Genomic DNA, 72089 nt, shown 5'->3' with positions numbered 1-72089 from the left:
ATTTGGAAAATGATCAATTTTAAAAAATTTCAATTTATCTGCTTTCAAGACAGTGATACCTCACAAAATAGTTATTAACATTCCTTGTGTGTCTACTTTATGTTAAAGTTACGTTAAAACAGACTTGGTGACGTGTTATCTCCAAGATGCCAAATGACATTGCGAAGTTATATAAGACTGGGTTCACATCTGCGCTTTTAATTCCCGCTGAGTGTTGCGGTGGAGGAACAGACTGCCGGAATTCACTGTATGCCGGCTTTTGACTGGACAAAAATATACTACACACGCCATTTTTTGTCCGTCCGAAAGCCGGCATACATGCAAGAAAGTGGCTGGATCCCATTACAGTGAATGGGGTTCTGGAGATGCACAGTGGTATCCAGCTGTGCCAGAGTTAAAGAGGACCTTTCACCTGGAAAAACATTGTGAACTAAGTATCCTAACATATACAGCGGTGCCCAGGGATCTCACTGCTCTTACTATTATCCCTGGGCGCCGCTCCGTTCTCCCATTATGTCCCCCGGTATCTTCGCTCAGTAGGTTATAGTAGGCTGAGACTTAGGACTCTTGGTTATAGTAGGCGGAGTCTGCCCTTGTTCTGCTGGGCGTCTCCTCCTTCTAGGCTGTAGCGCTGGCCAATCGCAGCACAGAGCTCACAGCCTGGGAGGTTTTTTCGCCCAGGCTGTGAGCTCTGTGATGCGATTGGCCAGCGCTACAGCCTAGGAGAAGGAGACTCCCAGCAGAACAAGGGCAGACTCCGCCTACTATAACCAAGTGAGAAAAGATACCGGAGGGCACAGCGGCCGAACGGAGCGGCGCCCAGGGATAATAGTAAGTGCAGTGAGATCCCTGGGCACCGCTGTATATGTCATGATACTTAGTTCACAATGTTTTTCCAGGTGAAAGGTCCTCTTTAAAAGTGTAGATGTGAATCCAGCCTAACCAGGACTTGCTTAAAATTTTTGACAATAGAGTTTCTGATAATTTGTATACTTTCTGATAAGGTAAAGTGTGATCTGCTCCACCAGGTAGAAGGTTGCCAATACTAAGAACAATGGTGTCTGGCTCTGGATTTTTTTTTTTTTTTTATCTTGAAAGATAAAAGAATACCAGCCACATGAATACACTAAATAAACCAACAAAAAAAGAATATCCAATCTGTGCAGAAACACCCACGGGCTATGTGTGAATGAAGAGTCAAAGGGATCTTTGTCCACCACACTGCGGCCTGTGAGTGCCGGTTTGTGGCACTGACCAGAACAGTGTCATGAACCATCTATTCCGAATTACAACCCATTAGATTTCATTTCTGACATAATAGCAGTTGTCAGAACTGGATTGGGCCACTAATTACACTTAATTTATAGGCTGAAGCGTCTGGAAAGACTCTCCTTGCCCTATATTATTATATTGTGTTTCTCATTTACATTTCTCATTCAAATGGTTGGGCTTGCCTAAAATCAGTGAGACATTACACATGCTAAATATCTCTGTAAGCCAAGGCCTACAACAAGTTATGACACGTTTTATTTCTCCATTGTCAAATTGACTTTATTAAATAAATAGAAATGACATTTTAAGGGATCAACGCCTTCCAGAAGCCTGGTTTTGTGATGTTCAGAGAATGAGTTATACTAGAACGCGCATTTCACCTACTTGTCCCACATCTGCGGTCAGAGACTTGACCCCCTGCTGGTCCTAGAGATTAAGTGTGTGTTGATTACCAGTAATTGATTCCATGGATAAGGGCTTGTTCACATGACCGTGTGAAGCCCGGGCCCGTGCTGTGGACCGCAAATTGCGGTCCGCAAAGCACGGGCACCGACCGTGGACCAGCCGCATGGGGATCGCGGACCCATTCACTTTAATGGGTCCGCGATCCGTCCGTTCCGCAAAAAGATAGAGTATGTTCTATCTTTTTGCAGTGCGGAGTCACGGAACCGAATCCTAGAAAGCACTCCGTAGTGTTCCATTCCGTACCATTCCTCGTCTCCGGATTTGCAGACCCATTGAAGTGAATGGGTACGCATCCGTGATGCAGAATGCGCAGCATGCGCGCAGCACATGCTCGTGTGAATGAGCCCTAACTTAGAAGGAACCAATCCAGAAGAAACATATTGGAGTGAAGTAGTAGAAATAGTTTGTAGTCACCTGGCCGGGTCAAGATTAGTCAGTTGGGTGCAGCGCAAAAAATGCTGTCAAAACTACATTGTCATTAACAGAGAGGTGCAGTACTCAGAACAAAGTAACAGAATTAGTCATACTGGCCTAAATCAGAAAAAGGGGATCGCAAATCCAAATGGTGCCCAACCAAACTGGTCATACACATAATACTGGACTGGCTGACTAATGTACATCTCACCGCTGAGGCCAGTGAATGGCTGCTGCAGTCAATGTGACCACAACTCTCTTCCAGTCTTCCTGGAACTACTGGACTAATGAGAGTCTTGGTGCTGAAATGAGATGGAGCTTTCTAAAGTCAATTTTTATTTTATTCTGGGAGGGATGGCAACCACTTTGAGGACTCTTTACATTGCTCAAGGATGAGGCAAATTTTTGTTACCGATAAATGTGCCGAAAATCACCCCCGCAGTATCAGTCATTCATCCCAATGAAGAAGGGATAATTGATGAAAATAAATGCAGCTCGCGTGAGCGGGCAGTGACAGGGATCATCCTGTGTATTGGCACATGCAAATGTGCCCTTAGGGCCCTTCACACGTTACTTTCAGAAAATCCAGTCTCCCATGCATATTTTTTCACAGTAAGGGGATCAGATCTTAGGAGAGAAAAACATCTCCTTATGGGGTGTTTTCACGCTTTTACAGGAGAACGGGTTAACCAAAATGTGATATGCAAGGACCTTTATCTGAAAAATAATCCATTGGTTCGTCAGAGGTTAATATTTCTTAAAGAATCTTAGGTTGCTCTAATCCCAAGCGCTTCCAGCTGTGGCAGTCAAATCTCTTCTCCCTGCACCACTGATGTGACTTGTCCTTCTTACGGTCTCCACCACTGAGCTGCCAAGGTGAGAAAAACTCTTGCCATCCTCATTTGCCCTTGAGATAGAATCCTGGTTACACAGAAACTGCATTTCCTTGTGCTAGGAAATAGGACAAAGTTAAAAGATTAGGCCATGCCAAGTTGTCACTGGCATTCATTAACCCCATGTTTACTCAAAGGGTGAGGTGTTCTATTAAAGACTATGTTGGGCAGTAATCTGCCAGTAAACATTACGTATAAATGCCAGTGACATGTCAGATATTTCAGAAATATCAGTACTAAATATTAAACTTGGCTTCCTTACATTGCTTTTAAGAATTACAGTACAGTACACTACACCCCTAGGCCCCTATCACACGTCCATGTACGTGATGACATACATGACAAGATGGTCAGTGGTTTATCCGTGAAGAATCTGAGTTTGGTCCGCCTGCTCATTTTTTAGCCTCTGTGTGTCATCCAAAATCCACATACACTGATAGGGTGAAAATCAGTTTCCAGAGCATCTCCGACCAGCAATCCTCCATGTGTTTTCCAGAATCTGTCATCTGCTTTTGAACAAGGTATATTGCCAAGCAGGGCCGTAGCTATGGGGGAAGCTGCAGCTTTGGGGCCCTGACCCAGAAGGGGCCCATCCAGGAGGAGGAGGACTAAAGGACTTGGTCAGGGCCCCCTCAACAGTATTACACAATTAAATTATATACAGTGACAGTATAGACAGTGTAGAAAACGGATTGAACAGCTGCCGGCCTGGTGTGAGAGAGCGATCTTTACTAGCCACAGGAATGGGGGCGGCATGAAAGGAAGGGGTCGCTAAAAAAATACTGTGGGATGGAGCCCCATTCAAAAATTTGCTGTGGGGCCCAGTCGTCATTTCTGTTGCCAAGCTTGACCCATCATCAACGACAAGTGTGCTACTGACCTTCATGATAGACCTTATGAACATGGTCATCTCCATAAAAACCCTGAGTTATAGGGAACCACAGAAGTCTATGGATCCAGACCATTGTATGGAATCCAATAGGAAAATATTTCATGGTTAGTGCCCTTAGGGCCGTCCTACATAAGTGCTAGATCTAAAATGTTTTTTATGATATATTCAGCATACACCACATCATATAAAATAAGACAGTTGAATGACTGAAAAGAAGGAATTTTGACTAAAAGCTAATGTATAGGTACCCAAAAATCTCTAAAGAAAAAAACACCCATACACAGCTATGTTGCTGTAGAAATAATAACATACATGGCCACTGGAATGCAGAATAGCAAAAACCAAACTTCCTGTGGTCAAACTTGGCATCATCCTTAAGGGGTTAATTATTATTATTATTATATAATTTTTTTTAAGTAAAAATTTCTGCCTTCGGGCATGAGCTATTCACTGTCTCTTTGGGGTGTGTCTTTCCATTCTAGTAACACTTCAGCAAATACCATTTATTATGTGCAAAAAGATAATACAAGGCACTTACTAATGTATTGTGATTGTCCATATTGCCTCCTATTTTCCCATCACATTATACACTGCTTGTTTCCATGGTTACGGCCACCCTGCAATCTGATGGATTGCAGGGTGGTCATAGCCATGGAAGCGAGCAGTGTATAATGTGATGAAAAAATGAATCCAGCCAGCAAAGGAAGCAATATGGAGAATAACAATACATTAGTAAGTGCCTTGTATTAACTTCCTCTACATAATAAATAGTGAGACAACCCCCTTACGGCTAGTTTCACACATGCGGCACAGCAATCTGGCAGGCTATTCCAGCAGAGAAAGCCGGCCACAGTTCTCTGGATCCAGCATAGCCGGAAAGTGCTGCTTTCTTGCTGGAACCCATTGACTATAATGGGAACCAGCTACTCCACAGCATAAATGCTGAAATTTGTCCGGACGAAAACCGTAACAAAAAATAGAGCATGTCCTATTCTTGTCCATTTTACGGACAAGGATAGGCATATACAATGGATCCGCAAAAAAAAAAAGGAAGCCACAATTTGCAGACCGCAAAACACATACGGTTGTGTGCATGTAGCCTAAGGCTTACTGCACACTAACGTGTGCGCTCGGTGGCGTATTGTGGACTGCAACTTCACTGGGTCAGCAAATCCAGAGATGCGGAATGGAAGCACGGAATGGAACCCTACGGAAGCACTACAGAGTGCTTCCGCGGTGTTTCGTCCCGTACTTCCGTTCCGCAAAAAGATAGAACATTTCCTATCTTTTTGCGGAACGGTCGGCTCGCAGATCCATTAAAGTGAATAGGTCCACGATCCGCTGCGGCTGGCCAATGGTGGGTGTTCGTGCATCGCGGCCCTCAATTTGCGGGCCGCTGCAAGGCCACAGGGTGCACACGTTCGTGTGCAGAAGGCCTAACACTGATAAAACCAGAGGGATTACATTTGTCCATTGTAAAGCATGGGTGAGTAGCAGCCATCCTCTGCAGCCACATCATGTACAGTACGTGGAGGGCCCTATAGATTTAAAGATGTAGGCCTCAAATGACTGTGCCCTCCCTGGTAAATAAATAAAAATGTATTAAAATACAACATACCCCCAAAAAAGTTTTTCTGTCCAGACCACTCACATCAAGAATCACTATCTCTGCTTGGATATATTTTTTTTCTCGCAAAGGCAACTTAAGGCCAACATTTTGACAAGATCTGCGAACAATTTAATGTGTTGGGATGGTCATGTGAGGTCCTTTGTCAAGGGTAACAAAGGTCATACAGGTTAGAGTTTAACCAGTCCAATCCTTGTTTGCCCAGGGGTATGTGGCAGACACTTATCTTGCTTCCCCATTGAAATAATGTGACATTTGGCCAAGCTATAATGGTTACGACAATTTAGTGAAGTGGCGTGAGGTCTCCATGTGCCAGGTCCGTAGCACCACCTTAAGGCCACCAGCGCACAGGTGCGAGTGAACGCACATAAAATCCACACAAAGTCTCTGCAGCAATGTCTAATTGCAGATTTTGGGGCGGATGTAATGCGGTTTTGCCGCAGATCTCAACCCTCCATTGAAAAGGGTAAAATCCACAGCTAAAGCCGCAAACATAAAGACTGTAACACGCCATTTATTTTTTAATCTGCGCGGCAGGTCAATTTCTGCACGGAAAAGATCCACAAAGTGTACATGAGATTTGTGTGATCTCATACACTTTACTGGTAGTGTAATACGCTGCAGATTTCCCACAGAGGAATCCACGCGGAAAAACTGCAAATATTCCGCAATGTGCGCAGGGGCCTAAAGGGCACATGTTAGCAGGATCTAATAGGGCTCTCTCAGCTGATTAAGTCCTAATTTGCATATTTCAAAACCCCTTCTAAAGGCAGCAACAGATTGGTGGAAGAAAGATGTTTATAGTCAGCAGGGTCAGCCGTAACAAGCATTATGGCTGTTGGTCTAATAGCGTTGACCCTGTTAAAAGATGCCCTTTTATGATGAAAACGGCAGAGGAATCAGCGGCACAGGCGGCTATGAGCACCACTGCTATTTTATGAGTGCCCTGCCAGCCAAAAAAAGGGCCAGGGCATGATAACGCTCCTGATATCTATCACCATTATAAGGCTTCATTCACATCTCCGGTAAATGAATCCGGCAGACTGTTCCAGCAGAGAAATAGCCTGCCGGAGTTCACCGGATTAGGCATTGCCAGATACTGATCACTGATGGACTCAATAGACCTGTGATGGCTAACCTCCGGCACTCCAGCTGTGGTAAAACTACGACTCCCAAGATGTACACTTGCTTGCCTGTTTTCTCAGAACTCCATAGAAATGAATGTAGCATGTTGGGAGTCGTAGTTTTACCACAGGTGGAGTGCCGGAGGTTACCCATCACTGCCATAGACTATAATGGGATCCAGTGGGGATTTGGCCACTTTGCAGCAAAGTTCTGGCTTTCGGACAGACAAGAAACCCAGCCCTCATGCCGGAAAGCAGAAGGATACCTGGCAGTGAACGGCAGTATCTGGCAAGCTGTCCTCTGCTGGAACAGCCTGCCGGATACGTTTACCGGAGATGTGAACGAAGCCTTATGTAACCTGTAATAGGGTTTTTAGGAAACTTTTTCTGAAGCCCACATGGTTGCCCAGTTTTATTTTCCCACGATGATATCAATAGAAAACACTGTAAAAACCTAATAAATCCGTAGTTTTTGCATGTAGTGATACAATGCGTTCTTCTCTGGAAGTAGGTTGCTGATTGTGGTCTTCTGCGGCACTACCGCCAATGCATATACCCTAGTGAGATACTGTGGTTGGTTTAGTGTAACTGAATTACAGGTAGTCACAGACCAGGAGGGCACATACCAAATTTTTCTGCCTCTCGCAAACTAATTCTCATAATTCCTAATATATTTAAACTCAAGATTCCAGTCACTGGAGACATCAATTTACCGTTAATCCTGTGGAACAAAATCCCCTTTCACAAAACCCTGTACACCAGACGCTCTTCACCAGTAAAAGTAAAAAGGTGTTGGAACTAAAAATCCCACCTAATGAAATGAAAGGACTGCAGTTAATTTGAAAACACACACAGACTTGTGTACTCCTCGGTGGGGGGCGACTGCCCAGAAGCCATCTTAATCTGCAATCAAATAAGTGGAGATTAGAAGGACACAGGAGGCCCTCTGAAGAAAGAAGGTGGGAGGACCTGATTTATCTGCATCAGTCACTCACAAGTCTGAGGTTCCTTGTGTCAATTGTCCTGTTCAGAGATTGTCACTGTACATAATTAATGAGCCAGTCTAGAACACAACATATAGTCTACTATGGAATGCGTATTGTGGGGGGAGGTGGTCCCTGGTGCTACATGGCCAAAGGCATCGAGGGGTTTGCCTTCATGTTGGGACAAGTCCTTGCAATGATTTAGAGGGGTTATCTCAGGACTAAATTAAAATCCGACATCATCTAATACTTGACAATTTCTTTGTACCAGAGCTAGAACCAGCCCTGTACCTCACATGGATTCACACCACCCCCATTCATTGCTCCAATTCCTCTCCTAGTTTCCCTTCAGGATGGCAGCTCAGGGGGCACATCTTTACTGCTCTCTCCCTATTACAGCTCAGGAGGCATGTCCTTTCTCAGGGGTTGTGTCCTTTCTGCTGCAGCTCTCTCTAGCACAGCTCAGGAGGCATGTCTCTTCTCAGGGGTTATGTCCTTTCTGATGCAGCTTTCTCCCTATAAAGCCTCATGCACATGACACGACCCCCAATTATAGAGCCTGTCCTTTTATTGTCCATTTTGCAGATAAACGTAGGCTTTTATACAGTGCATTGACTTACATTGTGTGCCAGGACGGATCTGCTTAGCTCCGCTTCGTCAGGTGGACAGCAAAATGCTACAGGCAGCGTTTTGGTGTCCGCCTCCAGAGCGGAATGGTGACTGATCGGAGGCAAACTGATGCATTCTGAGCGGATCCTTTTCCATTCAGAATACATTAGGGCAAAACTGATCCATTTTGGACCGGTTGTGAGAGCCCGGAACGGATCTCACAAACGGAAAGCCAAAACGCCAGTGTTAAAGTAGCCATAGCTGGGACTGTACAACACTGCGGATTTGCTGCATGAAAATCCGCTGCTGCAAATCCACAGCTAATCAGTCACATATGGGCATAGCCCTACTGTGTATGGGGGTTTTAAGTGTGGGATCGAGGGTGCCAGCTCTGGGTACTTAGGACATCAAGGCCAGTGACCCCCTTCAGTGGTGACAGGGGATGCCCCTTGTGCTGGCCCTGGTTATGAGCAATGTTCCCATCATGTTGGTGGCAAACTGGACCGTAGTAAATCAACCAAGGTGGTAGTTAGTGCCATATGTGAGATCTACTGCACAAATAGGAACCAACGTAGTGGAGTGTATGAGCAGAGACAGCATAAAAGGGAACATTTAGGGACGATTTACCACAAGGGGAATTTCTGAAGTCAGTTTTGCGTGAGTCTGCTTTGGCATACTTTATGCCAGATTTATCAAATATTGTATTTTGTTTAATAAATTTGTCTTATCCTTAGGGCTCATGCACACAAATGTATTTTCTTTCCGTGTCCATTCAGTTTTTTTTTTTTGCGGGTTGTATGCAAAACCATTCATTTCAATGGGTCCGTAAAAAAAAAAAAAGGAAGTTACGCCATGTGAATTACGTTTCCATATATCTATAGTTTCGTTCCGCAAAAAAATAGAACATGTCCTATTTTTGTCCGCATTACGGACAAGGATAGGACTGTTCTATTAGGGGCCAGCTGTTCCGTTCCGCAAAATACGGAATGCTCACGGACGTCATCCGTATTTTTTGCGGATCTGCTTTTTGCGGACTGCAAAATACATACGGTCGTGTGCATGAGCCCTTAGACCTAAGACTTTTGTCTAGAAAAGCTCCTCCAGTTTTCCTATTCCACCTTCCTACTGAAATGAGAATGTGACTTTTTCAGCCGTATTTTTTGCGGATCCTCTTTTTGCGGACTGCAAAATACATACTGTCGTGTGCATGAGCCCTTAGACTTTTGTCTAGAAAAGCTCCTCCAGTTTTCCTACTCCACCTTCCTACTGAAATGAGATTGTGACTTTTTCAGCGACTTTTGAAAAAGTCTCTGATAAATCTGGAGTGAAACTCTTTAACGGGAACTAATGTCAGCACAAATAAGAGACAGGTGAGTTGATTTCAGCGGTCTGTCATTTATAAGGTAAAAGTAAGTGGTTGCCGAGAACCAACATCACAATCATTGCAGACTGGGCCTGGAAAAGAGTCCCGGCCACCTGAGAAGAGTCCTGGTTATTCATGAATTCCTGCTCTCCTGCCCACCTGCTGATGGCTGACAGTCTTCTACCTAGTTTTCTCTCTTTCTCTCTAGGAGAGAACTGCCAATCATCAGCAAATGGGTGAGAGAGCAGGAGATAATGAATAACCATGACTCTTCTCAAGTAGATTTGACTCTTTTCAAGGCCTGGGCTGCAATAATTATGATGCTGGTTCTCAGCAGCCACTTTTAGATCATGAGTGACCCACCGCTAAGATCAGCATTTCTGTCACTATTTTATGCTGCCCTCAGTGAGGTCGGAATAAAGTTGATGACAGGTTCCCTTTAGTATAACTAAACAAGCCCAATTTGCCATACCTACTTCAAAACTGGAGTGAGTGGTATAAAACCGCAAAAAAATGTGCGCCAGCAAGTTCAAAAAGTCACAAAAGCCCTGTTTGGTGGCTTTTTGAAGTAAGAATTCTGGAGTTAAAGGGAACAGGAGCAACGCGATTACCCGGGAGTGGGGTAAGTATAACCTATATCAGGTGCCTGGGCATTGGTGGAGTCATTATAGGGGCTGGATAATCCCTTTAAGGTATGATAAATCTGCCCTCATGTTCCTTCTCAAATGTAGCTCCTCTCCTTCTGAGTAGCTGCTAACATCTGTGACTTGCTTCTTCATAAGTTATCAACCTGCCACCTCTATTAAGAATGGAATGCAACAAGCAATAAGACATTGAGAAGATTCTCAAGGAGCTCCGAGTGCCTGTTTTTTTTACACAGGTGAAGCCTCATACCACTGACTTCAAACCTCTTCAGGCAATCCGCAGACCCAAGGTCATAAGAATTTACTGGAATCTAAAGCCAGCTCTCCAGTAAATCTGCCAATGTCACGGCCGTATTTCAAGTGACATTCCATATGTTGCCTGCAAAGTCCAAAGTTATTTTATAGCTATTGACTTCCTCTATTATTTAGATTTACCTATGGGACATAACTATATTGCTAGCGTAAGGATACACCACATTAATACAAACACTATACCGCCATCCCGTGCAGCAGAGATCAACAATATCAATGTCCTGAGAGACTAAACTGTAGAACACAGCGGGTCCTTTAGGCGAGAGAAGATAGTTTATATTGTGTGTCGTCTATGTGCAGAAATGTCTCATATGACATACACGGATGTCTGAAGAATATATATCCACCGATACCTTACAGTAACTACCTGATGTTCACCCCAAAAAAATTGTAAAAGTTTGTTGGAAGCTATAAAGAAAAGGGTACGTCTACATGACGACATTTTTGTAATGCCGCGTGATATTTTTATAATGATAGTCTATGTTGTCGCGCTGCAACACGACAGTGGCACCAAGATCCATCCAAGTTGGATTTTTTTTGTGACTGTCATACCACAGTATGTCACATGTCACAGTGCGGCACCATAGACTATCATTACAAAAAATGTTGCGCAACAATACTAGAACATAAATGTCGCAGTGTAGTTGTACCCCATTGTCACACGACTAGTGACGTACCCTAACTTTTACATACGAGCAATGATATGTACAATATGGCATCAACATTTCCTGCAGCGTTGTACAGATGTTCTCACTCATATCAGTCCCTGTCCCAACTGGGGGTCACAATCAAATTTCCCTATCATAGTCACACAGAATGGGGTCAATTTCACTGTAAAAGCCCTTTATCGCGAACTAGCGTCTGTATGAACTGGGTCTGGGTGCCATCAATCACCTGACATACAAGCAAACGCTCGTCCATCAGGTGATCACATCTTTCCTGTGGCACAGTTTGCCGGTAGCAAACAGACAAATGCTGCAAACAGCAAATCTGTATGAGAACAAAGGATCACAGCAGAGATTGTTCATCCCGGTACAGAGGGATTGATTGCTGCATGTAAATGCAGTTAGAACTTTGGCGCAGGCAGTTAATGTTCAGCTCATCCCCAGTGATTGCCTGTGTATCCACATAAGACCTCATGCACACAACCGTAGTTTCGTTCCGCATCCGATCCGCAAAAAATGCGGATTCATTCATTTCAATGCACGTCAGCATAAAAAATAAATAAAAGAACATGTCCTATTCTTGTCCATCAGGATAGGACTTTTCTACAGAAGTTAATAAATAAATGGTGGCGTGCACGCGGCTGGCAACCGTGTTTTACGGATCTGTGATTTGCAGACCACTTATGGTCGTGTGCATGAGCCCTAAAAGTGTAGATGACCAGACAACCTGAAATAAACCCATGCAAACATGAGGGATACATTCAAACTCCAAATATGTTTTACTTAGGCCTTATGCACACGACCGTTCCGTTTTTTGCGGTCTTCAAAATACGGAAGCCACCCGTGTGCCTTCCGCAATTTGCGGAACGGAACAGGCGGCCTATTGTAGAAATGCATATTCTTGGCCACAAAACGGACAAAAATAGGAAGTTATATTTTTTTTGCGGGCCACGGAACGGAGCAACAGTTGCGGACAGCACACAGAGTGCTGTCGGCATCTTTTGCGGCCCCATTGAAGTGAATGGAACAACGGTCATGTGCATGAGGCCTTATTCAGTGGTTACACACTGGAAAATCCTTATTGGCCTCCTTCACACAGTCCTTTTTTTTACATTTTATTATTATTTTTTTGTATACGTTAAAAAGGCTTTTTTTCAGACGTTTCTCCATTCTCATAGAGATATTAAAAGGAAACAATGTCACACCTACAGCATGCTGCATTACCCCTAATACAGGAGCTCAATGCAACAAAGACATGAACAAGACATTGGGGCAGATATACTAAGAGCGCCGTCACATTCGCCTGTCTTAGTATAACATCCGTTTGCCCAAAAGGCACAGGCCTCTTAACAAATTTGACGTATCTTCTGGAAATTCAACTCAACGCAGGACATGGGCACTTTTACCCTGGACAGTTGTCAGGAACGGGTGTTTCTACAAACGGTCATCCCTGATAATTGACCAAAGGGGTTGTCTCACGTTTGCTGCAAACTCAGAATCGCAAAAACATCAAGCAGGGTTGGATTTTTTGCGTTCCTGCGGTTGCACCACAAGCTGCATACTATTAAACTAATTACAGCCGCATTGTTTCTTCTGTCCTCATTGTTAATAGGCGAGCAGGGGCAGACTGGGAACTTAAAGTGCCCCTGGAAAAAACTAAAAGTGGCCCCATGTCGTAGGCGGGTCTAAATTGATAGGGGGCAGGGCAAACACAAGTAGGCGGGGCCAAAAATACCATATTGAGGCACAAAATACCGCCCTAGCAGAGCCAAATACCTCAGTGCAACACTATAAACTTACCCCGCAGCATTAAAAAAACACAGCGCAGCACAAAATACTGCCCCAGCAGGACAAAATACCCTCTAAGAAGCTGCCCCTCTGCCACGTTCTGTCCTCCTACTGCCTCAGGATGGCAATAAGGTTGAATTCAGGAGGGCATCTGTGGTCTCCAGCCAGGTAAATAACGTAATTGACGCCCCCAGCATTAATTAACTCTGGGAGTGACAGATCATTACTTACTTGGCTAGTGGGCGTGAGGAGGGTTAAAGGGGTTATCCAACCCCTATAATGCTTCATATGCCCGGGCCCCTAACACAGGTTGCTCCCCGACACTCATGATGCAGGGGAGGCTCGTCCTCGTCGTGGCCCGCTATTGGCTGCTCCCCCCACCCCAGATGTTTTGATCCACGTGACGGGGAGATGCACCGGCAGCCCTGCGGGCATCAGGAGTGACGCGTGTGCCGTAAGCAAGGTTAGTACAACCTGTGTGAGGGGCCCGGGCATTATAGGGTTTGGATAACCCGTTTAAGGTGGCGCCTTGGGCATCAGCCCATTGGGAAAATTCCCTGTAGAGTATGTGTCCTATCCGCCCTTGTAGGCGAGCAGTTTTGCAGGTTAGGGTACTTTCACACTTGCGGCAGAGGACTGCCTGATGCGGATCCGTCTGACACATGCATTGCAATACCAGATCCGTCTCTCCGGTGTCATCTGGAAAAATGGACCCGGATTGCCGGAACAATTAATGCCGGCACTAAATACATTTCAATGGAAATTAATGCCGGATCCGGAATTTCGGCAAGTGTTCAGGATTTTGGGCCAGAGAGAAAACTGTAGCATCCTGCGGTATTTTCTCCGGCCAAAAAACTTAAGAGGGACTGAACTGATGCATCCTAATGCATACTGAACGAATGCTCTCCATTCAGAATGCATTAGGATAAAACTGATCCGTTTTTTTCCGGTATTGAGCACTTAGGACGGAAAAATGCTAGTGTGAAAGTACCCTAAAGGTACAACACAACTGCGCCATGTGGTCGTACCTTTACCACACGGTCATTAAGAATGAAGACAGAAGAAACAATGCGGTTGTAATTAGTTAATAGGACGTGACAAGCGCAGCACGGCCACTGAGCACGATCATACCCGGGCATAACGCTGCCACTGCCAGCTAATACATGAGATAATAGACACACGGCAGCAGGGTGGCCAACTCTCTAGAAATTTCTGGGCAGTACGTAAAAATTGGCGACTTTTTTTCTCTCGTGTCAGTGATTTTTTTTTTAGGCTGCTGGTACTTGACTACATCATTTTGGTGGTAATTCTCTTCATTTTAGGCTACTTGTACAGACGGAGCCACACCGATAATGCAAACGCTTGTATCCGTTCAGGACGAATCCGTTTGCATTATTCATAAAAAAAAAAAGTCTAAGGCTACTTTCACACTAGCGTTCGATCGGATCCGTTCTGAACGGATCCGATCATAATAATGCAGACGGAGGCTCCGTTCAGAACGGATCCGTCTGCATTATATTAGCAAAAAAAAGCTAAGTGTGAAATTAGCCTCAGACGGATCCGTCCAGACTTTTACATTGAAAGTCAATGGGGGACGGATCCGCTTGAAGATTGAGCCATATTGTGTCATCTTCAAACGGATCCGTCCCCATTGACTTACATTGTAAGTCTGGACGGATCCGCACGCCTCCACACGGCCAGGCGGACACCCGAACGCTGCAAGCAGCGTTAAGGTGTCCGCCTGCTGAGCGGAGGCTGAACGTCGCCAGACTGATGCAGTCTGAGCGGATCCGCATCCATTCAGACTGCATCAGGGCTGGACGGAAGCGTTCGGGTCCGCTCGGACAGCCGAACGCTAGTGTGAAACTAGCCTAAGTCAAAACGGATCCGTCTTGACTTACATTGAAAGTCAACGGGGGACGGATCCGTTTTCAATTGCACCATATTGTGTCAGTGAAAACTGATCTGTCCCCATTGACTTACATTGTAACTCAGGACGGATCCATTTGGCTCCGCATCGTCAGGCGGACACCAAAACGCTGCAAGCTGCGTTTTGGTGTCCGCCTCCAGAGCGGAAGGAATAGAGACCGAACAGAGCCAAACTGATGCATTCTGAACGGATCCTTATCCATTCAGAATGCATTGGGGCTAAACTGATCCGTTTTGGGACGCTTGTGAGAGCCCTGAAACGGATCTCAGAAACGCCAGTGTGAAAGTAGCCTTACAGCTCACAGTACATGCTGGTAATGAGGTGTCATCAAAATATGGGGCAGAAGACATGGATTACTTATGATAAGCGAACTTGTGCCTTGAAGTTTGGCGTATAAGTTATAGCCGGTGGTAACTGAATTCGTCGATAACCCGAACCTTGTACGCCGAACTTGAAAACAGAAGTTCGCTCATCACTACTTATAATCTTTATCATTCATTGCGGATTTCCAATTTGTCCGTAAAAAACACTGGCTATCCGATATTTTGGGATTGGCTCCGTCTCCATCCTCCCTGCCGCGTTTTGTATCTGTCTGATCCTGAACACTGGAAGAACAGTCTTCTTGGCTCCTTGTGCCCAACCTCAAGGCATGAATCACAAGGCAGATCTCTCAATCTGGAAGAAATTACACTAAAAAACAGTCTCAGGAAATTCCAACAATGGTCTGCAGGGCAGGGGTCGAGCAAGCCATGGAGGAATGTCTACCACTTCCTCCCTGAGCTTGCAGCCACCACAGCACAGTGCCCAGGACAAGGGGCGGCTGTGTGTGACTACCCGGGGCCCTCATTTCAGGGCCACTGACTGAACCTTGTGCTGCCAGCTCCACGCAGAAAAGTCAGGAAACTTTCGGGATGCGTGACGTCATCACGCCCCTTTAACTCTTTCCTGCGCACAGGAAGGGGGAGGAGAGGCGCCGTTGAGCAGGACGTGGACTGCATTCTCCTTCTATACGTCCATGGTGACACCATCCCACAGGCAGCTGGTGGCAGGATGGACTCTGAGCCCTAGTCTGGTAAGTCCATGTGGCCGGCCACAGAGAGTAGGTGTCATGTGTGCGTATTATTATTTGTATATGTTTTATCTTGTATTAGTTTGTTTTTAATGTATTTGTTTCGTTTTTTAAATTATATTGACATTTTTTATTTTTGCTATTTTCATGTAGCTTTATTAGGGTGCTAGCATTTGTATTTTATAGACTTTTATGTTGTTTTCAATAATATTGTCTGGGAGGGGGTTATGTGTAATTGTAAAATATTCACATTTCAGCTGTTTACTTTTGAACCTAGTTTTATATAACTTTTTTTAGTAGATTCAATTTATACTTTTTTTTGTGTGTATATATATATATATATATATATATATATATATATAATATAATTATAATTTTTTTTAAATGTATCAAGTCTATGGTGTATATTTTCCAGCAGGAGCTGTGGGGGGGCACCTAGGGTGGTCTGTTTGATTCGATTTTTGAGGTTGCCTTGTTTTATCTGATGCTTGTAGGCGATAAAGAGTTCTTCTTCTCCTTGAAGCCCCCGCCCAGAGAGCTTCCACTCCAAGATCAGGAAGACGTTAGAAGAGGGATCTAGTAGGCGCCTCTGCTGGTTGACATACAACACCCTCTGAAGGACGCAGGCAGCTTGTGGATAAACTCCTGATATCTGAAAGAAGCCCCCCCCCAGGAGGGAAGAGATCTGGAATCCCCACAGTGATCTGCTGTTTGATCCTCTGGATTACAAAATACAAAAAAAGGAAAAAAGACTGAGATTAAGAAGTGAGATTACCATTCAACTGCATTAGGAAAGGTGAGTTGGTTGAATGCATGCAAATTAGAGGCAGGTATGGTGGTTGCGGATAGCCCCTGGAAATGTGTGCAGTCTGGCAATGATCGGGTTAAAAACTGAAGGTCTAGCAGCAGTTATTCAGGGTGGGATCCCTATTAGAATATTCTCTTAACTCTTTCCCTTCCATAGCGCTGCTTTTAGTAGTAGGAGTAGAATGCTCTTTTAACCCTTTCCTTTTCCAGAGTACACAGTTTAAAGGGAACGCTGATTTGGGCACCACGTCCCTTCAGATCAGCCGCCAGGGGCTTTTTAGGGGGGTGGCTGATGTCACTTATACCCCCCTCTTGTAAAAAGTCCCATGTATGTAGCAATAATAATCCCAGGCTAATTTGGACCCTATGGGCGGCTCTGTGCCTGCAGCCAGGGGGGCTTCCTGAGTTTTGGAGTCTGGTGGGGCCATGCACAGGGAGATCATTAACACAGGAAGTGAGCGCTGACGCTGGGTGCTGGGAATTGCTGATGAGTGTAACGCTATCAATGGCTTGTGCAACATGTGTCTCTAGGTGCTTTATTGTCCTGTAGACTGGTCAGACTCGGGACAGCTATCTTCTACGTGACCTGAATTCTGAGGTTTTTCACTAAAATGATGGTGGTCGTGAAGGGGGCATGCACTGCAAGAGGACTATGATGAGCAGAGTACTTTTCCCAGATTTATTTTTTCCACCTCATTTTATTGGTCGGGTCACTAATAGATGGCATTGTATGGCTGGGCACTGGGGCACCTCTTAAATATTAAATAGACCATGTGTGTGACCTGTGCTGTAATCAGGAGTCTGCCAAGAACTGAGCATTCCCATCCTGCGTTATGGGATTGTTACAATCTGCGTTGTTCTCCTTCTATGTAGCAGATGTCCATGGATTGCACTGATGTCATCTGTGTCCATAGATACCCGCTATTACTGTGTGTATACGGTCAGATCCATACACATTACTGAAAAGTTGGTATAACTTGGTAATTTCGGGGGGGGGGGGGGGGGGGCCTGACGGCATTCTGGTACTGTCGGCATGACTGATACTGCGTTCCCAATGAGGATTGTTCCTTCAAAATACAAGGTTGCATGTGTGTATGGGGAAGGGGGGGGGTAAAGTAAAGCTAACCATAGATGGGATAAAATGTATTGCTCCCAATCCTCCGTACAAATGCGTTTTCTGCTGGGCTGAGCATGCTTGTGTTGTGAATAGGTGAGGGGAGAAAGCTGCCGCTAGACACCGTATACCCCCCCCCATCCCCAAGAACAAAAGGATCAGGCATGTTGGATTTCGCCTGTCACAGGTGTAGCGTCAAGAGTCATACACATTAGCTGGTCAGCCGCACATCTAATGTATATGGGCAGCTATAGTCCCTAGAACGTTTCCAACCACGTGTCACTCAGAGTTATGACCATAGGAACTGTTTGGGGCGTGTCCTGCATGTGCTGCCGGTCACTGTATGAGTTTTAGGGCATCGGGCTAAAAAGCTTTGAATCCTGCCCTTGGGATGTCATTGCCTTGAGATTCCTGTGCATTGACTCTTTGAAATGGAGATTGCTAATTTATTCAGGGGCTCAGTGAATAAGCATATGTATTCACAGCAGCACACAATAAAACCGCTCTGGGGGGCTTTGTCAGCTTTTTTTAAGGATGTGCTTTCAGTATTACAAACAGCCTGGCTGGTGCTGGCATCAATGCCCCTGACTCCAATAATGGATTGTTTCAGAAAGTTATCGACTCGTCCTCTTCTGTCAAGCATCAGCACATGGTAGAGCTGTGGGCACTTCCTCCATATGGCATTGTGTGACATGTATTCACCCCTAGAAGTAACATTTATAGTGGAGAGCACCTGATACAAATCCATAGGTCGACCAGACCGGCTGACCACCTACCTATGAAATAGCCAGCTGACTTTCGTTCAGCCTATGTCAAGAAAGAAAGAATTGGGCATATTGAATATCGACATGCCTGATCCTTTTTTCTCAAGGGGAAAAAAGCCACTGCCAGAGATGTCGGGCGGCGGCTTATTACCTTTTCCCACTTAAAGGAGTTGTCCGGGTTCAGAGCTGAACCCGGACATACCCATAATTTCACCCAGGCAGCCCCCCTGATGGCATTGGAGCATTTTGTGCTACGATGCGCTCCCTTGGCCTGCGCTAGATCGCGCAGGGCAAGGGCTCTTTCATTTGCAATAACACACTGTGTTCAGTGACGTCACCGGCTCTGATAGGCGTGCTTTAGCGCCGCCCTGTTTTACTGGCTAGGGCAGCGCTAAAGCTGGCCATCGGTGTCAGTGATGTCACTGGGTTCACTGCTGGGCAGAAGCTTCCGCCTGGCAGCCCTATGGAGAGCCCGGTTCGTCACCGGAACTCTTGAAAATGCCTTTGCCCTGCGCGATTTAGCGCCGGGCAAAGGAGAGCATCGGAGCATGAACTGCTCCGATGCTCAAGTCAGGGGAGCTGCCTGGGTGAAAATAGGGATATGTCCAGGTTCAGCTCTGAACCCGGATAACCCCTTTAAAGGGGTTGTCTCATGTCAGACATTGATAGCATATTGTTAGGATGTACCATCAATGTCAGTTGGGAGCATCCCATGCGCGAGCAGGGCCATCCGCCTTTCACCTGTATGGGAGTTCCGAAAATAGCCAAACGCTAACTTGGCTATTTCCGGCAATCCCATAGAGTTGGCGGTGCACTCTCCATTCGCCACTATGGGACTATCAAAAATAGTCGAGTGCACTCGATCAGCTATCCTTGGAACTCCCATAGCAGTAAATGGAGAGCCCAGGCACACTCTGCTCTCTCGTCCTGGAGATACAAACGGGTCCCAGAGGTGGGACCTTCAGCTGTTTCACTTTGGTGGCATATTCTAGCGACCCTATGCTATCAATGTCTGACTTAAGCTTGTCAGAACTAAGCATGCATGTCTATGGGGAGTTTGTTAGGAATAGCTGTCATTCAGTGGCAACTTTTGAACGTGTAATGCCAACCTTATGCCCCATAGACTTCTGAGGCTGCAGTATTGTGATAGTATGGTGGTGTGTATGAGCCCTTATAGTTGTTTCTGGGAAATCTCAGTGACCAACATAAAGGCCACAATAAGCGTCTAGCAGAGGACCTCACCTAGCCTTCCTTGACTGCTGATAATACTGAGTGACAGACGGGCCTAGTTATGTGATAACGTGTGGACAACTGGTGTCACATAACGGCCAGGTTTGCCTTTCAGGAGTGACAACTCCTAGGCTACCGTAGTTGTGGTCATATTGGTTGTCACACAGCAACCCCAGAAGAAGCTACAACAGAAGGGACCATTTAAGGACTTAAATGTAATGATACTGGGGGAGATTTATCAAAAATGTTGTAAAAGAAGACTGGCTTAGCTGGCCATAGCAACCAATCAGATTCCAGCTTTCGTTTTCCAAAGGAGCTGTAAAAAATGAAAAGTGAAATCCGATTGGTTGCTATGGACAACTTGGGCTGGGTTGACATCACATTTTTCCCTCATGCGTTTGATGTATACAAAACACGTATACATGGATGCCTCAGGCTGATGTCATACAGTGGCATCCCTTCACCATAGTGTTCCAGTGTAAAAAGAAAAAAAATATATACTTTTTTTTTTTTTTTAACCCAACTCTACAGGCTACAAGCTCGTGGTGTGTTGTGTTTTTGTATCTTTTTTTTTCCTCTAATGTATATGTCAAAGGGAGACATAAAATTGTGATGTGAACCCACCCTAAGCCAGTTTTCCTTACATCAGTTTTGATACATCTACCAAACTATTTTTTTGTATTTTTAGCCTAGTTTTTGTAAATCTGCAGGTGAACATTTGACCCTCAAGCTTTTCAATGGTTAAGTGTGTTTAATAAATGTGATCCTGACAAATGACCTACTAGGGAGGGTTCTAATCCCAGTGTAATTATTTGCCTTAGCTTACCCTTCATATTAAAACTTCGTAAACTCTTGCCGAGAAGAAAATGGTTTCCTGAATCCTGTGTACAAAATAAAAAAAACTGTGCTTTGATATGAGGCAAATTGTTCTAAACTTGTCCTTTCTGTTATCCAAACCAAGCCATAGCAGAAAACCTCAAATGCTTTCTTCCTAGATAAGTGGTTTAAAAGGCACAGCTTATCTTTATGTCTCCATAAAAGTAACATACGTGCCCCGTTTCACTGAATGACTTGTTAACTGGGATATCTGGAAAGACGGTTGTCCTCCATGATCCATCCCAAGTATTTTCATTTTCTTACTTCCTGGAGAACCCCTTTAATGTAAAAAAATAAAATAAAAATCAGACATCAAATAGTACACAGGCAATCACTTTCTAACAAAGCTAGAACCAGCCCTGTACCTCACATGGATCCAGAGATCTCCCCATTTATTTATCTGCTAAATTTATATCAAGTGGCATCTCAAAGAGAGTGTCCTTTCTGCTGCAGCTAAGGGGCGTGTCCTTTCTGCTGGCGCTCTCTTCCTATCACAAGCCAGGAGGAAGATGAAGGATGAAACTGAGCATGTGCGGCCTTCTCAGAAAGCAGGACAAAGAAATAAGAAAAAGAACAGCAGGTGGCGCTATATAGCTACATTTTATTGAATAACTTGGTGGTTATACAAAATTTTTATTACATGCAATTACAAAAGTATTCAGATCCAGGTCCTGGTTTGAAAACTGTAGAATATTCATTGTGGGGCAACCCCTTTAAACTTATGACCTAGATTTTCATTAGACGTCCAGTCCATGCCAATGAAAATTGGTTACAACTTTCGTAGGTGACAGAAGCTAGCCATACACAGCCCAAGCTTGAAGAATAAAGCAAGACCATGTTTGATACCTTGTATGGGTAACTAGTGTGCCATATACTATGCATTGAGGTCCAGGAACACCATACAGTCAGGGCATATGGAAGAGGGTTGTCTTCATAAGACATGGTCAGATGGTCTAGGTCCTGAGGTGAGGTGGCCTCAACTTATGTAGACCCATTTACCCTCCTTCATTGGTAACCTACACCCACAAGCAATGCAGTGCAAACAAAAGGGAGGAAGCAAGGGGTCCTAATGCTTTTTCTATCCTACAATGAATGGAAAGAAAGGGCAAGAACCTGGACCTCCTATCTAAAATTTAGGGGCGAGTAATCGTGTGAACCGGCACAAGAAGAAAGCCGCGCTTTGACTTGGAGAGGAGTGACCCACAGTCAGAGCGCCTTTGTTGGTGCAGGTCGCACATTTGTCATGATTGCTTGGGCAGAACTTATTGAGGTTCAATGCAAGCTTTATGAAGCGGTAGGAACACCCAAGTGTCCGAGCTTGTATATGCATGTGTGACATGAAGGTGATGTATGCGTGGGAAGAGTTTGTTCTACAGAAACTATATGGATTCTTTCCATGTCATCTTTACATGTTCTGGCCGGGATAACACCTATCATCTCCAGTCATGCTTGTGTATTCCTGCCCTGTTGTAAACTGTTCCCATAAACGCGCTGTCGCTGTGTATCACGTAAACATATCCGCCATGAGTGATTGTTCGCAGGATGTGCTGCCGGGTAAGAGTCCCGTGAAGAGAGATCTTATGGGACTTGAAAGCTGGCAGATGTTTTTCTTAACTGTCATAGTGAAATTTCTGCCATCTGCCCAGCTCAGTTTTATTTTCACCAGTACATGAGGATGGAGCGATTTGTTTACGGCTATTATTCCGCCACTTATAGCAATCAGATCAATGCAGATCTCCTTCCATGGGAATAGTCTGAGCCGAGGGAGTGACTAACATACGGTGGAGGGGTGGATGCTGTCTCATCCGGGATGACGGACATCAGGGCTCTCGGTTCTGGCTCTTAAACAAGATTCCCGAGGATTCCTCTTTGATGTTTATATGCCCTAAAAGGCTCCGGACCATGGCTTTAGGCTAGTTTCAGACTAGCGCTAGAGATTCGGAAGGCCGGGAACAGTCTGCCGGATCTCTCTGCATTGCCAGAATCTTTAAAGCCTCTGTCTGGCCGCATTGACTATAATGGGGACCGGCCATATTTGCCGGAATGTGGCCGGATCTCTGCCAGTCCCCATTCTAGTTAGTGTACTTTCACACTTGCGTTAAAATTTTCCGGTATTGAGTTCAGTCTTAGGGGCTCAATACCGGGGGGGGGGGGGGGGGGGAATGATCAGTTTTATCCTAATGCATTCTGAATGGAGAGCAATCCGTTCAGTATGCATCAGGATGTCTTCAGTTCAGTCACTGTACGGATTTGGGACGGAGAAAATACCGCAGCATGCTGCAGTATTTTCTCCATCCGAAATTCCGGAACACATGCCGGATCCAGCATTATTTTACATTGAAATGCATTAATGCAGTTTTCCGGGAAAAAAACGGATCCGGTTTTGCGGTCTTAAAAAGATACATACTAGATCCTTATTTCCGAAAGACAAGAGACGGATCCGGTATTGCAATGCATTTGTGAGACAGATCCGCATCCGGATCCGTCTACAAGTGTTTTTCCGTTTGCATACAGATTGCCAGATCCTGCAGGCAGTTCCGGCGATGGAACTGCCTACCGGAATCCAGCAACGCAAGTGTGAAAGTTCCCTTAATAGGGCCAGACAGAGGCTTTCAAGCTTCTGCCAATGCCGAAATGCATAGAGATCTGGCAGGATGTTCACTACCGGATCTCGAGCACTAGTGTGAAATTAGGCTAATTATGGCTCCATACTACATGTTGTACGGTGGGGTTCCAATTGCTAGCAAACCCGCCAATCAGCTATTTGAAGAGGCCACGCCATTTTCCTAGGTCAGGAACATCACAACATCACAAATCACAAAGGGGTTTGAGCAGCTTAGTCCCATTCGAATGAATGGACACGGGCTGCGATACCCAGCACAACCACTATACAATGGGTGGCGCTGTTCTTGGTATGTTATGAGGAGGCTGTGACGCTTTGCCCCTTTTTTCATACAGCTGATCATTGGGGGTGCATGGAGCCATATCTCCATCAAACTGATACTGATGACCTATCCTGGTGATCAATATTCTACTCGCGGAAAACCCATGGAAGGTGATACTTCACCTATGTAATAAATATTACCTACATATGCAAAAAGCTCTTGTTTTTTCTGTCTTTCGGACTTTGCTCCTGTTGAGCTGGAGGTCCAAAACTGTCCATAATGCCCTATTTATCCGTACCAGGAGCAACTGGGTTCCTATTGTTTCAAGAAAGCAGAGGGATCAATAACCGACTACTACCCTCTACATGTCCTTCATATGTTAAAGGGTGTCCCAAGACTGATGCTTAAAGAAGACCTGTCGTCGCCTCTCCTGGCATTTCTGGTTTATTAACTGCTTGCATTCCCCATTTAATAGCAATTCTGGAGCAACCAGTCTTATGACTCTATTATTCCTACTAGAAGTTTATGAATGAATTATCGGCTGTTTCCAATGAAGGTCCCAATAGATGTTACTAGTTGAGGATGTGTCCATGCACAGCCTGCCACTGTCAGGACCTGGACCTTTTATTGCAGACTGCTTGCAATTCATTCATAAATTTCATTTAGGAATAATAGAGGGATGGCACATAGAATTACAGGAAAGACGTTCCAGAATTGTTATTACTCGGGAGATGCAAATAGTTACTTAACCCCTTAGTGACCAGCCTGTTTTGGGCCTTACTGACCAAGCGTTTTTCTTCCTTTTTTTCATTGTCACGTACCAAGAGCTATAACTCTAATTTTTCCATCTATATAGCTTTATGAGGGCTTGTTTTTTGTGGGACAAGTTGCAGTTTTTAATGGCACCATTTTGGGGTACACTTAACTTTCTTATTAACTTTTATTAACTCTTTCTGGGAGGGAGATGGGGAAAAACTCCCTATAATCCCTATAGTGCATTGCATTTCAATGGCAATGCTATTCTGCCAGAGAGGCACAGCCTGCTGGAAATTACTGAAGGGTGGTCTGGGGCCTACATCAGATTCCAGGCAGCCTTTACACACATCGGCACCCAACGGTCGCATTTGTGGGATGCCGATAGGGGACAGAGGAAGTCCGCTCCCTCTGTCAGCAGTTTACATGCGGCGGGTGCCATTGCCTGCGGCATGTAGAGTGTTAAACAGCCAAGATCAGCACTCCTGCCGGTCCGTGCTGTTAGAGCAGGGCCGCAGCTCTCGCGTAAAAAAGCAGCGGCCCAGCCTAAGGCCCCTTAGTGACCGCTGTAAAAACACGTATGGGTGGTCACTAAGGTGACAGGGCCTCTTTAACACAAGGACGGGAATAGAGGTGCTGTGTCTCCTGTTTAGTACAGTACTTGGTCATCTTTATCAGTCCCATAGACTTGGATTGGCAGTGCACATGCTCGACTGCTGCTCCATTCAAACTGGGGGCATGGGACCCCATTACACGTGGGGTCCCATTGGTGGGACCCACAGCAATCAGACACTTATGTAATAAGGATCAATCTTAGGGCAACACCTTTAAGAATGCTTGATGGAACCTATAGTGCCTCACCATAAGCTAAGTAGTTCCCACTTGGCTAGCTTAGGTTTTCCGCAGGTAGGTCAGAAACCCCACATGTGAGTTGTGTGATGGAGCTCTGTGCGGCTGTTTCTTCAGGCAAAGTACATGGAGTATATGGCCATACCCATTAGATTAATGGAAGCCAAACCTGCCGACCATATAGTGTGTACGCAGGCCTCCAAACTCTCCCCAGATGGCAGATGTTGGGGAAGGAAGCATTGGACAGTTGGATTTTTAATGTGCCAGAGGTGTCTGGCAGCTTAACCCCCTCTCCCCATTCAGACCGTATGGGGGGGTCAGGAGGGGAGCTGACTGCCAAACGACTGTTCGGCCAGCAGCCTTAGGGACTAGTGATAATTGCCAACATGTAAATCACAAATTTCAAACCCCAGACACTTTTTACCTAGAAATGCAGCCAAAATACCAAACCTATGTTTCTAATCATACTTTGTACACAATCCTTCACAGTCGGCGTCGTGATTAGAGATGATGGAATTGATTTGCCAGGTTTATTCACAATGAATAATTCACATCTTTAAGAATTGGGCTCCATTCACACGTCCGTAGTGTATTGGGGATCCGCAATACACCCGGCCGGCACCCTCCATAGAACTGCCTATTCTTGTCCGCAATTGCAGACAAGAATAGGACATGTTCTATTTTTTCCAGAGCCGCGGACCGGAAGATTGGGGCCGCGCTCCGGAAATGCGGATGCGGACAACACACTGTGTGCTGTCCGCATCCATTCCTGCCCCATAGACAATGAAATTTGCAGAGCGGATGCGGACGTGTGAATGGACCCTTAAATGGGCTATCCAGAAATATTTATGGCATATCCTCAGAATAGGTCATCGATATCAGATTGGTGGAGATCCGACTACGCTTTTTGAAAAGGCTGCAGCCCTCCGTGACCCTGTATGCCTTTTCCTAGACCAGTGAAGTCACCGAACCGAGGTCACATGACCTAGGCGCAGCTCCGTCCCATTCAAGTGAATAGGGCTGAGCTGCAATACCAAGCACAGCCTCTATACAATGTACGGCGCTATGAAGAAACCATAGCGCTCGTCAAAGCTCCTTTCGATGCAGCGGGGTGCCCGGAGCTGGACGCCACAGGATAGGCCATCAATACCAAATTCCTGGGTAACCTTTTTAAATCGGATCTGTGTAACTCGCGCGAAGCAAACACACTTGGTAGGATATGTTGTGGCAAGGACCTAAGCCTCTCCTGGGTCTCCTGTATGCTTTGACCATCTCAGATGATGTAGACATTTATAAAGTAACCATGACGTGTGAAGCCCAGGGCACCTGCAGATTGATGACGTGTTATAGAAACGTGTCGCGTGTGTTCTTCATCCTGACAATTGGCTTTCTAGCTATGAAATAACTGAAATTCGCCATAAGGCCTCATGCACACGACCGTTGTGTGTTTTGCGGTCCACAAATCGCGGATCCGCAAAACACTGATGGCGTCCGTGTGCATTCCGCAATTTGCGGAATGGCACAGACAGCCTTTAATATAACTGCCTATTCTTGTCCGAAAAGCGCGGACAAGAATAGGACAGGTTATATTTTTTTTCACGGAGCAACGGATGCGGACAGCACACGGAGTACTGTCCGCATCTTCTGCGGCCTCATTGAAGTGAATAGGTCCGCATCCGAGCCGCCAAAACTGCGGCTCGGATGCGGACCAAAACAACGGCCTTGTGCATGAGACCTTACTTTGATATGTGGACATTGGCTATTGCTGTATATAGATTTTATCAGCAGCCCCATGTAAATAAAGCTTCTTCCAGACCAGGCCTTTTCTAACCCTGTATGACTGCTCTGCACAATATTTTTCTGTGGCCGTCTGAAGCAGGAGCTCTTCTCCATAGACCTCTATATGGAAGGTAAAGGGTGACATCCCCTATGGGCTCCTTCTCGTTGCACCCTTTCATGTTTTCTGCCTGCAGGTGTCGTGTACCATCTTCCTGGGTCCTAGCCTAGACCTAACACAGTGGATTATTTGACGCAGAGCGCCGCCTTTAACTGTTTTCTAGGATTAGAAAAACATGGCTATTTTCTTCTAAAACCAGTAGCCCATCTGTCCACAGGTTGTGTGTGCTATTGCAGGTCAGCGCCATTCATTTTAATAGAGCTGATCTTCATTACCAAGCACAACCCAAAGCTAGGTGGGACATTGTTTCTGGAAGAAAGCAGCCATGTTTTGTAACCCCTATACCACCCTATAATCTTTGGGTTCAGGAGACCTTTACCAAAGGTAGAGGACGCTCGAACAATCTGCCTGCGTAAAGGTGCGGCCGATCACCTGATAAACAAGCAAAATGCTCCTAAAGGGCACCTAAATTATCGTTACTGGGCAGCAGATCGTGCCCTCTAAACGGTGATCTGCTGCCTAGAAACTATGCAGCTGTATGAGGACGAGTGATTACAATAGCCATCCCTCGTCCTCATACTGTGGAGGAGATTGCTGCATGTAAATGTAGCTCTTCACCTCCACTGAACGAGCACCCGACTGTTGGGAAGGAACGTTTCTTCCCTACAATCGGCTGCTCCTCTGCCTGTGTAAATCCACCTTAAAATTACCAAAGTTTAAGTAGTGGGTCCCATAAAATACCCAAGGCCCCTTTTTATTTTTGTCTAAGTCCTTGCGTCTAGGTGTCACACGGTTACTGGCTGTGTCCTATCTTCTTACTTGTGCTTACCTCGGAACTAGAACATTCAGCAAAGCCTGTTATCTAGTGTATAATTAGCTGTAATCCCTGGAGTCGCTTAGTAGAACAGGCCTTCGGTGATCCATGACAAACACCAAGTACTCGCATTCGTTATGATGACTGTACTTGTTTTAGCAATGTGTTTTAAAGGGCTGTTCCTATCAGACATTCATGGCATATCCACAGTATGTACCATAGATCAATTCATTCGTAACCTTCTAGTAGGAATAACAGAGGAAGGACACAACATAGAGTTATGTCAAAAGATTACCAGAGTTATTACATGGGGGATGCAAATAATTAGAGATGAGCGAATTTCATATTTTGAAACTCGTTCACGCTTCGTTTGGTCGTAAAAGCAGAACTGCCTTCTGGATTCCGTTACCTAGGACCATAACGCATTTCTATGACTGAATGCCTTTTAGTGGCATTCCGTTATGTATTCCGTCATAATAGAAGTCTATGGGCTGCAAAACGTATCCGTCCTGTTTCTGTTATGCAGGGGAGTCCTCTCCTGCATAACGGAAACGGGGCGGATCCGTTTTGCAGGCCATAGACTTCTATTATAACGGAATGAATAACGGAATGCCCCTAAAGGCATTCAGTCATAGAAATGCGTTATGGTACGTTGTAACGGAATCCAGAAGGCAGTTCTGCTTTTACCACCAAACGAAGAGTGAACGAATTTCATGACGTGAAATTCGCTCATCTCTACAAATAATGACTAAAGCAGACATGTAAGGAGAGGTGACAAGTCCTCTTGAAATCACCTCTAATTAGGGATTGACGGGATACAGTTAAAGGGGTTGTGTCACAAAGCATATTCTACATTTTTCAAACCAGCACCTGGATCTAAATACTTCTGTAATTGCATGTAATTAAAAATGTAGTATAGCAAGTGAGCTGTTCACTGAAATGTATATGTTTGTCCGTCTTGTTGAGCTGGTCAAATGTGCTCAGTTGAAATCTTTGGCTTTTGAAGTTACATGCCCCCTGAGCTACAGCAGAAAGTACATGCCCCCTGAGCTACAGCAGAAAGTACATGCCCCCTGAGCTACAGCAGAAAGTACCAATATAACAATAACATTTACAAAGACAGGTGCACTCTGCGGTCTGACTAGACCCTCATCCTGATGTTAAAATTGAGCTGTTAGCCAATATATCCTACTGTGGAGGAAATGTCTGAGCCCAAGCACCGCGCCAAGGTTTCTCGAGTAGCTCGGGACCTAACTTTAAACCTTCCTGTGCCGTATGGGCAATAACAGGAGCCAGTGGGCAAAGATCTGACTCGCAGCAAACTCCCAGTTACCTCCAGCATGCAGCCATGCTTACAATGGGAGGAGGGAGAGAGGTCCTGAGCTACTTAAGAAACGTTGGCGTGGTGCTCGGGCTCCGATATGTCCTCCACAGTAGGATATATTGGCTAAACTCTCAATTTTAACATCAGGATGAGGGTCTAGTCAGACCGCAGAGTTGTAAATATTATTGTTATATTGTTTTGTATCAGGGATACCCAACCTGCGGCCCTCCAGCTGTTGCTACAACTTTACTACAACTCCCAGCATCCCGAGACAGGCGAATGCTATCAGCCTACAGCATGGCATGGTGAAAGTTGTAGATTTACACCAGCTGGAGGGCCGCAGGTTGAACACCCCTGGTTTATATGGTTAGAACAGGCAGGAGAGTCCAAACTGAACAAGTTAAGCATAGGGAAGATGTACATGAGATTTCCGGAAAATCCCTTAATGGCCCCCATACACATTTAGACTTTTGTCCTCTAAATTGCTGTTTTTGGCAGGACCAGCTGACAATCAAATGTGTATGGGGAGCTCCAGAGAAGGGTCTGGTAGCAGTTTTCTTCTCCCTCACAACTGACTACACATACATACTTGCCTCCGCCAGGAGTGGATGTGGATGGGGAAGTATGGAGAGAGAACTTCGGGTTGAACAGTCCTGGCATGCAGCAGGTAGAAGCTGTCCTGTAACCAGCTTGTGGTGTTTTTTTTTTTTTTCTCTCTCCATCAAAGACAATCCAAAAAGTTAATCACTGTTGGTCCATGTCTTGGCATGTCTACTATCTGGCAAACCCACCCAAGAGAATATCTTTAATATTTCTAAGTTGTTGAGTTTTTCATTAATACTTTAGTGCTGTTAGTACTCTAGTACTCCCTGAGTGGATAAAAAAAATATATATGGAAATTTTTGTCATGCCTGTTAGAAAGGTTGTGTCTGTCTTCATGATTGACATGATCTAATTAAGCAGGATATTGGTTCAGACTGCGTCTTAGGTGTTAATTTGTGAACCTCTTGCACTTCAGAAGGGTTATCAGAAGCTAATCCTTTTCCACAGGCACAAAGTGGATCCTACACGTAAACTCCTAGTAACAAAGCTGTTTTATCATCGCAACATTTGACATTTTTAAGTATTGCTGTAAACAAAGTAGCTTTGGACTGAGTGTCATGTTTTGTCCTTCCAACGCTATAAAACTTTCTGCGGCTTCTTTAGAGGACATTGACTTTTTGCTCCTGCCTGACAGGCGTAATTTGAAGAAGCAAAGAAGGAAAGTGATCCTTACCTTCAAACTACAAGGCACAAACAATTTTAAAATAACTATTGAATTATTTAGATACCTTTTTACTTTCCAGACTCTCGAATTACCTTTCCTAATGTAAGTCTTCAGCAAGCTCTAGTAGGAACCATCAAGCCATGCTATGGTTCGCAAAGTAATTTCGCCTCCAGTCTGCTACAGTTGTTTTTAGGTTGGCCAATGACTGTAATGTGAATATGATATCGTACCAAGTTATATTTCCATGCAAGGGCATGACTTATAATATGTACCAGGTGCTGGCAGGCAGGGGTGAACTACCAATGAGGCCAGGTGAGGAGCTTGTCTCAGGCAGCACAGGTAGGGGCAGCCGAACTGCCATGGGCTGAAGGGAAGGGGTTAGGTTAAGAAATTTGCATTATGAAGGGTGGGCGCTGTTTCAGTTTTTGCCTCAGGCAGAAGAAAGACTAGCTGCACCCCTGCTGGCGGGTACCACCAAGAAGGCACTATGAATTGTCCATGGTATTTAGATATAAGGCTATGGCGGCAAACTATCTTTCACAATGGTGTAGGAAACTCTAGTTAATAATCTTGCTTTAAAATAGAATTGAATAGTCTATAGAACAGTAATATAAACTGTAGGATTTTCCATTGAGTCCCCCATTTTCAAAAATAGCACAAACAATAGCTTACTCATAAAAAGCATGAAAAATATGAGAGGAAGGTCACCACGTCATCTCCACTGTCGTCTAAGCCTCAAGCAAGGAATAAGAGGATGACGCGCCGACCAACCCTTAAATGCCACCACCCCTTTCCCTACATCCTTCATTCCTCAGCCTTATTCGGGTTTACTGAGAAGATTTTGAAATATACTGTAAGTCAGAGATAAGTCATGGCAGGAATGATAAAGTTGCTCAACAGGTTCTGATGGGAGTTTCACCTGCTTTCACTCGCTCTTTCTTTGTTTCTACATTTTTGTGCTGTTGACGCTGGAGAAATGTGGCGTGGAGACAGCAGAATCTCATTTCATGAGATATGTTCATAGGCTGTTCCTCAGGACCGGTCACTGAGGGATTGTGTTCTAATTGAATCCATTATATTAACCCTATTGATCAAAGTAGCTGATGAAATAATGGCCTGTTTTTAAGTCCTTGAAAGTAAAATAAAAATACAATTCTTTGACATTCAGTGGGGTAGTAAAGTCGATATTACAGGCCCTTATTTAGAGGTATCAGTTTTCTTTGCAGTTTATAGAACTTACTTTGGATAAATGAACCTTTTAATAGATTCCCATCTGAGACAATTGGGGCATATGACTGATAGGCGCAGGTCGCACAGCTGGGACCCGCATCTGTATTCAACGGAGCCGGGAACGTGTTGCATGGAGGACCCGGGTTTCCCTGGGTCGGGCCACCACCAAGCGCTCTCCCCATAGTGAATGGGAGCACACCGTGCATGCACGACCCCCGGTCCTATTCACTTCTATGGACCCGACCGAAATAGCTGAGCCAGCACTCTGCTATTTTCGGCGATCTCATAGAAATGAATGAAGGGCGGTTGTGCATGTGCAGTGCGCCCTTCACAGCTTCGTTCTTGGTGTAGGTGCGGGTCTCGGAGTTGGGACTTGCACCTATCGGACAATGGGGGCATATCTTAGCGATATGCCCCTGAGATAGAAAACCCCTTGAAGATGAGAGATATTTTCAATGTGTCCTCCAGGAATTGACAGCTGAGGATCAAGAGTAAGTCCTGTATTACACCAGCAGATTTTCTTACCAATTATTGGTCAGATAGACGTTTACACACACAGATCTTTTGTTATACACACACCAACTATTAGTCTGATTGGACAGAAATTGGACAGCCCTAATGCAGATCAGCCAGGCGATTGTCGGGATTGAAGCATTCCTTCCCGGCAATCGCCTGCTCGTCAGTGGAGGAGACTGCTGCTATTACATGCAGTCATCTCCTCCACAGTATATCACTAATGTCATCGCTTGTCCCCATACTAAATCATTGTTTGCTGTCAGCAGATCGTGATTAGACAGCAGGGTCTGCCGCTAGCAGACAATAATTTTTAAGCATGCAGAAAGATTCAGATTGGCTGACGAGCAAGCGCATTCATCGGATAATCGGTGGCAGTATTACACTGCCAGATCATCTCTAACGAGCATTCCTACAAACGCTCGTTGGCGATGATCTGGCCGACAATCGGCCAGTGTAATATAAGCTTAAAGGGGTTGTCTGGGTTCAGAGCTGAACCCGGACATGCCTCCATTTTCACCCCAGCAAGTCCCCCTGACTTGAGCATCGGAGCAGTTTATGCTCCGATGCTCTCCTTTGCCCTGCGCTAACATGCGCAGGGCAAAGGCATTTTCTGGAGATCCGGTGACGTACCGGGGCTCTCCATGGGGCTGCCAGGAAGCTCGGTGATGTCACCAGCACTGATGGACGGGCTTTAGCGCTTCCCTAGCCAGTGAACCGGCTAGGGCAGCGCTAAAGCCCGCCCATCAGAGCCGTGACGTCACCGAACACACTGCCGGGCGGAAGTTTCCGCCCAGCAGTGTGTTATGATAAACAAAAGAGCCCGTGCCCTGCCCGATTTAGCGCAGGACAAGGGAGCGCATCGGAGCAGGAGATGCTCCGATGCTAGCCTCAGGGATGCTGCCAGGGTGAAAATAAGGGTATGTCTGGGTTCAGCACTGAACCCAGACAACCCCTTTTTAAGAGTTATATTACACTAACCGATAATCATGCAGATTATTGCTAACAATTGTTCGTAGTAACGCTCGTTACTAATGATCTGGCAGTGTAATACTGCCGCCGATTACCCAATGAACGAGCATTGGACAATCTGAATCTTTCAGCAAGCCTAAAAATCTTTGCTTGCCGGCGGCAGATCATGCTGTCTAATCACAATCTGCTGCTGAGAAACAATGATTCAGTTTGGGGATGAGCGATGGCATGGGTGATCTCTGCTCTCCATACTGTGGAGGAGATTGCTGCATGTAATAACAGCGGTCTCCTCTGCTAGCGAGCAGGGGATTGCCGGGAAGAAACACTTCCTTCCCGACAATCGCCTGCTTCATCTGCGTGTGTAAAATAAGCCTAACTTCTATAGTTCCCAGATAATGAGCAGCTGTATATAATGGCTTTCTGAACCCTGTTAGATAGGGTGCCTGTGGATATGCCATTAGTATCTGAATGGGAATATCCCTTTAAAGCTCAGAAAACATCATTGATGTCATTATTCCTTGAAAATTCTTGACCCTTAACCAGCTGTAAGTACTGGAATTACGTTAAAAATTGGTCAAACACTATGGTTCATGGTGTCCCACACCTCTGTGGACGCTGTCCAGCCATTCTTGGTCGCCATCAGGAGGCCTGAAAAGGATGTGAAAAGCAAGGTGAACGTGTGTGTGTGTGTGTGTGTGTGTGTGTGTGTGTGTGTGGCACTCTTCATTCCAGCCTATGTTTCAGAAGGAGCGGGACTACTACATAGACTACAATGGGGAGAGACACAGGTATTGCTCTCCTACTCCCTTTCTCAGCCAAATTGCAAAACTTGGGTCATTGGACCTCTTCTAATCCCAAAGGTGGCCATTCCACATATGCACCAAAACTGTCTATGGTCATGCTTCAGCTTTGAGGTTCAACTTGAGGTTCAATAACCTTTTTCACCGATGCGCCTAAACATTTGCTGTTTGTACCTGTTGTGTTTAATGGACGGTGTGGCTTGTGACGTGGTCCAACCAGTTCCTAAGGTACACAGGAATTAATCTATCCCTAAACTGTAGTCTGTGTCACAAGCTCTGAACTAAAGCCCTACTTTAAATATATTCTTGATCTGGGACAGCTGGCGAAAACAGCTGCACTACTAGATTTAACAGGTATGTGCCTCGGTATCTTATGTACGATTTACAAGACGACTGCATGAAGCCCCACAAAACATATGATTTACTATAAATACCTGAATATTTTTGTCTTGTGAAGTACATCCAGCAGCTTCAGGGACTTTACAGAAGTTATTTGAATGTTAAAAGTAGCATCGCTTGCCAGGCCGCCAGGATTGTGTGATGGTACCAAATCTTCTGGATAGAAGACACAACTTTACGAGCTTTGCTGCAAAAGGTGTCCCACTCTGGATTATCTGCCCACAAGTGTGGACTGAAAATCTGCAGCATTTCTACAAGTGTATCCCGTTAGACTGCTGAGGATAGTGATTGGCTGCAGCGGTCACACGTACCCAGGCACATCACCACTGGTGAATACTAACGGCTGCCGCCGGTCAGTATGAGGCCACATAATGTCAGTCTTTAACCAGCCTTGAATATGAAGGACTCCTGTATAAGATACCGAGAAGAAGGGTTTTATATCTCTCTCTATCTCTCTCTATCTCTTGCAAATATGGTTGTCTACATGTGTTTTTTGTAGTCCTTGATTTTGATATTGATGACAACCCCCACCCCCACCATGATCAGCTGTTACCTTGAAGTCCTGGCACCAGAACTACACAGTTGATGGAGCCAGTAAGTGCAGTGCTGCTCCTATTCAGTGGGACCACAGCTCATCATTTCTATGAAGTGGATTGCTAGCCTCATATACATGACCTGATGGAATCCATATACGTTGCCCCAGCCTTGAGCACTGCATGACTTCCTAGCCAGCTATAGCAGAGCTCTGTGGAACACAGACATGACTAAAGCATTCCACATCTTCATGATTGGTCAGTCACTGATAAGTATGTCCATCCAGCCACCCCACTCCGTATTGCTCTGACATCACGACATGTCAGTCTATGGTAAGGATGTTGAGTATCTGCAGGGTATGTCACCGGCCGGACATTCAGCAAGGAAAGTGAGTAGACACCGTGGTGACTCTTGCTGTGTAGTGGTAGGTTTTTACCCTCATACCTGCCACTTAGACATTTAAATAGCTTTTAGTCTTCCCTGGTGTACAGAAAAGTGCTCCAGTCAGACTAAGCAGAAGTACAATGGAGTGTGACACGCATAGTTCCACTATAAGACCGCCTTAGCTTTAACACTGAGGGACATGACATCCACACCAGTAGTATATCAATTGTCACTTCATTATACTGTGCCTGGGTATAGTCCTTAGGAGAGTCAACTGTGGGGGCAACGTGTGCCAGCCCTCCAGAAACTTGCCTGGCCACTGCCTTCATGTTCCGGCTTTCTTGGTGTTTACAGCCGCCACAGCATGGGCATGGTCACATGCTCCGAGGCGTGTCAATAACTAACTTTAGAGGTGATGTGCTGCTTGAGGAGGGGGATTTGTCTTGGTAGGTTTAGCATTCTGCAGGCTATTACAGTCTCTACTTTCCCAAGACAATTGCAGAGAGGGACAATATGTGTAGCGCGCATTATGGCAGTTTTTTTCATACCAGCCACGCCTCTAACTCCGCCCAAATTATAATTACGGACTCCATCACAACTGCAGAATTATAGATATTTGAAGGTCCATATTCCACCAAATAATGAAGTTATGGTATAATGTACAGGTAGAAACCATACAGATAGTTTGGTAAGGAGCAGTTTAGTAAATTTTATTTTTATTGCTGCACATTTATGCATTAATTCCCCAGGTCAAAAAGAGGGACTGCCCCTCCAAAAGACGGACAGTTGGGAGGCATGCATGAAAGGCAAATTTGCCTAGCTGTGGCACTATTTAGGAGCGAGGAGAAGGATTTATTTAGGCAGACTTGTCAGCAGTCCATATTACAGCTCCACATAATGTGTTACCCACCTTTCCTGGGACGCTAAATTACAAATCTGTCTATGTATGCTACAATGCAGAGAATTTGTCACTGGAATTCTTACTCTGTTTTTCCAGAATCCTAGCTAGCAATTCCATCTAGGTATTCTAACGTTCTGGTGATTTACCAATTCATAAATAGATATGGGGCCAGATTTATCATTAGCTCAAGTCAGAATAATGGAGTGAAAAAATCGCATATTTTTGCGCAATCGCGAAAACTGTGCAAAAATGTGCGGCTTTTTTCTGCTCTGCACTATGCTCGCCAGTTTTCTGAAAGTGGGCGTGTTTTCTTATGTAAATGAATCTCTAGACAGATTTACTATTGTGACTATTTACAAAAAGTTGCTAAAAAGTCGCAAAAAAATGCGCAATTTCACTCCAATGAGGACCATGCTTATCTTGTGAGACTTTTTAATAGAACATGTGACTTTTTCAGAAAGACGTGCGACTTTTGTAAAGCTGCTTACTGACGGATAAACTGCTCCCGTCAAACCACATTTATCACAGTCTTAAAGGGCCGATCATAAATCTGACTTGGCTAAAACGGACCTTAGCCATATGTGAAAGTGGAGTGAGCGGTCAGAGTAATGATAAATCTGGCCCATGGTATTCATCAGTCTGGGAAAGCTGGGTAGCAACCTCTGTGAAGTGATGATGGGGTCATATTGGCGGTATAACATGCACACAATGCTGCCCTGATGCACTTGGTGCACCTATCATGTGGTACAAGGACAATATGATCTGCTGTCACCAATGCAGCTAGCTCTACAGTCTTGTCATCTAGATTTGTCACTACATAGGGAGGCAAATTTGAAATTTTGCTGTCCTGGAAAGCTGGGTAAAAACCTGCAAAGATGTCATGGAGGCCCTGCTTGTTACATAGATTCTGTATACGCTATGGGGGACATTTACTAAGACCTGCGATTTTAGAGGCAGGTCTTAGTCCCTGTCCTCTGCAGCTTGCACCGGCCACATGATCCGGTGGCCGTTTCGACAAGATTAAGTCTACGCTAGCTCCCTTGCTGGTACAGATTTAAGTCATTTTCTACACCAAAAACGGGTGTAAAAAATAATGAGATGGGCCTGCCGGGCTGCCCTTTTTTCTGCCCAAACCACTTGCCCTTTACTCAGAATTCAATAAGAGGTGTAAGTGGCTTGCATGGGGAAAAAGGCGCAGATTTTGCCGCAAAACACCTTTGCAACAAAATCTGCGCCTTAACCCCTTAAGGACCGGGCTCATTTTCACCTTAAGGACCGGGCCATTTTTTGCAAATCTGACCAGTGTCACTTTAAGTGCTCATAACTTTCAAACGCTTTGACTTACCCAGGCCGTTCTGAGATTGTTTTTTCGTCACATATTGTACTTCATGACACTGCTAAAATTGGGTCAAAAAAGTTATTTTTTTTGCATAAAAAAATACATTTTTTACCAAAAATTTTGAAAAATTGGCAAATTTCAAAGTTTCAGTTTCTCTACTTCTGTAATACATAGTAATACCCCCAAAAATTGTGATGACTTTACATTCCCCATATGTCTACTTCATGTTTGTAGCATTTTGGGAATGATATTTTATTTTTTGGGGATGTTACAAGGCTTAGAAGTTTAGAAGCAAATTTTGAAATTTTTGAGAAATCTTCAAAATCCCACTTTTTATGGACCAGTTCAGGTTTGAAGTCATATTGTGAGGCTTAGATAATAGAAACCTCCCAAAAATGACCCCATTCTAGAAACTACACCCCTCAAGGTATTCAAAACTGTTTTTTCAAACTTTATTAACCCTTTAGGTGTTCCACAAGAGTTAATGGCAGATGGAGAAACAATTTTGAAATTTCTATTTTTTGGAAAATTTTCCAATATAATCAATTTTTTCCAGGAGTAAAACAAGGGTTAACTGCCAAACAACACTCAAAATGGGTTGCCCTGATTCTGTAGTTTGCAAAAACACCCCATATGTGGTCGTAAACTACTGTTTGGCCGAACGGGAGGACATAGAAGGAGGGGAACACCATATGGGTTTTGGAAGGCAGATTTTGCAGGACTGGTTTTGTTTATACCATGTCCCATTTGAAGCCCCCTGTTGCACCCCTAGAATAGAAATTTCAAAAAAGTGACTCCATCTAAGAAAGTACACCCCTCAAGGTATTCAAAACTGGGTTTACAAACTTTGTTAACCCTTTAGGTGTTCCACAAGAGTTAATGGCAGATGGAGAAACAATTATGAAATTTCAATTTTTTGGAAAATTTTCCAATATAATCAATTTTTTCTAGGAGTAAAACAAGGGTTAACTGCCAAACAACACTCAAAATGGGTTGCCCTGATTCTGTAGTTTGCAAAAACACCCCATATGTGGTCGTAAACTACTGTTTGGCCGAACGGTAGCACATAGAAGGAGGGGAACACCATATGGGTTTTGGAAGGCAGATTTTGCAGGACTGGTTTTGTTTATACCATGTCCCATTTGAAGCCCCCTGTTGCACCCCTAGAATAGAAATTTCAAAAAAGTGACTCCATCTAAGAAAGTACACCCCTCAAGGTATTCAAAACTGGGTTTACAAACTTTGTTAACCCTTTAGCTGTTCCACAAGAGTTAATGGCAGATGGAGAAACAATTATGAAATTTCAATTTTTTGGAAAATTTTCCAATATAATCAATTTTTTCTAGGAGTAAAACAAGGGTTAACTGCCAAACAACACTCAAAATGGGTTGCCCTGATTCTGTAGTTTGCAGAAACACCCCATATGTGGTGGTAAACTACTATTTGGCTAAACGGCAGGACATAGAAGAAGGGGAACGCCATATGGTTTTTGGAAGGCAGATTTTGCTGGACTGGTTTATTTACACCATGTACCCTTTCAAGCCCCCTGATGCACCCCTAGAGTAGAAACTCCATAAAAGTGACCCCATCTAGGAAACTACGGGATAAGGTGGTTGTTGTTTTGGGACTATTTTTGGGGTAAATTTGATATTTGGTTGCTCTATATTACTCTTTTTTGAGGCAATGTAACAAAAAAATTAAAATCTAAAATTGTTTCTACATTCGCTATTTAGTTTTGTGGAACACCTAAAGGGTTAACATAGTTTGTAAAGTAACTTTTGAATACCTTGAGGGGTGTAGTTTCTTAGATGGGGTCACTTTTTTGGAGTTTCTAGTCTGGGCTACATCAGGGGGGGCTTCTAATGGGACATGGTGTCAAAAAAAAAACTGTCCATCAAAATCTGCCTTCCAGAAACCGTATGGCGTTCCCTTCGTTCTATGCCCTGCCGTGCGGCTATATAGCCATTTACGACCACATATGGGGTGTTTCTGCAAACGACAGAATCGGGGCAATAAATATTTAGTTTTGTTTGGCTGTTAACCCTTGCTTTATTACCGGCAAAATGGATTTAAATTGAAATTTTGCCCAAAAATAGGTGTTTTGGCACCGTTTTTATTTTATATTTTTAACACCGTTCATCCGAGGCGTTTGGTCAAAAGTTATTTTTATAGCGACGACTTTTACGCACGCGACGATGCCCAATATGTATGGCTCTCAGACTTTGGAGACACTAAGCAGGCATCCTAAAACTGCGGCCCTCCAGATGTTGTAAAACTACAATTCCCACCATGCCCTGCTGATGGCTGTAGGTTGTCTGGGCATGCTGGGAGTTATAGTTTTACAACATCTGGAGGGCCGCAGTTTGAGGATGCCTGCACTAAAACTAATATTTTTGGGGGAAAGAAAAATAGTTTTCGTGTCTCCAAAGTCTGAGAGCCATAGTGTTTTATGTTCTCTAGTGAACTGTTGGGGATTATAAAAATTTAGTACTCCATGGAAGTGTGATACTCCCTGAAGCAATCGATAACGCAGAGGCCCGGATGATCGGGGCACGTGTCGCACTGAGTGGTGGTGTCCTTCCGTATCCCCCTCCTGCGACACACTCTGCACTTTTTTTGGGTTCGTCCCTTCTTTCCAGTATGGGGGACCACACCTGGAAAGTGTTGGCCAGGGACGATCCGGGCGCCTCCAGTTCCCGAGGTACTCCGGCCTGCTCTTTCCCGGTCCGAAAAGATCAGGTCCTTGAGGACTGCCTCATAGAATTGGAGGAATGTCCCTGTGCTGCCAGCGCTTCGGGATAGTACAAAAGAGTTGTACATGGCAACCTGCACCAAGTAGACCGCAACTTTTTTGTACCATGCCCGGGTTTTGCGCATGGCGTTATATGGCGTGAGGACTTGATCCGAGAGATCAACTCCTCCCATATACCGATTGTAGTCGACGATACAATCGGGCTTGAGGACCGTTGCCGCGGTACCTCGCACAGGGACTGGGGTGGTGCCGTTACCGTGGATTGTGGACAGCATAAGGACATCCCTCTTGTCCTTATACCTGACCAGCAACAGGTTTCCACTGGTAAGTGCACGGGTCTCACCCCTGGGGATAGGTACCTGGAGGGGGTAGGCAGGGAGGCCACGCTGATTTTTCCGCACGGTCCCACAAGCGAACGTAGATCTGGCGGCAAGGGACCTGAACAAGGGAATGCTGGTATAAAAGTTATCCACGTACAAGTGGTAACCATTATCCAGCAGTGGGTACATAAGGTCCCACACGAGTTTCCCGCTAACACCCAGAGTGGGGGGACATTCTGGGGGTTGAATACGGGAATCTCGCCCCTCGTACACACGAAATTTGTAAGTGTACCCTGAGGTACTCTCACAAATTTTGTATAGCTTCACGCCATACCTCGCTCGCTTTGTGGGAATATATTGGCGGAAACTGAGTCTCCCCTTGAACGCAATGAGCGACTCATCAACCGCGACCTCCCTTCCAGGTACGTAGGCCTGCTGAAATGTGGCCCCAAAGTGATCGATGACAGGCCGTATCTTATACAGCTGGTCATAGGCAGGATCACCTCGGGGTGGACATGCTGCATTATCGGAATAATGCAGACATTTCCGGATGGCCTCAAACCGGGAGCGTGTCATGACCATACTGTACAGTGGGGTCTGGTACAGGACGTCCCCACTCCAGTATTGCCTGACACTGGGTTTTTGGACTAGACCCATATGCAGCACGAGGCCCCAAAATGTCCTCATTTCGGCTGCACTGACCGGCGTCCAGCCACCGGGTCTAGCCAAAACTGAGCCTGGGTTTTGAGCGACGAACTGTTGGGCGTACAGATTCGTCTGCTCCACCATCAAATTCACCAGTGGGTTACTGAAAAAAAAACTAAAATAGTCAATTTCAGTAAACCCCACTGTGGGAATCTGGATTCCAGGATTGCCAGCGAAATCCGGAATCTCAGGCTCAAAGTCCACTGGGGGACACCAGCTAAGTTCATCGGCAGGGGTCTCCGGTGAACTTATTTGGTGGGCCGGGAAACCAGTACGAACCCCAGGGCGGCTCGTACTAGGGTGGGCCACAGGATCCCTAGCATGTGCGGCCCCTGGCTCCGCCTGGCGGCGTCTCCGCCGCCTTGGTGGCTCATCGTCATCCGATGATGATGAGGAGGATGCTGATGATAAGAGGAATGTGGGGTCATCCTCATCCTCACTGGGGCTCTCGGAGTCGGAGGCAATCTGGGCATATGCCTCCTCGGCCGAGAACACCCGGCGGGCCATGGGTGTGTGTGCGTGTAGGTGTGCGTGTGTGTAAAACTTTATTATATGTGCGTGTGTGTGGGGGCAACGGGTGTTCGCGTACTAAAAAAAGGAAAAAAGGGCAAGTGTTAGGAAAAAAAAAAAGTTGCTGATTAGCGGTACAACGCTGATCAGCGGTGGGGCAGGCGATGCGCTAACAGTGGACGGACGCTAAAAAGTGCCGACCAGTCAGCGAACGCAGAAAAAAAAGTGGTGGTGAGGGGGCTAGTGGTGGTGGTGGGGGGGGGGGGGGTTGGGGGGAGTGGTGGGGGGATGGGTGGAGGGGGTGGGGGGGCTGGTGGTGGTGGGGGGCTGGTAGGGGGGGGCAAGTGGCAGGGGGGGGTCTGGGGTCTGATAGATGGATCAAAAAAAGTTTTGTGTAAAAGTTAAAAGTTTTTTTTTTTTTTTTTCCTAACTAACTTTTCCCTTCTTTCCCTGCCTAACGATGCCTCTCCCTCACTGACCCTAACCTACCTGGGTGGCGATGGGTGCAGGAGGGTGATGGATGGCGATTAGGGGGACACAGGAGCTGGTGCTGGACGATGCTGCCGGGTGCTCGTGCAGAACAGGAAGAGGAGGGGAGAGAGGAGCGCAGGAAGTTTGAATCTCGCGCCTCTCTCCCCTGCACCAATCAGCACCCTGGACAGCAGTGTTCAGCACCAGGGCCAGCACCGCCTCCTCAAATCCTCGGACTGCGATTGGTGGTGTATAATTACGCCACCGATCGCAGTCTTTTTCCGGTTCATCGGGTCACCGGACACCCGAATGGACCGGAAACGCAGAAAACCGCAGGTCTGAATTGACCTGCGGTTTTCTGCGATCGCCGATACGGGGGGGTCAAATGACCCCCCCCTGCGTTGTTACGGGATGCCGGCTGAATGATTTCAGCCGAAATCCCGTTCCGATTAACCCCCGCGGCGCCGGAATGCCGATTTTAAGTCAGGACGTACCGGTACGCCCTTGGTCCTTAAGGACTCGGGAAATAGGGCGTACCGGTACGCCCTGTGTCCTTAAGGGGTTAAATACGTGTTGTATTATAATTTTTTTCATAAATGACCCACTATACCCCTAAATATAGTATCTTCAGCATACCTCCCCAGCTATTCTGTGCGGTTATTGACTAGGAGATTTCGTCCAACAAAATGGCCGTGGTCACTGTGTAGACAAAGTATAAAGCCTAAACCCAGCCCCCTCCTCCTAAACTTCCTGTACATTCACCAGTACGGGAGGGGGAGAAGTCATGACTGCAGCCTGAGGAAACTATGCACTGCTTTTCTATTCTTTTTTCATGGTCTGCAATTGTGAGCAAATAAGGCTACTTTCACACTTGCGACAGAAGATTCTCGCAGGCAGTTCCATCGCCTGCTGGATCCGGACGCAAACAGATGCATTTGTGAGACTGATCTGGATGCGGATCTGTCTGACAAATGCATTGCAATACCGGATCCGTCTCTCCGGTGTCATCTAGAAAAATGGCTCCGGTATTAATTTTTATTTATTTTTTGCATTTGTAAAGGTCTGTGCAGACCAGAAAGCAGGATCCGTTTTGCCGGAACACTTAATGCCGGATCCGGCACTGATGCACTTCAATGTAGGCATTCCGGCAAGCGATCAGTATTTTTGTCCGGAGAGAAAAGTGCAGCATGCTGCGGTATTTTCTCAGTCCAAAAAACGTAAGAGGGACTGAACTGATGCATCAAACGGAATGCTCTCCATTCAGAATGCACTAGGATAAAACTGATCAGTTTTTTTCTGGTATTGAGCTCCTGTGACGGAACTCAATACCGGAAAACAAAAATGCTAGTGTGAAAGTACCCTAAGAAAGACACATAATGAGATTGATATGTTTTGTTGGTTGTTCTAGTTTTTATTTAATTTTTTAATTTTTCGTGTTTGGAATTCTGGGTTCAGTTCCTCTTTAAGCATGCCACTCCCAAGATGCTCTATGAATTCTTCTGGTAATCTCATCAATTCTGACCATGTGCTTTTCTTAATTTGGCTTTACCGGGGCAGATTAGTGTTTCTTTGAAGCTATCCACTTGTACTAATTTACTGTGGTCACATTTAAAAAAATCACATAACCTACTGATGAAGTCCATGAAGCGCGGCAGACATGGTAAACCATGTGCCAAACATTATCACCGCACTGTTAGTTCTGGAGATGGGTCAGGTGTGAAGAATTTTCCCCTCTATTGGAAGTAGAGTCAGCTTGCTCTAATTGACATTATAATATCTATCCAACAACAACATCTAATATTCTGATTATGTCCAAACAAAGGATGATCAGTCTATGTCAAAGCCATGATGTGGCTGACGAGAACTAGTGAGGAACTGGCCAAGTATGTGTTCATCTAAGCCCACCTGTACTGTACAGATGAAGACATTTCCTGCTTCTCTCTGTATTTTGCACGTGAAGCTTGTCTGCTCTGAAAAATCAGCTGTTGGGTCTCCTAAGGCTGAAAGGAAATATGAAATAAGGACCTGATTAACTCCTGCCCTTCCTTCCTTCCTCTCTCACTCCATCTGGACGTTAGATGTTTAAAGAGTAGATAAATAAGCCTTATACCGAGAAGATACAGGCCAAAAGGACAAAGTGATCATATTTATTGCAGAATTCCCTACTTTTGCATACTACCTTCAGTTATATGTTGAGAAATGTTCTAAATCTATATGTCCCACCTGCCCACAGAGTTCTATTGGGCAGATGTATGCCAAAAAATGTGCCCTTTTGGCATACGTTTGTTAGGTGTGCTTTTCAGTACAGTTGAAAAAAGGATAATACAGTTGCATGTATGAGTCTAATTTGGACATGGCAGAACATCACATTGTCTTGAATCAGAGCCCCCTAAATTCTATGATGGGACTACTAGGTGATGTATTGACTTTAAAGGGGTTTTACAAACATTAAACATTGACCTATCTTTAGGATAGGTGACCAAAATCAGATCGATGCAGATCTGACACCTGAAACCCACAACAATCAGCTGTTTGAAGAGGCTACAGCACCTGGAAGAGTGCAATGGCCTCATTCCTAGCATACCAAGCATGGTGTCCTACATTGTATAGCAGCTCAACTCCCATTGAATAAGACTGAGCTACAGAAAAGTTGTGAGACCGATGGATGTGGCGTCACTGGTCAAGGTGAGTGGTGGGAGTTAGACCTCCACCAATCAGATTGATGACCTATCCTGAGGAGTAATCATTAATATTTAACTCAAGGTAAACCATATTAAAGGGGGTCTGTCAGCAGTTTTGACCCTACTAGTACCTTTACATAATTGGGAAAGTGCATATATTACAAGTGTTCCCTGAAAGCAGTTCCTCATGCTGAAGGGCTCTCTGCAGTGAAGTATGTAGAGGGCACTTGGTTGGATGCTACAGCTATCACTCAGAGGGAGTGGAGCACCTTAATAGAGGCTGTCCAACTTTTTAAATTTTACCCCCTCCACATACACACCTGCAACCAACTCGCTGAATGGGACCTGTTTTGGGAAGTATAATTTCCTACTCCCTAAGGGCTCATGCCCACGAACGTAAGGGCTCCATGCTCTTATTGCGGACTTGAATGGGTCTATAATCTGCAAGATACGGAGCGAAGGCATGGATCAGAAGCCCACAGAAACACTCGGAAGCGCTTCTATGGGCTTTTGGTTAGTGCCCCAGCACTGCAAAAGATAAGACATTTGCCATATCTTGCGGATCGCGGACCCATTTACCGTAGGTCCGTCTTTTGCAGTCCACAATACGGCCACGGAGCCCTAACACTTGGTTCCAGCTCTGTGGGTCAACCTCTGTCTTCTGCACCATAGCCCTGTATGTAAACATGGACAGGGTAATGTGTTTCTTTAGCCAATGACTGGCCATTGCCATGTTTTTGCAGTAATTAACTGATCAGCAGGGGTATGACTGCAGCAAATCCCTGAAAAAGGGGCCCATGCTCCCCTGTCTGAATGGAGTGCAGACACGCATGCATGTTTTCCACTCCATTCAGCTCTCTTGGGCTGAATGGAGTGATAAGCACTCGGCTGTCTCCAGCAGCCCCATAGAGTTAAATGCAACGACCGACACACATGTATGTCTGCACTCCATTCAAATGGAGGAACACAGGACCGCGTTCTAGTGATCTGAGGAGGGCCCAGCGGTCGGACCCTTGCCAATCAGACACTTGTCTCCTATCCTGTGGATAGAGCGTTAGTTGTTTTCATGGAACAGACCCTTTATTGGGCTTTAGTTACTTAAATTATAAATTTTTGGGCTACAATTTTCAATTCTGGACAAGTTTGATTTTTTGGTATTTTTTAGATGGGGTAATATTTAGAAACGGGGTTGGGTGCCATCTGAAATGCTGGGAGCTGTGCAGCACATGGAAAAGTGAATGACCTGCAAGTGATCGCTTGAGCTGTAATTCGCCTTTTCTGTGGAATACAATACAATCTTTTGTTTTCTGGAAGTAGTCATTTCAGGTTGGGGAGTGGATTATTTGCAATATTTTCAGTGATGTCACTGGCAGGAAACCCACAAAAATGTCAATTCTCATGATCACTTCCTTATGTCACATGTCTTCCAATCTGTAAATCTCCAAAAATGCATGTGAATGAGATTATCAGCTTTTCTATCAGTTTTGTCGTCCTTCTTCTTTTTTTTTTTTTTTTTTTTTTTTTTTTTTTTACGTTTAGTGCTCCTTTAAAAAGTGCTCCAATCCCCCTTAAAGTTTATCTTCTTCTAGAAGTTTTTACTGCTTGGCCGAATGCTTAAACATTCTCCCAAAATAAATAGTCTTGCCCCAGAAGGGCTTTGAAATAAGATTCCAGGACGCCTTTTCAGCCTTGGGTGACACAGGTCGAGTGATTTAATGCAGCACATAAGCACCATAGTAAAGCATTGTATTACAAGGTTTATCACCGCCAGAAAAGCAGCACACAATATGATATTTTACAAGGAGTTTGTCACCAGGACTAGACTCACTGCCTTGTAGGGCTAGCTCAGTTGGATGCATATTTATTTATTTTATGCACTTGTACAGTGCTACTATATTCCGCAGCGCTTTACAGACATCCAACTGTCCCCAATGGGGCTCACAATTTAAGGTCCCTATCAGTATGTCTTTGTTTTGTGGGAGGAAACCCACGCAAACACGGAGAGAACATTCAAACTCCATCCAGATTCGAACCTAGGACCCCCGCGCTGCTGAGCCACCGTGCTGCCCATGTATATGTACCCTTTAGTGAAAAATACTTTTAACTTGTATGGAAGTGAGCAGTTAAGTGCACCGAGAGTGGGCCGAGGCCACTCTGTGTTCACCCTTGATCCCTCTGCCAGCCCTTTCCTCTTTTTGATTGATAGGAACAGGTGAGATTACTATGCAGGAACCTGGCTTATTAATCAAGTAGAGGGAGGGGTTGGCAGAGGAGGCAGAAGGATTAAGGATGCACAGAGTGGCTTGGGCCCACCCTCAGAGCAACTGACTGCTCACTTTCATATGGTCTTTTTTTTCTTTCTTTTTTTCTCCAGAATAATGCAATTGATCACTAAGGGCTCATGCACACGACCGTGTTCCCTCCCCATGGCTGTATTGCGGCGCACATAGAGCCGGTATGCAATACACGGGCAAGGGTCATGTGCATCACGGATCGCAGACCGATTCACTTGAATGGGTCCGCAGTCACTGAGATGAGGAACAGAGGCACAGATCAGAACCCCACGGAAGCACTACGGAGTGCTTCTGGCCGTGCCTCCGCACCGCAAAAAAGTAGCACATGCACAACTTTTTTTTTTGTTTGCGGTGAGGACCGTCGGATGCGGATCGCGGACCCCATTCAAGTGAACGGGTCCGCGATCCACATGCGGCTGCCCCACGGTATGTGCCCGTGCATTGCAGTCCACAGCACGGGCACGGAGGCCTTACCTAAGTGATGTGCCGTTTGGGGACACATCATCACTGAGGCCAGTCATTGAGTGCTGCAGGAAGTTTACAGGCGAGGGCCAGAAGTTTGATGAAGACAGCAGGGAGTAGGTAAGAATACACGTCCTTACGGGTGCCGCTTGCTGGCAGAGAAATGTATTTAATAAAATCCTGGACAAGCCCTTTAAGCATAACTATTATCAGATTGATACAAAACCTAGAGTGATAAAAATGATCAAGAAAAGTTTGAGTTAATAGATTTTAATTATATAAATGTATTGGAAAGAAAGGGGCATTTTGCTAAGAACGGCAGCACAGTTCTGCTGGGAAGGGGATGGTGTCTCATTTCTGAGAAAAGAGGAAAATGGGGGGATTCTGGTCTCATCTGAGGTTGTAATTCATGTGCCAAAAGCAGACAGAAGGGGCTTTGTTCCCTTTTCAAGTGTCAGACACTCTGCTGCAGCCAGAATCTGTTAAATATTTAGTTTTGGGGTGGGGGAGTTTTATTGTAACACTGCCGAGTAAATGGCGCAGACACCGATCTGTCTGATATACCCTGGATTATTATGACTGAAAACATTCTGATACCTGACGTTCCATTTGGGATGGTCTACATTGACTGAAGAAGCAAGTTGTCAGCAGAACTATGAACAGTCTATTGTTAAGTATAAGACAGGTTTATTTCTGGACAAGTAAAAATCCAAATATCACGGACAGACATTTTTTACGGACAAATTGGAAAACCATAATGAATGATGAAGATTAAAAGTAATTCATGTCTATAGCTCAATATACTGCTAACAATTCATTAAAAGGAAAATAATCTAGTCGAGTACCACCAGCCTCAAAAAAATCATACACACATCAAATTAATATTTTTTTTTCACGCACACAGGAAAAAAGTCGCCTATTTTTATGGACTGTCCAGAAATTTCTGGATGGTTGGCAACTCCGGTATAAGAATGGATGTCAAATATTAGTAAATAAAGCTGCAGCTAAATTTAGTCATCTGTATCTGAAAAGCTCATTCAAAAGTGATGGCCATTATGGTCGCACTTCCTGTTGTCCCTTTGGTATAAAATGGCCTCCTTAACAAAACATGTATCGGTGTAATTGTAAGTAAGGCTACTTTCACACTAGTGTTTTTACTGGATCCGGCAGGGTTCAGCAAAAACGCTTCTGTTACTGATAATACAACTGTCTGTATCCTTTATAAACGGATTCGGTTGTATAATCTTGTATAACATGGCCAAGACGGATCCCTCATGAACTCCAATGAAAGTCAATGGGGGACGGATCAGTTTTTCGATTGTGTCTTGCTCCGCATCCCAGAACAGAAAGCAAACGGCAGCATGCCGCGGTTAGGTCTCCGGTATGGGAACGCAACCAAACGGAACGGAATGCATTTTGGAGCACTCCGTTCTGTTCAGTTACGTTTTGTCCCCATTGACAATGAATGGGGACAAAATGGAACCTATTTTTTTTTCCGGTATTGAGAACCTATGACGGAACTCAATACCGGAAAATATTAACACTAGTGTGAAAGTAGCCTAATTAAAGCCCATCAATGTATCTTGGAATTTACTAATTTATGGCTGATTTTACATTTTGGGTGGAAATCTTTTAAATAGTGATTTGTTAATGTAATCTTATCAGACATGCTGAATTTATCATTATATCACCTTTTATTGAGTCTGAGCTGCCATACGAGACACGAGGGGTGCAGCTTTGGGGATGAGGGGGGGGGGGGCACTGCCCCTTTTTTTTTTTTTTTTTTTTTTTTTTTTAATATTTTCAAATCCAAGAGGTTTTCCAGAAGTGAAATATTGATGACCTATTCTCAGGATAGCCGATCAGTGGGGGTCTGACACCTGGCACCCATCTTCTGCTTGAAGAGGCAGTGCCACTCCAGTGAGCCCGCCAGCCTCCTCACATTATACCGAGCACAGCACCTTTCATTGTATAGCGGCTGTGCTGGGTATTGCAGCCCAGGTCCATTCACTTGAATAGGGCTCAGCTGCGCCTAGGCCATGTGACCAATGAACGTGACCTCGCCAGCCTAGAAAGAGGCCAAGCTAGGCTTGAACAAGTCAAGCTTCGGATCATAGATCCAAAATCGATTCGTTCAAAAACGTTGTTTCCGTACAGCATTAAAATGTATGGTCTCCATGTAGCCAAACTTCATATTGTGCAAAACTTTGGTGAATTACCAGAGTATTCCTATTTGCGTATTTGAAAATATTTTAAAATGGGAATCCTGTTTGCTGATACCTCGGTACCAAAGCCTACTTCAGATTTCTATTTTAAATATGCAGATGGGAATGCCGTTGTAATTCACCAAAGTCTCGCGCAACTTTGGTCGACAGGAAGTTTGGCTACACGCAACCAATACATTTTAATGCTGTACGGAAACGGCATTACTGACAACGCTTTTGAACTAATCGACTTCGCTCAAGCCTACCCACAGCTCTGACTGAAGCATCACAACCTCTTCAAACCCCCTCTGATCGGATATTGATGACCTATCCCGAGGATAGGATGTCAATTCTGCACTTCCGGAAAAACCTGTCACTGCTCCTAAAATGCCTGTTCTAGTAAATACTTCGATTCCCCGTGAAATAACATTTCTGAAGCACCTTTTTCTCATACCTCTGCATTATCCCTTTCCTACAGAATTTTTATGAGTAATTTGGGTAATTATTAAAGCGCCATTCATTCGATGGGGCTGTACATATAAGGGGTATACATATCAGAGGGGTGTGTCCCTGGACAAAGTCTAGCATTGTCAGGATTGATAGGACAGTGTCGCCCCCAACTGGTAAGAACCAGGTGACTATTCTTATTCTCACAAATGATAAATGCTGAAAGGGGTATTGTAGTTTTGTGATATTGATTACCTTTTTCTCAGAATAGGTCATTGAAATGAGATCGGTGGGGTTCTAACTCTCAGCACCCCATTGATCAGCGTCATTGTGAAGGAGCTGCGGCTCTAGTGCGAGATCGGCGTTCTCTTCAATGTTTTTACCTCATCTACTCTGTAGGTTAATTATGAAAAATTTAAGATTCCTCATTTTATTACCGATGTGAATTCTCTCCTTCAGAGGTTCACATGTGTGACACATCACTGTGCTTTTATGTTGTCCCCTCAGAGACCTCTCCTCTATTCCTATAGGATGCCTTGCAGGCTGCACATAGTTGAGGATGCGTGTCACATCAGATATTCTGTAAATATGCTGGGGATTCACTTTAGGAAGTTACAGCTGTGGCGACGGCAATGATAAATGAGCTATTCTCTCCCGCCTGTTCGGCAGATTTCATGCTGCCTGTATATAGAAGCATGCTGCACATTTTTTAGGAGGGGCACTGCCAGTCATTTTGAAATATGCTTTTAAATGTTATTTAGAGATGTTCCCTCCTTTTTGTTTGGTGTTTTTGTTTGGTATTTTTTTTTTTTTAAGGTGTGTTGTTAATAGTGTATCATAAAGCTGCAACTGAGAAAAAAGGCACAAAAAAATTAAGGTATGTCTGACGCAAAAAAAAAACTGACGCAACAGCACTCTTCAAACCCAAATAATAAAGTATTTACGTTCCTGCCATTCTCACTATAGAAATGTGCTAGTGCTAATGCTACGTTATAATATGTGAGATTCTTGGCAAATACATTATGTACAAAACTATTTGTGCCTGTCCGCCAATGTCAATGCAATCTCTTTAGGACAGGAACCTAACCCTAACACTGGTGCCATGCCCGCCTCCATTAAATTCAGGGAATGCAGCTTCCACATGCATTCTGAGAGACCACACAGTATTATATCTCTTGTGGCCTCCATGTGTGTCTGTACCCTGAGATGTGCACACATGGCCCACTTCTTATCAGCATGATAACCCTCCAATATGAACCTCCTGTAGACTTCGCTGATCGAGGTTGTCCAGTGGAAACAATTTTTTAGAAAAGGGGCAGTATGGGTTTAAAAAAACAAAAACCTTACCAAACTGCTGCCATTCCCTTCTGTTTCAAATATTCCTGGTTCTGACACCCGGGAAGAGGCAGAAAAATTGAATGGAGCAGTGGGGGGGATCAGTGAGATGAGTAATGCTGCTTTTTTTTATATATTATTATTTTTTTTTTTTTTTTAACCTATTCAAAAAAAAAAAATGTTATCTCGCCAGAAAACCTCTTGTCTCAATGGTTCTAATAAAGTCACTTTGGTTGGCAGATGAGCAAATTGCCAGAGACTCTTTGCTAGTGGTTATTCTCCAGTTTCTCTTAACCACAAATAGGGAAATATCCAAATGTCTGTTATTCAAAATCGGCTGAATGTAAAACGGCTACATCTGCTAATGAGGGAAAAACAGAAAATCACCACAAATTATATGGCCGTCTGGTTCCATCGAAATTTGCCTTTCTTTTTGTTACCTTGCTTGTGGATTTGCTTGGCCTTACTCTTTGCTAGTAGGTTAGAGGTAATTGGTTAGAGGAAAATATTGGGTTGATATTTTGTGTTTTTATGCAATTTGGAGACAATATAATATGCACCTTAAGTAAGCTAGGATACCCTAATCCTAAGACACTGATACTTATCTGTATAGGGACAGGCAATCACTGTGATGGATGCTGGTTCCCATGCAGTGAAGATTGCTGTATGTACAGTAAATGGAGCTTTTACCTCCCCTGATAAGCAGTCAGTTATTGGGACCAACAGCTTGTTCCCAACAATTGCCTGCTCAGTTGGCCTGTGTAAAGGAACCTGACGCTGGGTTCAGACCTGAGCGTACTTGAACGTACGCTCTGTATGAGCGATTGTACGGGCGTTTGCAATCGCGCATACAGAGACAAGCGAACGCCCATTGTCGCGCGTTCCCGCTGAAGTCTATGTACGGGAACGCGTGACAAGACGCCCCAAAGAAGCTCATGTACTTCTTGGGGCGAACTAGCCTTAGGCTCCATTCACATGTCCGTGGTGTGTTGCGAATCCGAAAAACACCCGCCCGGCACCCCTATTGAAATGCCTATTCTTGTCCGCAGCTTGCGGACAAGAATAGGACATGTTCTATCTTTTGCGGAACTGTGGACGTGAAGATCGGGACTGCGCTCCGCAAATGCTGTCCGCATCCATTCCGTCCCCATAGAAAATGAATGGGTCCGCACCCGTTTCGCAAAATTGCAGAACGGATGCGGACCCATTTGCGGATGTGTGAATGGAGCCTAAGTAACATCATTTAAATATTAAAATGCTTTTTAGTACTTTATTTTATTTTTTGTGTTTGGTTTGTGTGAGTGGACTACATATTAACAGCCTTTGAGATCACATTGACCGTAGATGGAGTAAAGAGAAGGAAGCTTCTCAACATTTGAGATATGACAGGAGCTTCTTAAGTTGTCATCTTAGGGTGATCATAATTTTATTAAAGGGTTTTTTACAAGATATTTGTACTGATGACCTATCCAATGGATAGGTCATCAGTATCCGGTGGGAGTCTGACACCCAGGACCCCCGCCGATCAGCAATTTGAGAAGGGACCACGGCCTTCTCACATATTTCCCTAAGCTATGTGATGTCACGTTCGTTGGTTTCATGGCCTAGGATAGGGCATCAATAAAAAGATCTCAGAAAACCCTTTTAAGTGTTTTATGTTTCTTTTTAAGTGTACATCTAAGAGTTTTTGAAAATCATTGATATGATACATTCAGCTAGGTAGCTAATAATTTTATTTGAATGTTAACCTAGAAACCAGGACTACAAAATAATGTTAGGTTTGTAGACCTCTGATAAACCTCATAAGTCATGTCATTTTTTAAGACTATAAATAATGAGGTGCCTATTCTTTTGTTTTTGTTTTTTTTTCCCCTTTAGATTACATCTCAAGATGCCTATCCTCAAGCAATCAAGCTCTCACTCAAAAAAGCGAACCCGGATTGACCGAGAGATGATCAGTGCCCCATTGGGGGATTTTAGACACACCATGCATGTTGGAAGAGGAGGTGATGTATTTGGGGATACCTCCTTTCTCAGTAACCATGGTCCAGCCTCAGCCCCACCAGTGGAAGTGCCCAAAAAAAATGGTCTCGTGAAAATGGCAGGTGACCATGAAGAAAACAAAATGGCAGATTCATTAAGCCAGCTTTCGCAATCCTCTGGAATTGGCTCTGGGGCAGGAAGTGTCTCGTCAAGCCCAGTCAATAATGTATCATCTAAAGAAGACAGTTTGTGGAATAACAGCAACACAGGTGGGAATTCTGATCAGTTCGACTGGATTTCACCCGGAGACTGTGGCCTGAAACATGCAGAATCCATGTTATCCTTTCATCTGGACTTGGGCCCATCTATTATGGATGATGTATTGGGTGTGATGAATAGAGATCCTCCAACTTCTGAGTGGAACAATTCAGAGGACCAGCGAGATTTCGACTTTAAATTTGCTCCTGTCCTAGCCACAGATGGTAATAAACACACACAATCCTCCTCTATTACTGAGCCACAGGGAAACCATTATAGCCTATCCAGCACACTGCCAATGACCAACCCTGGTTTTGAAACTATATCTACCCCTCCAGACCATGCAGAAGGAAACCTATCCGTGTCTGAAGAAGACAGTGAAGAAGAAAAACGTTCAATCTATGAAGGTATTGCAGATAGTCCAGATCAACATGACAACAGCCTACACATCAGTCACCGCTCAGAGCTAGATGATGAGGACGATGACGAAGCGGAAGGTCAAGACTACACATTTGATGATGACCTTGATGATGAGATTGGAGTATAGGAATGAAAAATACAATTAAAACTCTCTGGTATCCCTCAGTTACACCATTCTTCACCATAAATGGGGATTAATAGGTCAACAAATATAGATGGTATAAACCATGATGGACTTTCTTGTGAAAGAAAGCAAAAAAAATAAATAAAGACTGTTAGGTTAAAATATTTGAAAAGAATGTACGAAGGCGATGTTATACTTTTGACCTGTTCCTATACTTATAAGAACCTAAGACTTGTAACTTGGACTTCATGTGGACATTAGTTGGACACTGCACGGGAATGGTGGTTATCAAAAAGGACTTTGTAAATGTTTCAATTATGATTGATTAAGGGAAGTGAAACAGTCCAGTATTCTATGTCCTTTTTATATTAAAAGGTAATTTATAGCATTTTACATGGATATGTATAGAAGACCTTAGAAGAATGAGAAGAATGCCTTTCTTCATGAAAAACCTTCTTACAAGCAGAAGTAGAAAAAGCTTGGCTGTTTAGTTTATGATCTAAATATGATGCATTGGTGTCCCACCACATCAACTAGTATCATTGTAGCATACATACTGAAGTGTATTTTAACACTTCCTTTTCATATACCCTCAGCTTTACCTTTTTGACCATAGAAATACTATTTTTAAGGAAAGGTCTGAAATATAATTGATCTTGAGTATGTACAGCGCTAAAAGACTTAAAGGGAAACTGTCATAAACTTTATGCTGATCTCACTGAGGGCAGCATAAAATAGTGACAGAAATGCTGATCTTAGCGGTGTGTCACTCATGAGCTAAAAGTGGTTGCTGAGAACCAGCCTCATAATCATTGCAGCCCAGGCCTTGAAAAGAGTCAAATCTACCTGAGAAGAGTCATAGTTGATGATTGGCAGTTCTCTCCTAGAGAGAAAGAGAGAAAACTAGGTAGAAGACTGTCAGCCATCGGCAGGAGAGCAGGAATTTATGAATAACTATGACTCTTCTCAGGTGGCCGGGACTCTTTTCCAGGCCCAGTCTGCAACATGTCTGTTATCAGCAACAACTTACTTTTAACTCATAAATGACAGACCGCTGAAATCAACTTGCCTGTCTCAACCTTATTCTGCCGTTAGTATGGGCAGCATAAAGTTGATGACGGGTTCCCTTTAAGTGCCTTGTGATTTGTATTCCATATGTGTCTTAATATTATCAATTTCCTTTAAACATGTTGACAAAAAAGTTTTACATAAAAAGAAAGGGTTGTAAATCTTTTTCACAGGGATTTTTTCATCTGTTAATGATATTGTTTCTATTTTCTTTGAGTTGTGGTGGGGGTTCTTACACTTTCAGCACAAAGTTGGACTATAAATTGACCAAGGCAATGAAAAGTCCTTTTTTTCTCCTGCTGAGGCGCATATCGTAGTTTGCATGCGGACACTAAGCCCCTGAAATATACTTTATATTTCTTGCATTCATTTTGTTATTCTATACAACATGCTGCACAGTTGGACCGGTGGCTGCTTGTCCCATTGAGGTCAACCAAACATAGATTTACTTTTCTGATTTACTTTAGTGTTTACATTTCTGTTCCCCAGGAATTGACCATAGAGTATTTTCTATGTAGTACAATAGAGCTTTATCTCCTGTGCGTTCATGCATATGACCATACTTTTACATGAGAAGAACTTGACCTGATGGTGGAATGACAGCTTGCAGATGTCTTAAGGAATTTAGCCGTATAAATGTGCCTCTGTGCCATGGTCAATATTATTTTGCACACTACAGGTCTTTCACATAATTTGCACTCTCTCTCTCTGAATTATACCCTTTTTTTTTTCTACTACAAAACAGATGTCAACATGCCAGAATTCTGTTAATTTACCGTGTACTGCCCGTCTTAACACTATGTCTAATTAAGACCGATATGTATTTTCTTCTATGCATTTCTTTTCAGCCTATGTATAGTAAAAAAAAAAATGCTTCACAAAAATGTATTTCGTATAGTATAATTTTTTATAAATATTTTTTTCTGCAATAAAATAGTTTTGCAGCCTTTTCAATTTTGTTTTTTTCGTTTTTATTGTTTATTGGCCATGAATGAGGAATGCTTCAGCTGAGTTCTCATCTTAATAGTTGCCATAGAACATCTAGGCCTTTGGGCAGCATATGGCACCATCTTCAGTGAAGCATTGTCTTTTTCACTTCACTAAATGGCAGAATCCAAAATTGGACCGGAATTACTAATACTGTCTTTTACTTAGACAGCATAAACTAAGACTAGAGAGACATAAAAGGGGCTGTCTCACTTCAGCAAATGGCATTCATCATGTAGAGAAAGTTAATACAAGGCACTTACTAATGTATTGTGATTGTCCATATTGCTTCCTTTGCTGGCTGGATTCATTTTTCCATCACAATATACACTGCTCGTTTCCAGGCGTTGCGGACACTGCTGCAGCGCACATATGAGGGAGCTGGGATGGGAGCTGCTGCACATGCATGCCTATGTGCGCTCCCATAATCCTAGCTAGAGACTGGCAACAGCGGTCATTCCGGTTGCATCTGGCATTGCCGGATCGAGACCTCTGTCAGGCTGTTCTCTGCCAGAACACTCTGCCTGAATTGGTGCCGTCAATGTGAAACTATCCTAAGTAACACCATTTAAATATTAAAATACTTTTAAGTACTTTTATTTTTTGTGTTTTGTTATGTTGGGTTTGTGTTAGTGGACTCCATATTAACAGCCTTTGAGATGACATTGACCATAGATGGAGTAAAGGGAAGGAAGTATGAGTATTTACACCAACATTTGAGTTATGACAGGAGCTTCTGAAGTTGCCATCGTTATATTTGCTAGGGTGATCATAATTTTGTTAGGCCTCTTTCACACTTGCGTTGTCCGGATCCGGCGTGTACTCCCACTTGCCGGAATTACACGCCGGATCCGGAAAAACGCAAGTGTACTGAAAGCATTTGAAGACGGATCCGTCTTCAAAATGCTTTCAGTGTTACTATGGCAGCCAGGACGCTATTAAAGTCCTGGTTGCCATAGTAGGAGCGGGGAGCGGCATACTTACAGTCCGTGCGGCTCCCGGGGCGCTCCAGAGTGACGTCAGAGCGCCCCATGCGCATGGATGACGTGCCATGCGATCACGTCATCCATGCGCCTGGGGCGCCCTGACGTCACTCTGGAGCGCCCCGGGAGCCGCACGGATGGTAAGTATACTGCTCCTCCGCTCCCCACTACACTTTACCATGGCTGCCAGGACTTTAGCGTCCCGGCAGCCATGGTAACCACTCTAAAAAAGCTAAACGTCGGATCCGGCAATGCGCCGAAACGACGTTTAGCTTAAGTCCGGATCAATGCCTTTCAATGGGCATTCATTCCGGATACAGCCTTGTGGCAAGTGTTCAGGATTTTTGGCCGGAGCAAAAAGCGCAGCATGCTGCGGTATTTTCTCCGGCCAAAAAACGTTCCGTTCCGGAACTGAAGACATCCTGATGCATCCTGAACGGATTTCACTCCATTCAGAATGTATTAGGATAAAACTGATCAGGATTCTTCCGGCATAGAGCCCCGACGACTGGAACTCTATGCCGGAAGAAAAGAACGCAAGTGTAGAAGAGCCCTTAAATGAGATTTTCCGAGAGATTTTTACTGATGACCTATCCGTATCAGCTGTTTGAGAAGGGACTGGCTTATTCTTATAGTGTGCAAGTAACCACTGGAAAAATGAATCCAGCCAGCAAATGAGACAATATGGACGATCACAATACATTAGTAAGTGCCTTGTATTACCTTTCACTGCATGATAAATGCCATAAATCATGATCAAAGGCCCTTACTTCTCTGTGAATTCCATTGTAGCTTTACCTGTAGTACAGACTTTATTCAAATGGGTTTAGAAACCCCATTTTTAAAATATTATTCTATAAAGGTTACTGTAGTGCTGCTCCTGTTGAAGTGAATGGGAGCAGCATTTCAGTAATCAGCTTCGTCCACTAGACATTGGGCAGAACTGTTTAGTTTCGGTGCCTTTTTCCGACATTGGAGATACTGAAAAACTACTTATTGGAGGGGGTGACTGGATAGGCCACCAATTAAATATCCTGGAGAACCCTTTTAATATAGGGGAAATACCCTTACAGGAGCCTGATAAAGTGGTTCTAAAGGGTTTCTTCTGCCCTGGAGGACAACTTATGTCTATGCTCTACACGAACAGTCCATTGATTTCAGTGGAATCTGTGAAATTGTTAATTTTCCCTGTGGTGACGCTGAAGTAGACTTGAACATTTCACTACCTGGTTCTCCCACAGATTGCAGCTAGAAACTCTGGCAAATCCCCTCAACGTTCACTATAATGTCCTTTTAAGATGATGTTTTTGATGTTGTTTTTTTTTTTTTTAAGGAATACGTACCACATGTCTAGAAGGTTTTTGCCATTATTTTCACCATTCATACATCGTATCACGTATAATATTCAGATCCGTAGTAATAGTCCAGGTCAGAGTCTTTCACTTGTATAACACTGGATTATTTGGTTCCAATTGCTATACAGTGGGAGACAGGGTCCATGATTGATGGTGTGCGGCAATACCATTAACCTTGATGCCTTGACCAGATTCCAATGTGGATCATGCATTCCTGCCTTAGGGGACAAGACTAAAATGCTCCATTAGGCCTCATGCACATGACCATGTCTGTATTGCGGTCCGCAAACCACTGATCTGCAAATTACACATACCTTACATGTGCAATCCATATTTTTCAACCCACCAAATGGACAAGAATAGGACATGTTCTGTAATTTGTGGAACGGACAGACTGAAGGACCCATAGAAATGGATGGAGCCGAGTGCAATTCACAAAAAATGCGTATCGGACACGGATGCAAAATATTATCATGTGTATGGGGCCTTAGGGTACTTTCACACTTGCGCTGTTGGATTCCGGCAGGCAGTTCCGTTGCTGGATGTGACAATGTGTATGCAAACGGATACCATTTGTAGATGGATGAGGATCAGTCTCACAAATGCATTGCAATACCGGATCCGTCTCTCCGGTTGTCATCCGAAAAAACGGATCCGGTATTTATCGTATTCACATTTTTTAACATATGCGCAGACTGCAAGACCGGATCAGTTTTTCCGGAGCACTTGGGGCCGAATCTATTTCAATGGAAAATAATGCCGTATCTGGCATTCCGGCAAGTGTTGAGGATTTTTGGCCGGTGGAAAAACTGCAGCATGCTGCGTTATTTTCTCCGTCCAAAAGACGTACAGTGACTGAACTGAAGACATCCTGATGCATACTGAACGAAATGCTCTCCTTTCAGAATGCATTAGGATAAAACTGATCAGTTTTTTTTTTTTCTGGTATTGAGCTCCTGTGACGGAACTCAATACCGGAAAAGTGACGCAAGTGTGAGAGTACCCACAGTAATTTGAGTTCATTCTGTGAGCATGTAAGGAGAAGTCATCCTAAGTATTTGAGGTCCATGCCACCGATACTGGATGATTAGTGTGAATTCATACCAAGGTGATTTGTTGCAGAAATTCCTGAAAATAAAATCTGTTCTATTCATCTGAAAGGGGTTATTGGCAAGCTGGAAGATGAATAGGACATTTGCAGAAACTTCATTAATAAATCTGAGGAGAATGTGAATTTCTCCTTAATGGTAGTGTTGCGGTTGACTCTTGTGTCTCCATCTTGGCCTCCGCATCTGTTTGGCCTCCAATATGCTATGATAATTTATTTTATTTTTTTTCCTTTTACTAGGAATACCGGTGGAAATTCAGAAAGCTAGGGTGTCTTTGGGCAATGCTTGATTGGGGGAAGAATATTAATGTTCTAGAAATATATATTACAATTTTATTTACATAGTCCTATTATGGCCTGATCAGAATGATCTTGGAAACCGTCATCAAGCTTGTTGTTGTAACCCTCTATTAGCTTAGCTGATCTATAAATGCTGTTGGACAGTTAGTCTTTCCTATATCCTATTTCCAGAATACAAGTACCAAGACAACGCTCTGCAGGAATATTGAGGTCTGCAGAATCGTGAATAAGAGGAAGTCCGATGTGATCTAAGGTTTACACGTATACAGTCCTATATTAAATTTGCCATTACATTTGACCTTAGATCATTTGATATTCACAGATATAACGCTTTATTATTTGCTTTGTATAGCAATATTCCTGTTTTCTACACACAGAATGACCTCACATCACTCCTTGTTGAGACGCACAGTTTCACCTTATGTGAGCCATACTACAATTCTGCATTTGCTTTTGTTTTTTATAGGTCTTTGATACTGCAAAGCCCCGCACCCCATAATTACTCGCAAAGCACAGAGCCTCACGGAAACTGCTCTTTGATGTGAGTAGTGCTGGTTTTATGAGGTTCTTATGTAATGTGGCTCTCGTAGCTGTTGCTTTATAGCATTGTAGCTAATGGAGAGCATTATGTGTATCTAACTCATAAGATCAGGAGGGTGTAGAACAGATTAGATGGCCATGTTCTAAGGTCAAAATACAAAAATATCACAGTAATATGATTATCAGGAAGTCTTGCATGAACTGTTCATGTATAATGCCTTATGTGTGTTTGGGTAGATATTACTTTTTAACCCAAAAGGCTGGAAATGGAGATGAATACTGATTTAGGTATACTGGCTAATGAAAGATTGTTAGCGGCAACAATGCCTGGCACAATAAATTAGGAATCCTTTTTCACAGACCAATAATCGTTTATCCCTCCATTTTGTACCTGGTTGTGTACAAATGAGCACTGATCAGAGCAGTAGCTAGAGGGGGGCGGCCACCCTGTTCCTACTGCGGGAGGGTGGCTATCAAGGGCACTGAGGCCCCCACTGATCAGGGGGCACCACTGCGGGTCAGACAGCGCCACAACTTTCAACTGTATCTGTGTCCTAAGGATTCCCTTTACCTGTTGGTGGTCCCTTTAACCATCAAGGCTGCCCTGGTGCCAGCTGTGCATGACATTACAATGTCACAGAGAGATGTCATGTGCTTTGCCATCCACAGAAGCATGCGAGGGAAGCCAGGATCAGAGCACAGGAGCTACTTGCCCTGGCTGCCAAACAAAGTAGATGATCCCAGTAATGGGAGTAGTTAGGATTAGTATATCTAAGAGCATCATCATCAGGTCTGAAAGCTGGTCTAAATTCCACTATAGCATACTAAGAACAGAGTAATGGAATACTAGGGGGGCAGATTGATGCCATTAACACTCACTTTTAGAGGGGTCTGCAACACTTTCTAACGCAAACTTCTCTGTCAGCGAAAAAGACAAAGCTCTACTAAATACGTTGATAAGGAGAGCAAAGAGAAAGTATAATTGTAACGGAGTGTGGGGAACAGGGGTACATATTGTCCAATAGCAGAGTTCCTGCATTTTTTTTTTCTTTCTAGAAACCACCTATTTGAACATGGATTAAAAAAAAATACAAATCGGGTGAACTCAAACGCAAAGAAAAGGAGCAAAAGAAAAATATGGTTTCATCTTGTTCCTCTCTAACAAGCTACTTTTTTGTAGTGCCGCAATCTGCTGCTTTTTTTCCACTCATGTCAGGGAATGCCCATCTCATTGACCATTTTCTACATTTGTTTTAGGCGTAGAAAAAGGTCTAAAGGTAAGACAGCTAGGAAGCTGTCTTAAATTTAGCAGGGGCGGATTGGGAACTTAAAGTGGCCCTAGAAAAAATAAAAGCAGCCTCATGTTGCAGGTGGGTCCAAATTGACAGAGGATGGGACAAAACATGTAGGCAGGGCATTTAGAAGTAGACAGGGCCTGCAATACAGTAGTGCATCACAGAATAAATCCCCAGCAGAACCAGATACTACAGGGCAGCACAAAATACTGTCCCCACAAACCACAGCATTCAACTGTATCACTGTCATGAGGATGGTAATTCAGTTAAGGAAGGCACCTGTGGCAGTTGAGCATCAGATCATTATGTACCTGGCCTGCAGCCATCAAGAGGGCTTGAGTGGCCCCTGGGCATCGGCCCACTGTGACATTCCCCTGGAGGGTTTTAATAAATGTGCCCCTATGTCTTGGCTTTTAGATAGTCAAAATCAACACAGCAGTAGCCTAGTGATGGCTAATGAAGAAGACACTGCTAACAGCATAGCACAAGGCAGTTTTTCCTCAACAAGAACATGATAGCTGGTTCAATGATGATGACATAGAGGTATATATAAGTGATTATATTAGCTTACCTAGCAGGCTTACTAGCCACACTAATGAGCTTGACCCCAGTCCGGGTCCTAGCACCACCACTGGTATTGAGTGAAGCAGAATTTGGCCCGAAGTTTATGAAAACTTCGATGTACAACTAATCTGAATTTCTTCGCGCTTCATGGTAACAAATCATTTTTTTCAAAAATTCTGTCTGCTTGCGTTACAAAGTAAAAGTTAGAAGCCCAGGAACGTGAGATCACCTATAAGGCCGTGCAGCTAGCCAATCCGCAGATAGCCAGCCCCTGTGATATCACAGCCCTATAAAACCCTCATCCCGCGTGGTCTCTGCCATTGTCCCGTCAGCTGAGCATAGGGAGAGACGTGGCAAGAGCTCATGCGCTAGGGACAGTGTTGCTAAAAAATGATTAATAGAAGAATATTGGAGAGGGAGAGTGTAGAAAAACTGCAGGGAGACTTATGCCGCGTCAGTTTTATTTATTTAGTCCTACATTTACTTATACCTACATCAGCCGTTAACGAAGATATGTAATTCAATACTAATATGAAGGCCTTTATTATTCCATTGCCAGCGTGCCAAACAATACCATCCAGTCTGCACCCAGGGCCGGTTCTAGGTGAAATTGGGCCCTGGGGCGAAAAACAATAAGGCCCCCCCCCCCGGCCACATGACACTTGCTGACTTTAACGTAATACCAGTAACTGCCCCCCCCCCCCCCCCCCCCCAAATGCACATTTCTCCAGCCCAACTGACTCCAAACAGAACCAGGGCGGGCTAGTACACTGGCACGGGTGAGATGGTGCCTGGGATAGATCCGATCCAGTTTAATCAACCAACCTACCAGACTGGTAGGTTGGTTGATTAAACTGGATTGGGATCCATCCCAGGCACCATCTCACCCGTCCCAGTGTACTGCTAGCCCGCCCTGGATCTGTTTGGACAGTTGGACTGGAGAAATGTGCATTTAGGTGGGTAGGAGGGGGCTAGTTACTGGTAGTACCATTTCTCCAGTCCATCTGACTCCAAACACAAATCAGAACCAGGGCCGCAGGGCGGGCTAGTAGTACACTGGGACAGCCCGGACAGGTGAGATGGTGCCTGGGACTAAGTCAGTGAGTGGGAAACTGGGAATGGATGGATCATGGATCCGAGATCCAGTTAAATTAACAACAATATAACCAACCTACCAGACAGAGACAGTAACTGTGACTGACTGTGTTCTGTTGTAGAAGACTGTACAGTCGTGGCCAAAAGTTTTGAGAATGACACAAATATTAGTTTGCCGCCTCTACACTACAGTAATACACTCGTATAGTGTATTACTGTAGTGCAGCGCAAACATGAAGCGCACGGTGTCATAGCAACCAATTACGCCATGCACTCCTGCTCTGAACAGGAATCCAGCCCGGGATACCACGGACCGCTCTCGGCCGCGGAACACGGCCGTGTGCATTCGGCCTAAGGGTGAGATGGAGCAAATGGAAAGGAACAGAAAAATCCTTCACAGGCTGAAAGTCAATCTTTTTTTTTTTTTTTGTTTAGCATTATGGGGTCACTTAGAATATGGTGGCCTGGGTGACAAAGATGTTATAGCAATTTTTTTAAGCTTCTTAAATTGCTAGCACAGTATGACTTCAACATCATCTGAAAAACCCAGTAGGCTGTGTTTTATTCCTATAGAAAACTGTGTACCTCTGCACAACACAACTGATGGTCTCAAACACATTCTGAAGGTAAGAAATTCCACAAATTGACAAGTTAAATGAAAACCATTCCACGTGACTACCTCATGAAGCTGACTGAGAGAATGCCAAGAGTGTGCGTAACTGTCTTCAAAGCAAAAAGAGCTACTTTGAAGAACCAAAAATATAAAACGTATTGTGGTTTAACACTTTTCTGTTTACAATTTAATTCCATATGTGTTCCTTCTTCAATATGAATCTACAATGCAGAAAATATACTCCTCAACACTGAATTTGCAACATCAAGAAGGAAAAGTAATGGATTTATGGAAATAACAGGATCGATAGACATGTTAATGATATGCAATTTATGAAAAAATGGAAACAAAATATGCAAAACACCCTGATCTATCAAGCATTAGTGAGACACGCAGAAGAGCACGTACTTACATGCCTTGGCATGCTATCAATGAGGTTAATAATGGTTATCTGAGGAATGTTTTGCCATGTCGAATACACTTGCGCATGCAAATCATCAAGATCCGCTGCTGCAGCTCCCTTAGCATTTTCCAACATATGATGTCTCTGATGTGCTCGATGAGATACAAGTCTGGAGATGCTATAGGCCATGGTACCACATTTAAGCCACGTAGCCTGCTCACAGTAGCATGAGCAGCATGTAGCCTGGTTTTGTCCTGTTGAAAAACCGCTTCGGTTTCACCCGAAGTTGCTTGAGACTTTAGTGAATTAATTTGGTAATCACATCTGCATCTTTAAAAACATTTTGAAATAGCAATCCAAAGTCGGGTTTGGTCCTGAGGTACCAGCCGATACCAAACCTGACTTCAGGTTGCTATTTTAAAATGTTTTTAACCCCTTTAGGACCTCCGCCGTACATGTACGTCCAGTCCCCAAACATGGCGCATGCTCGCACGTGCAGCGGGCGCCTTAGCCAAGGGTTTTCTGCTATTTCTGCAAACGTTTTTACAAATATAAAAATAAAAAAAAGTTCAAATCACCCCCCTTTCCTTAAAATAAAAATACTTAACCAATAATAATACAATTAAAATATAACAATATTAAAAGCATACGGCAAAGTGATCAAAAAGTCGCACACACTTCAAATTGGTATCACTGAAAAGAACAGATCATCCTGCAAAAAATGAGCCCTCACACAGCCCCATATACATAACTACCAAAAAGTTATAGTGGTGAGAATATGGTTATAAATTTTTTTTTTGTTTTCCTAAAAGTTTTTTTTTTCCAGTATTAAAATGCAAGAGTATTAAAATACAAAAATTACACAAGTGTGGTATCGTTGTAACCGTACTGACCTGGAGAATTAAGATAACAGGTCTATTTTACCGCATAGTGTACAGTGCAAAAATATATATAAGCCTTTTTCAGAATTGCGTTTTTTCCCAATTTTACCCCATTTGGATTTTTTTTCCCGCTTCCTACTACATGGTATGCAACTGTAAATGGTGCTATTAGAAAGTACAACTTGTCTCGCAAAAAATAAGCCCTCATAAGGCTATGTGAATTGAAAAATTAAAAAGTTAGGACTATGGGAAGGCAGGGAGTGAAAAATGAAAATGCAAAAAAGGAAAATCCCAGGGTCCCCAAGGGGTTAAAGATGCTGATGTGACTACCAAATTTATTCACCGAAGTCTCGCGCCACTTCGGGTGAAACAAATTTTACCTACACAGAGGCAATACATTTTAATGCTGTACGTTAAGTCAGCATTGTTTGAAAAAAAAATAAAACAAGAGAACTATGGAATGAAAAGGCGTGTTACTGGTACTGTAGCTAGATAAATTGGCCATACCAGATGTTATGAAATGTATTCAATTTCATGGGCATGAGCTCATCTTTGTGGTGAGAAGTAAACAGATTTCATTTGAGACTTATGATTCTTCTAAAAAAGTGGAATGTGTTCCCTCAGGAGCTGGTATTGGCATAATCTGTGGATACATTTTGAATTTGTCTTCTGAAGTATACTTTATGGATACTAGTTAACCTTTTGCACACCATTATAAAAATGCTGGCCATAGTCGTGAATTTCCATCTTTTGTCATCAGCCACCTGATGTCCTCACATTGGACATGACAGTGCACATGGATAAACAGAAGACCAGAGAAGAATTTGTATGTATAAGTATATTTTATAATCACAGAAAACCCCAACTAAAGCCTCATGCACACAACCATATTTTGGATCCACGTCCGATCCGCATTTTTTGTGGATTGCAAATGGACCTGTTTATTTCTATGTACCCATCAACACATGTACATCATCTGTGGGCGGTCCGCATCTATATTAGTGTTGGGTGAGTATGCTCTGCTGAACACCTTTTTCACTCGAGCAGCCAATAAACGTGTGGGGAAATGCTGCCACATACTGTAATGAATTCACAGTAGAAAATATAAATACAATGTAGGAATATAAACTGCGTGTCACTGAATAATTATCCTACTTAAAACATAACTTTTAGTAATTATTAATTAAAAATAAGTCCCACAAGAAACAATGTGTATGTTTTGATACCTGCACAAGTGAAATAATAAGGACTTAAGTACAGTAGGACACAAGGGCAAATACATAAATAATCTCATATGCTCAGATTTGGACCAACATAGTCCCACTCACGGTTTGATGGTATTTTCTTATATGGAAATAAACCACGACAGAACAGGTGTAGTGGGAAGGTCCACAGGCATCTTGGTTGAGAGAATTTGAAAATAGAGCGATATTTTCTATTTGCGGGATGGAAAAGGCAGAAGGTGGGGAGAGAAATATCCCTATCAAACTATATAATCCTGCCTAAAAGCGGAGAAATCTCCCGCCTAAATGCGGGAGAATCACCTCCAGAGGAGGCGACCCCACTTATCGGTGGCTTTCCCTATTATCCTGTCCCTGTAAAAGTAGCTCCCAGTGTCTGTACAGCCAAAAATTGAAGTAATTTGAAATTCCCAACGCGTTTCCTCCAATACAGTTGTGACCGGATTCATCAGGGGAAAAAAGAAGATGTAAATATATTGTATAGATGTGGCATAATAGCCCTCAGCAACAATGGCTCTTCTGTTGATAAATCCAACTGGGTAATGCAGAGGGCTATTATGCCACATCTATACAATATATTTACATCTTCTTTTTTCCCCTGATGAATCCGGTCACAACTGTATTGGAGGAAACGCGTTGGGAATTTCAAATTACTTCAATTTTTGGCTGTACAGACACTGGGAGCTACTTTTACAGGGACAGGATAATAGGGAAAGCCACCGATAAGTGGGGTCGCCTCCTCTGGAGGTGATTCTCCCGCATTTAGGCGGGAGATTTCTCCGCTTTTAGGCAGGATTATATAGTTTGATAGGGATATTTCTCTCCCCACCTTCTGCCTTTTCCATCCCGCAAATAGAAAATATCGCTCTATTTTCAAATTCTCTCAACCAAGATGCCTGTGGACCTTCCCACTACACCTGTTCTGTCGTGGTTTATTTCCATATAAGAAAATACCATCAAACCGTGAGTGGGACTATGTTGGTCCAAATCTGAGCATATGAGATTATTTATGTATTTGCCCTTGTGTCCTACTGTACTTAAGTCCTTATTATTTCACTTGTGCAGGTATCAAAACATACACATTGTTTCTTGTGGGACTTATTTTTAATTAATAATTACTAAAAGTTATGTTTTAAGTAGGATAATTATTCAGTGACACACATACTGTAATGCCGTAGCCATGTTGGTTACTGCCATTACAGTGATTGGCTGGCCGGAACGCGTCATCGGGTGCTATATAGCTCCCGGTGACACGTGGTTCGGCTTATACTTAGTCAGGGCGAGCTGCAGCAGAAGGGACAAATAGTGCAGGGACAAGAATTGTTTTTGTTTTTTAGGGAGTTTTGAGTGTTGAAATCTGGCTGCGAAATATATTAGCTCAACGTGCGCTAAATTGCATGCAATTGTTTGGCTGCTGGTGACAGCAGCGGCATTACCTGTGCTACATCTCCTGTATAACGTTAGCCTCTGGTGACAGCAGCGACATTACCTGCGCTACATCTCCTATATAACATTAGCCTCTGGTGACAACAGCGACATTACCTGCGCTACATCTTCTGTATAACGATAGCCGCTGGTGACACCAGCGACATTACCTGCGCTACATCTCCTATATAACGTTATCCGCTGGTGACAGCAGCAACATTACCTGCGCTACATCTCCTATATAACGTTATCCGCTGGTGACAGCAGCAACATTACCTGCACTACATCTCCTGTATAACGTTAGCCTCTGGTGACAGCAGTGACATTACCTGCGCTACATCTCCTGTATAACGTTAGCCTCTGGTGACAGCAGCGACATTACCTGTGCTACATCTCCTGTGTAACGTTATCCCCTGGTGACAGGAGCAACATTACCTGCGCTACATCTCCTATATAACGTTATCCGCTGGTGACAGCAGCAACATTACCTGCGCTACATCTCCTGTATAACGTTAGCCGCTGGTGACAGCAGCGACATTACCTGTGCTACATCTCCTGTATAACGTTATCCGCTGGTGACAGCAGCAACATTACCTGCGCTACATCTCCTATATAACGTTATCCGCTGGTGACAGCAGCAACATTACCGGCGCTACATCTCCTGTATAACGTTAGCCGCTGGTGACAGCAGCGACATTACCTGCACTACATCTCCTGTATAACGTTAGCCTCTGGTGACAGCAACGACATTACCTGCGCTACATCTCCTATATAACATTATCCCTTGTGACAGCAGCAACATAACCTGCTCTACATCTCCTGTATAACGTTAGCCGCTGGTGACAGCAGTGACATTACCTGCGCTACATCTCCTGTATAACGTTATCCGCTGGTGACAGCAGCAACATTAGCTGCACTACATCTCCTGTATAACGTTAGCCTCTGGTGACAGCAGCGACATTACCTGCGCTACATCTCCTATATAACATTATCCCTTGTGACAGCAGCAACATAACCTGCTCTACATCTCCTGTATAACTTTAGCCGCTGGTGACAGCAGAGACATTACCTGCGCTACATCTCCTATATAACGTTATCCGCTGGTGACAGCAGCAACATTACCGGCGCTACATCTCCTGTATAACGTTAGCCGCTGGTGACAGCAGCGACATTACCTGCACTACATCTCCTGTATAACGTTAGCCTCTGGTGACAGCAACGACATTACCTGCGCTACATCTCCTATATAACATTATCCCTTGTGACAGCAGCAACATAACCTGCTCTACATCTCCTGTATAACGTTAGCCGCTGGTGACAGCAGTGACATTACCTGCGCTACATCTCCTGTATAACGTTATCCGCTGGTGACAGCAGCAACATTAGCTGCACTACATCTCCTGTATAACGTTAGCCTCTGGTGACAGCAGCGACATTACCTGCGCTACATCTCCTATATAACATTATCCCTTGTGACAGCAGCAACATAACCTGCTCTACATCTCCTGTATAACTTTAGCCGCTGGTGACAGCAGAGACATTACCTGCGCTACATCTCCTATATAACGTTATCCGCTGGTGACAGCAGCGACATTACCTGCGCTACATCTCCTGTATAACGTTAGCCGCTGGTGACAGCAGTGACATTACCTGCGCTACATCTCCTGTATAACGTTAGCTGCTGGTGACAGCAGCGACATTATCTGCGCTACATCTCCTGTATAACGTTAGCCGCTGGTGACAGCAGTGACATTACCTGCGCTACATCTCCTGTGTAACGTTAGCCGCTGGTGACAGCAGTGACATTACCTGCGCTACATCTCCTGTGTAACGTTAGCCGCTGGTGACAGCAGTGACATTACCTGCGCTACATCTTCTGTATAACATTAGCCGCTGGTGACAGCAGCGACATTACCTGTGCTACATCTCCTGTATAACGTTGGCCACTGGTGACAGCAGTGACATTACCTGCTCTACATCTCCTGTATAACGTTAGCAGCTGGTGACAGCAGTGACATTACCTGCTCTACATTTCCTGTATAACGTTAGCCTCTGGTGACAGCAGCGACATTACCTGCGCTACATCTCCTGTATAACGTTGGCCGCTGGTGACAGCAGTGACATTACCTGCTCTACATCTCCTGTATAATGTTGGCCGCTGGTGACAGCAGTGACATTACCTGCTCTACATCTCCTGTATAACGTTAGCCGCTGGTGACAGCAGTGACATTACCTGCACTACATCTCCTGTATAACGTTATCCGCTGGTGACAGCAGCAACATTACCTGCGCTACATCTCCTATTTGTGGTCGTGGCAACCAGGGGAGCGTCCCTGCCCTACCTAACTACCCTGTCCCTCAGCGGTTAGAGTTGTGCCGCAACCGTGCCGTAGTGGGGACACCTGAAAGAGGGCATCCCTTCTGGGGGTAGTAAACAGAAAGGGAGGGTGGGTGGGGAACGCTGAACGACGTACAAGGTGGGAGGGGCGCAAGCCGTTGAAGTAGGTAGGCCAGCCCCTCCCACAAATCCAGGCCAATGAATCGGCCTTTCACTTGTGGTCGTGGCAACCAGGGGAGCGTCCCTGCCCTACCTAACTACCCTGTCCCTCAGCGGTTAGAGTTGTGCCGCAACCGCGCCGTAGTGGGGACGCCTGAAAGAGGGCAAAAGACACACTGGTTAGCAGGAATAATTTATTACAACATAACTCACAAAACCAAACTTTGAAAAGCCATAGACATCTCAGTATTGGGATGAGGTACATATCGGCTAAAACACGCGGAGCGCCAACGCCCTAACTTCTGGATGACATGTGCTGGCACCTGATTCTTAGAGGCCGCGGACGCGGCACCTATACGAAATGAGTGTCCTGAGATTGCGGCTGGATCACCGCCCAGACTGGCCACTAAGGAGCGTACATGGGACACGAACTGATGCGTAGTGAGTGGCATCACCCCGAATGGCAGTAAAGGACTATCCGGCCCGTGCCCAGATAACGCTGACTGCAACTGACGGAGGACTGCAACGGGGCACCACTGATGAGCCGTGGGGAAAAAAGACACCGGAACTGGGGGACCTGTCTGCGAGGTTTTGGACGTCCTGAGTAGTAGCACGTAACCCTCGGTGCACTGAACCAACTGGCTGACCGTGAGAAACCTGTCACTACCAGGAGAACAAGTGAACTCCCCCGGTCTTAAGAAACCATAGAAGGCTAAATAAATAGCGGACTTGAGCACCAGGCTAGGCAAGGCCCCGAAAGGGCTCCTATCCAGGACGTCGGACAAGTTGCGGAAAAGGAGCCCGGTGACAGCTTGTCTGCGCACTTGGCCTCCAGATCCACATCTGCCCAGACCCCTCAATGCAGCTTTGACGGCATGTATGGAGAAAACCGAAGCCCGTTCGGGATGACTGACCGAAAGGAAATGCTGCACCCCCGACAAGTATGTCTTCACTGTGGTATGGGATAGCCTAAGCTCTGCGTGGCAGTAGCCAATGAAAGTAAGGATGTACTCCACGAAACTGGACTCCCCCTGAGGACACTCCTGCTGAAACCTACAAAACACCC

General features: G+C 44.4%; 1 protein-coding gene across 1 annotated transcript; it reads left to right on the top strand.

Moving 5' to 3' along the window:
• Nucleotides 1-15729: 15729 nt before the first annotated feature.
• CDC42EP5 (CDC42 effector protein 5) lies at nucleotides 15730-55472 on the top strand. The gene is made up of 3 exons (XM_044278179.1): nucleotides 15730-16053; nucleotides 16545-16846; nucleotides 53762-55472. Exon 3 carries the CDS (start codon nucleotides 53775-53777, stop codon nucleotides 54669-54671), a length of 897 nt encoding a protein of 298 aa, XP_044134114.1. The 5' UTR covers nucleotides 15730-16053; nucleotides 16545-16846; nucleotides 53762-53774; the 3' UTR covers nucleotides 54672-55472.
• Nucleotides 55473-72089: the final 16617 nt, after the last annotated feature.

The sequence above is a fragment of the Bufo gargarizans genome, chromosome 2, assembly GCF_014858855.1.
Source record: "Bufo gargarizans isolate SCDJY-AF-19 chromosome 2, ASM1485885v1, whole genome shotgun sequence".
Classification (NCBI taxonomy): domain Eukaryota; kingdom Metazoa; phylum Chordata; class Amphibia; order Anura; family Bufonidae; genus Bufo; species Bufo gargarizans.
The sequence above is the reverse complement of the archived record's forward strand: the minus strand, read 5'-3'. Positions and strand labels throughout refer to the sequence as shown.

Bases quoted from the DNA above. Each gene is read 5' to 3' on its own strand.
- CDC42EP5 (XM_044278179.1), top strand. From the start codon at position 53,775: ATGCCTATCCTCAAGCAATCAAGCTCTCACTCAAAAAAGCGAACCCGG.